The 52,525-nt window shown below is 46.4% G+C and overlaps 1 protein-coding gene and 1 pseudogene across 1 annotated transcript; both read left to right on the top strand.

The window, feature by feature from the left end:
* Positions 1-4,683: 4,683 nt before the first annotated feature.
* On the top strand, positions 4,684-5,274 carry LOC110593937 (annotated as a pseudogene).
* Positions 5,275-15,322: 10,048 nt separating this feature from the next.
* On the top strand, positions 15,323-41,946 carry LOC110593908 (long-chain-fatty-acid--CoA ligase ACSBG2-like). The gene is made up of 13 exons (XM_021705351.1): positions 15,323-15,338; positions 19,194-19,423; positions 23,145-23,233; positions 24,073-24,193; positions 26,674-26,757; positions 29,176-29,325; positions 33,375-33,551; positions 35,443-35,624; positions 35,759-35,992; positions 38,091-38,308; positions 40,083-40,222; positions 40,373-40,619; positions 41,873-41,946. The coding sequence occupies exons 1-13, from the start codon at positions 15,323-15,325 to the stop codon at positions 41,944-41,946; spliced, it is 1,962 nt and encodes a 653-aa protein (XP_021561026.1).
* Positions 41,947-52,525: the final 10,579 nt, after the last annotated feature.

The following is a 52,525-nucleotide window of genomic DNA, read 5'->3' as shown; positions in this document are numbered from 1 at the left end:
ATTACAAAAAGTGAAATTATATTTGAAGAAGAACGTGATACACATGAATATGGGAACTGGGGCCTTTGCCGGGAGCTATCTCCACCCGGAGCCCCCTTCTGGCTCCGTGTGTGTGTGTGTGTGTGTGTGTGTGTGTGTGTGTGTGTGTCCTATAAAGATGCTAGGCATTGAATTTAGGACTCACCCAAATCCTGCATGACTTCATCCCACATATGAACAACCAGACTGGAAGACGGGAACTGAGGGGAGAGTGGGCTCAGAGTCCAAGATTCCCAAGAAGGGAAAGAAAGATGGATTAACCTATATCAGGGGGCGGCAACCTTTATCTGTCCGGGCCAGGTAACAACATTTTTGGCTTGGTGGGTCATATGGTCTCTGTCACAACTTCGCCACTGTGCTGTTAAAGCACAAAAGTAGCCAGAGACAAGAAATACATGAATGGGCATGGCTGTGTGCCAATAAAACTTGATTTATATGAACAGGCGGAAGGCCAGATTGGAATAAGCCTTGCAGTTTGCCAATCTTTGTCCTGGATGTTTAAGCCCGTGGCAAAACAAAAAGACAAAACAAAACAAAAAGCCACTGGTAGGCCTAAGGCTAACATAATGGGAAAAAAATATTAAAGCATGTAGGACATCATCAGAGAGCAAGGCCATAACAGGAAGTTAAAGAAGATAATGTCTGAAAGCGAGGTTAATACAAGAGGAAAGAGTCGGTGTTGAAAATGTTTGGTTACTAGAGGAAGGGATTTAAGCAGGCCGAGGTGGAACAGGGGTCTGTTACTTTGTTATAAATCTTTCTGATCTTTCAGATACTCACAACAACGGTGAAACAATGTATATGTATTACCTTAATAAAAAATTAAAACTTAAAAAACACAGCAGCTGGGGGGCGCGTGGGTGGCTCAGTCAGTTAAGCGTCTGCCTTCTGCTCAGGTCACGATCCCAGGATTCTAGGATCGAACCCCATGTCGGGCTCTCTGCTCAGTGGGGAGCCTGCTCGTCCCTCTCCCTCTGCTCCTCCCCCCCCCCCCCCCCCCCCCCGCTTGTGCTTTCTTACTCTCTCACTCTCATTCTAGCTCAAATAAATAAATAAATAAATAAATAAATAAATAACTCAAGAAAAAAGAAAAAAACCACAGCAGCCTACTGTCAGGGCAGTCCATCTCTGTTACCTGTAGGTAGAGACCCCAGATGCAGGGCTTCATGCTCCCCAGGGAGCGGTGGGGTGGGGAAGGGAGCGGCCGGGAGGGGGTGCAGAGAGAGATGGAAGCTCCCACCAGGGGGAGCTCTGGGAAAACTTACAGATTTTCTCTAGAAAAATAAAACGGAACATCACCAGGGCTGTCTACAGGGGGAATGCCAAACCACCATCCCGTGGGCCAAATGTGGCCCTCTACCTGAGGGGGTGTTTGGGGGGCTTCGTTATCTTATTTTACTACTATTTTTTATTGAGATATAACTGACATATAACATGAGTTTCAGGTGTACCACATAATTCTATTTGGATATGTTGCAAAATGATCGCAATAAATCTTGTTACCGCCAGCAAATGTACTTACAATTTTTTTCTTGTGATGAGAACTTTTAAGATCTACTCTCTTAGCAACTTTCAAATACGCAGTACAGTATCATTAACTACAGTCACCGCGCTACACATTGCATCCCCGGGACTTACTTATTTTATAACTGAAAGTTTGTACCCCTTGACCCCCTTCACTTATTTTGCCCATGCTCACTGCCCCACCCCTGCAACTGCCAGTCTATTCTCTGTATCCTTAAGTTCGGTTTTTTTCTTTTGTCTTGTTTTTAGATTCCACGTACAAGTGAGACCATATGGTATTTGTCTCTGATTTATTTCACTTAGCATAATGTCCTCAAAGTCCATCTATGTTGTTGCAAATGGCAGGATTTCCTTCCTTTGTAAGGCTGAATAGTAGTCGTGTGTGTGTGTGTGTGTGTGTGCGTGCGTACATCTCACATTTTCTTTATCCATCCATCTATTGACCAACACTTAGGTTGTTTCCATATCTTGGCTATTGTAAAAAATGCTGTGATGAACATGAGGGTGCAGATCTCAATTTGAGATCCTATTTTCACTTCCTTTGGGTATATACCCAGAAGTAAAATCACTGGATCATATAGTATAATGGTTTAATTTGAGGAACGTCCATACTGTTTCCCACAGTGGCTGCACCAACTTACATTCCTACCAACAGTGCACAAGGGTTCTCTTTTCTCCACATCCTCACCAATGCTTGTTATCTCTTGTATTTTTGACAACGACCATTCTAACAGGTGTGAGGTGATAGGTCATTGTGGCTTTAATTTTCATTTCCCTCAGGATGAGTGATGTTAAGCATCTTTCATGTACCTGCTGGCCATTTGCCTGTCTTCTTTGGGAAAATGTCTATTCATTTCCTCTGCCCACTTTTTAATCAGATTTTGAAATTAAAAAAATATATATGTGTATTACTTTCATAATATTTTTAGAAATTAATTTAAGGGGCACCTGGGTGGCTCAGTCGTTAAGGGTCTGCCTTTGGCTCAGGTCATGATCCCAGGATCCTGGGATCGAGCCCCGCACTGGGCTCTCTGCTCCGCAGGAAGCCTGCTTCTCCCTCTCCCACTCCCCCTGCTTGTGTTCCCTCTCTCGCTGGGTCTCTCTCTGTCAAATAAATAAATAAAATCTTTAAAAAAATTAATTTAAATATAAAAAAGTAATGAGTCAGACCCATAGAATACCAAATTGACACAATACAGAGACAGGGAAAAAAGGATACATGTTTTAAATTTTTGACAAATACAGCCAAATTGTTCTTCAACAGAGCTGCACTGATGCATTGCTACCAAGTATATGGGAGCATCATGAATGAGTTTAAGACTTTTGTCTTGAGAAATTTGGGGCTAATTACTTAGCTAGATAACCTACGTCCATCATAAACTGTTAACTCCAAGTCAGCCCAGAAATATCACTTGAAGGTTATAGCAGTTAGCATTTGACTTCATCCAAAAGAAAATCTAACCAAAGCAGGTTTTGAAATAGGGGCTTGGGGCATCTAGCTGGCTCAGTCGGTAGAGCATGCCACTCTTGATCTCAGGGTTAGGAGTTCAAGCCCCACGTCGGGCACAGGGATTACCTAAATATAAAATATTTTTGGGGGTGCCTGGGTGGCTCAGTCGGTTAAGTGTCTGCCTTCGGCTCTGGTCATGATCTCAGGGTCCTGGGATTGAGCCCCACATTGGTCTCCCTGCTCAGTGGGGAGCCTGCTTCTTCCTCTCCCTCTGCTACTCCCCCTGCTCATGCTCTCTCTATCTCAAATAAATAAAATCTTTTAAAAAAATAAAATATTTTTTAAAAATTGGGCTTGGGGCACCTGGGTGGCTCAGTCAGTTAAGTGTCCAGATTCTTGATTTTGGCTCAGGTCATGATCTCAGGGTCTTGGGATCGAACCATGTGTCAGGCTCTGCACTCAGCAGGAAGTTGGCTTGAGGATTCTCTCTCTCTTTCCCTCTGCCCCCCACCCCTGACTCACACACATGCTCACGCTCTACAAAATAAATAAATAAATAAGTAAAAATTTTTTTTTAAACAGGGGCTTATTTATTCTCAGCAGATGGGAAATCTACATGTAAATGGATGCTGGCTTTGATTCAGCTACTCACTGTTGCCATCAAGGGCCCAGGATCTTAATATCCTAAGCTGCTGGCTTCTTGTGCCCCTTACTGTGGCTTCATGATTACAAAATAGCTGCAGTGGCTCCACACAGGACATCCCCATTCCAGGCAGGAAGAGAGGGGAAGGGGAAACCACAGTGATCTTTCCTTTCCTGCTTGTCCTTTAAAGCAGATTTCTTTCCAGAAGCTGACTTGCCCTTATGTTGTATTGGTCGGAATGGTCACACAGCCATGTTCTGTGAAGAGCTAGGACAGAGTAGAGTTACAGAGCCAGGCATGACTTCTGCCCCTCTGCCACTTGCTTCCTGTGTGACCTCAGCCAAGTGGCTTGGCCTCTCTGATCTTTAGTTGCTCTAATGGAGTGCACTCTGAATATTAAATCATGTCACCGGGTCAGAATAATGTATTTATTTAAACAATTTTGAGGAAAAATTCACATTAACCATTAATCAGTTTAAAGCGGACAACTCAGTGGCATTTAGTACATTCATGATATTGTGCACCCACCACCTCTGTCTAGTTCCAAGATATTTCCATCACCCCAAAGATAGACTCTATACCTATCAGCAATCATTCCCCATCCCCCTCCCCCAGCCCCTTGCAACCTCTATTCTACTTTCTGTCTCTGTGAATTTACCTACCCATGAACACCATCTCCCGTCCATTAAAGGCATGACCCCAAAGTTGCCTCCATCACTTCTTTCCCATGGGTCAGGATTTAGCCAGATGACCACATGTAGCAACAAGGGGCCTGGGAAACACAGTCATTAGGCAAGGGGTCTAGAGAAGGAGCCAAATGGATATTGGTGGATACTGGCTCTCCCAGCCATAGCCACCTCTGTACTCTGTGACGTGAACACTGGTCAGCCATGGACCTGACCACCCAGAAGTCTCCAGAGACAATGGAACACTCCTTGTTCTTTTCTCTCAGCAGGGCAGAATATTTGGTTGATAAATCTTTATGTATTGAGCTCTTCCCCTAAGCGGCCTGAGGTGACCTCTGAAAATGGTTCGCTATTCGCTTGATCCAGAAAACCCTATGAAATCATGTAAATCAAGAGGTTCAAATCTTTGTGTTCACTTTAAGAATACATGTGAAACTGCCCAGGCCATCAAGGGTATGCATATCCGAAAAGCCACCAAGTATCTGAAAGACGTCACTTTACAGAAGCAGTGTGTGCCATTCCGTCGCTACAATGGTGGAGTTGGTAGGTGTGCCCAGGCCAAACAATGGGGCTGGACACAGGGTCAGAGGCCCAAGAAGAGTGCTGAATTTTTTACTGCACATGCTTAAAAATGCAGAGAATAATGCTGAACTTAAGGGTTTAGCTGTTGATTCTCTGGTCATTGAGCACATCCAGATGAACAAAGCCCCCAAGATGCAGCATAGAACGTTCAGGGCTCATAGTCGGATTAACCCATACATGAGCTCTCCCTGCCACATTGAGATGATCCTTACCGAAAAAGAGCAGATTGTTCCTAAACCAGAAGAGGAGGTTGCACAGAAGAAAAAGATATCCCAGAAGAAACTGAAGAAACAAAAACTTATGGCCCAGGAGTAAATTCTGCGGAATAAATGCAAATAAAAAGAAAAAGAAAAAAGATCTTTATGTATTGAGCACCTACTCTGTGCCCTGCCAGGGATACAGCAATGAGCAAAACAGACATAGAGAAGAAGAGGCAGACTGAAGATACATAACATAGGGCAGTGAATCGGAAGTGATGGGATCCTTGCTGTCTCTGCTCAGGGAAGCTCTCTTGACCTCCCTGTGTCAGGTCCTTCATCAAACCCACTTGACTTGGGTCTCTCCGCACAATTGTAAGTTTGCATTCGTTTGTATGATTCTAGGTTTTCCTGCTGGGTTTCTGAACAGACCTCATCTGGTTTTGCTCCTCTTTGTGTCCCCAGCATCTAGCACAATGCCCGACATAAGTGTGGTGGCTCCATGTAAATTTCACAAATTCCATTGCAGGAGTGCAATGCGTGCACATATGTATGCATGAACAAATGAATGAGTGAAAAGAGAACAGCAATCCTCCTGCCCCAGAAGCAGTTTCCTCCGGGGGTGGGGGGGGGGTGGGGAGGCAGGGACAGCCAGTGATGTCACAAGAGGTGTCTGGGATGGAAGGTTCTGGAAGGTTGAATGGGGTAGAAGGGCTGTTGGGGAGGAATACTGTGCCTACCTTTCTGCCTCTTGTCACCACTACTATCCTGGTTGGATCCTGACAGTGACAAGGTCTGGGAAGCTGCAGCACATGTCCAGACTTCCAGAAGAGGCAACTTGCTTATCATCTTTGTGGAAGAAGAAAACACCCTGAGTGCCCAGATGTCTCAGCAACCAATGCCGTGCCATGATGGCCAGGACTCATGACAAGTGACAGTGGTATGGGAGAGGGGCATGTGGGGGTCCTCTGGGATTCAGTGTCTGGCTGTCATTCAGCAGTATATTTCACTAGGACTTAGTCTTACCGCAGGCACACATTTTGGCCTGGAGCTAAACCCTTGGTATCTTTTTCTGTTGCATTTTCTTTCTTTTTTTTTTTTTTTTTTTTTTAAAGATTTTATTTATTTATTTATTTGAGAGAGAGAAAGTGAGAGAGAGCAAGCACATGAGAGGGGGGAGGGTCAGAGGGAGAAGCAGACTCCCTGCCGAGCAGGGAGCCCGATGCGGGACTCGATCCCGGGACTCCAGGATCATGACCTGAGCCGAAGGCAGTCGCTCAACCAACTGAGCCACCCAGGCGCCCTCTGTTGCATTTTCTCACTGATTGCTGCTGGTGTACAAAAGAGCTATTGCCTAATCACCTTACAGAAATTTTTATTTATAATAGCTTCTCAGTTTATTGGATAGTCTAGGTAGTCAATCATATTATCTGCAAAATGACAACGTTGTCTGTTTCCAATCCGTATTCCCTTCATTTATTTTTCTTATGTTATTGCATTGGCTAAGAACCTTCATCTTTGCTGAATAGTAGCAGTGACAGCTGACATCTTTGTCTTATTCCTGATTTCTTAGAAATTCTTCCAGTGATTTTGTTGCTATTATTAAGTATAATATTTATTGAATATTTCTGCTAGATGTACTTTATCAAGTTAAAGAAATGTCTTCCATTTCTTATTTGCTAAGGATTTTCATAAACAGTGGATATTTCATCAAATTCTATCTTGAATGGATCATATGTTCTTTCACCCTTTGTCCCTTAAATGCAGTAACTCATATTGATGAGATGTTTAGTGTTGAATAATTTTTGCAGTTACAATAAACCCTATATGGCCTTTTAAAATGGTGAAATGGGGTGCCTGGGTGACTCGGTTAGGTGTCTGACTTTTGATTTTGGCTCAGGTCATGATCTTGGGATCGAGGGATCGAGCTCTGTGTCAGGCTCCATGCTCAGTGGGGAGTCTGCTTGAGGTTCTATCTGTCCCTCTCCCTCTGCCACCCTCTCCATGCTCTCTCTCTCTCTAAAATAAATAAATCTTTAAAATAAAGTTATTAAACATCTTGCATATAAAATAATACAAAAACATCTGAAAATTTAATGAATAAATGTTTATATACCTACTTAACTTTATGGAATACAATGTTATATTCATTTATAATGAATAAATGTTTATATACCTACTTAACTTTATGGAATACAATGTTACTAGTAACTTGGAAGTCCTCTGTGTGTCCTACTTTTTCTTATATTCCTCCCTCTCATGAAAGCAGTAACCACTATCCTGAATTGCCTGCAGAAACTTTCCCTTAGTTTTAGCCCCCAAACAAATACTAATTAATGTTGCCTGTTTGTGAACTTTATATAAATAGAATCATACTGCAACCTGCTTCTTTATCAGCATCATGGCTGGGAAATGCATCCAAATTTTTGCATATATTCCTGCATTTTTCTTCACAGTGTAGTATAACATAATGGATATGTCCACTCTTCTGTTGATGGATATTTGGGGTTTTCCAGTATGGGATTCTTAGGGATACTGCTGCTGCGAACATTCTTATCCATGTCTCCTGGGGCAGATGTGCAAGTTTCTCTTGTGTATATATACCTGGGAGTGAAAATGCCAGCTCAGGGATATGTACATGTTCACTGTTAATGGTTAACACCAGGGCTTTGCCAATTGGGCGTGCCATCTTTAGCTCCCACCCTTAGTGGAGGAGAGCCCCCATTCTCTTTCCTCTCCAGCACTTGTATGCATTTTTGTATCTACTAGGAATGAAACAATATCTCATTTAATGTTCATTTCCCTGATTACAAAGAACCTGAGCTTCTTGTCCTGGTTTATAGCCCTTTCATGTTTCCTGTGAACTGCTTGTTCATGTTTTTGCCCATCTCCGGTTGGATTATTTACTTATGCCTTTTTAATCCAGAGCAGCTCTTTTCATATTCTGGATATAAATTCTTTCTTGGGATATGAACAGAGCAAATATCTTCTCCCAGTCAGTGACTTGTCTTGATTTACTCTTTTCTGATGTCTCAATACACAGACATTCTTCATCTGGTAAAGATTCTTTAAACACATGGTTGGATTTGACCTTCACTTTGTTGAAGAGTCATACCATCTCTACTTACAGCTGTTTATGAATGAATGAATGATCCCAAGACTGAGAAGAAAAAATTATGCAGTAACCATAGGCAAACTAACCTTGTTGTGTTCTAGTTTCATTTGTAAAATGGGGATTAATAGTATCTACCTCCTAGGATTATTGTGAAGATTAAATGACTTAATGCACATAAAACTTTCAGCACAGTGCTTGGTGCATAGGAAAGACCCATCTGTTACTTGCTTTGCTTGCTGTTGCTGTTCTGTATTAAACAGTCTTGGTCTTTTTTTTAAAAAAGATTTTATTTATTTATTTGACAGAGAAAGAGAGAGTACACAGCAGGGGGAGTGGCAGGCAGAGGGAGAGGGAGAAGCAGACTTCCTGCTGAGCAGGGAGCCCAAGGCAGGACTTGATCCCGGGACCCTGGGATCATGACCTGAGCCAAAAGCAGACACTTAACCGACTGAGCCACCCGGGTGCCCCTAAACAGTCTTGGTCTTGACAGGACTGCTGGTTTTACCAGGATCCTTTCAGTCCAAGATCACAAGGAAATGTCTCTGGGTAGAGCTCCCATATTACTTTTCTGTGTAGAAAAGTAATATGGGAGCTTTTCTCTAAGTGCTAGCCATCTGCATCTTGTAACTGCCTTGTCTAGTCCAGAGTTTCTCAGTGTTGGCACTATTGACATTTGGGATCGGATAATTCTTAGTTGTGAGGAGCTACCTTAGGCATTGCAGGGCATTGAAATGTCTCTGGCCTCTACCCGCTAGATGCCAGTAGCATGCCCCAACTTGTGGCAACCAAAATGTCTTCAGACACTGCCAAATGTCCCCTGGGGGCCAGAATGGCCCCTGGTTGATACCCACAGGTCTACTGAGTCAATATATTTAGATATATACTCATTCACCTAATATTGATTGAACCCCTTTCATGTGCCAGGCACCGTGCTATGTGTTAGGGATATAATGATCAACAAGATAGTCTCTCTCTCTCTCTCTCTCTCACACACACACACACCCCTAGTTACAAAGCTAGATCATGCAATAAAGGGAAAGAAAGGGTGGAATAAGAGGAGGTAGGTCTAGCTCAGCCTGGGATAACAGGGGATATTCCCGTGAAGAACAGACTTGCAAGCAGAGACTGAGTTTGGGGAGGGATCGATAGACGAAGATTAGGGAGAACAGTGTTTTGAGCATAAAGGACAGCATGTGCAAAGGCCCTGAGGTGAGTGGGAGCTTGGAGTGTGTGGGGATGGAGACAAGGTCCAAGTAGCTGGAGCTAAGGAGGTGAGGGGTATGGCAGGAGGTAGGGCTATTTTTGTATTTATTTCCATGCACCCCTTGCTCCCAGAGTCCAGTTGCATACTTCTGCACCTGGAACAGCCAAGCTAGTTCCCACCTCTCGGCCTCTGCTCCCACAGTCTGCTCTGTCTGGAACATGCACCCCAGTTAAACTCCACTTCCTTCAGGTCTCCTCAACTCCAATGACACCTCCTCAGAGAGGCCTCCTTGACCACCCTAGCATTCTCTGTTACAACACCCTGTTCTGTTGTTCCCATTATGATCACTACCAACCTGAATTTTTTTTTAATTGAAGGGATACCCACACATCACAAGATTCACCACTTTAAGGTGCACAATTCAGTGGCATTCAGTACATTCACACTGATGTGCAACCACCATCTTTACCTGGTTCCAAAACATTTTCATCACCCCCAAAGGAAACCGTATGCCCATTAGCAGTCACTCCTCATACCCCTGTCCCCGGCTCCAGGCACCCACTCATCTGCTTTCTGTCCCTATGGATTTGCCTGTTTTGGACATTTCCTATAAATAGAAATCATATGCTCTGTCCTTTGACATCTGGCTTCTCTCACCCAGCATGATGTTTTTGAGGCTCATCCTGTTACTATCCGAATGGATCTCTGTTCATTTCCTGGCTGTTTTTTCCAACTAGAATGTCAGCTCAAGGAGGGATTTTTGTCCATTAGGTTGCCCACTGCCTAGAGCTCTGCCTGGCACACAGTAGATGCTCAGGAGATACAGGGAGAAGAGAACAGTAGGGTCCCACGATCGACCTCTGCCCTTCTCCCTCACTGAGTGTGTAGGAAAGATTCTTGATAATGGTTAAGCTTGAAAGAAACCAGGGCATGCCCCCCGGCCGTGGGCACTGGGGACTTTATGACTTGAGACCTATCATCTTCCCCTTCTCAAGGCTTCAGTGGTGGGGTCAGACTGCTTGCATTTTGCTTTATGACTGCCAAGGAGCCCACAACTCCTTAGACCAGACACACAACAGTGTTTTCCTAAGTCACAAACACGTATACAAACCCATTCACCTACACAAACAGCCACCTCTTTGTATGTTGTCCTGAATCTTGCTTTTCCGATTTAATATCTTGTTTTGAAGAACATTCAAATTCAGTAACCATGAACCAACCTCTCTGGGGTGTGTCTTTCATCGAGGTGAGATTCACATAACACAAAATTAACCTTTTTCCAGTGGTTGGCTCAGCAGCATTTAGTGCATTCACAGTCTTGTGCAACTATCACTTCTGTTTAGTTCCAAAAATTGTTCATTGCCCCAAAAGGAAACTCTGCACACATCAAGCTATCACCCTCCAGCCCCATCCCTTGGTGGGTAATTCTTTGGTGTCTCCAGTCTCCTTTGGTTTGTCTTCATATGGGTCCTACTCCCGGTTGGAACTCTGGGCAGATCTGTCCTCAAGGTCCTTTATGGTAACCCCAAAATGTTTGTCACGGTGCCCTGCACGAGGTAGATATTTTATTATAATCTTACTCATTTTTATATTTTATCCCAAGTCTTACTTTTAAGGGGGATACATAATTTTGTTGTATAGTACACCTTTTCTTTTTTACTTTGCCAAAGGAAACCCTTTTTTATATAACATATATTTTTTTTTAATAAAACACTAACTGGTTGGAGGAAATTTTTCTCTTTAGACTGATAGAATAAAAACATAGCTAACTTGAAAGAATGCTATCATCATGTAACACATACTTGGAAAAGTGATTAGGCTTTTATTTTATTTTTTTAAGATTTTATTTATTTATTTGAGAGAGAGAGAGAGCATGAGTGGGGGGAGGGGCCAGGGCAGAGGGAGAGGCAGGCTCCCCACTGAGTAGGGAGCCCTACACAGGGATCAATCCCTGGGATCATGACCTGAACTGAAGGCAGACGCTTAACCGACTGAGCCACCCAGGCGCCCCATGATTAGGCTTTTAAACAATTAATACAGAATTGGCATACTATGGGCAAGAACTAAGTCTTGATGGGAAATGGGAAGTGGTTACTAATAGGCTATTTGCTCCTTACATTTTATCTTTAGTGATACTGGAAAACCCAATGAATTAGCTACAGAACATTTTTCAGTTGTCCATTTTAAGGTGCACAGCATACTTTCTTTGCACATTGTAGACTTCATGTTTTTGGTGCAGAGTTCTAGAGTTCTGGCAAATACTTAGAGTCGTATAACCAACAGCACAGTCACTGTTTCCACCACACCCCCAAATTCCCTTCTGTTTCCCCTTCACCATCAACCCCACTTTGCACCCCAACTCCTGGCAACCTCCGATCTATTCTCTGTCACTACTGTTTTGCCTTTTCCAGAAAGTCACATAAATGGAATCACAGAGCACATGGCCTTTTGAATCTGGCTTCTTTCCCTCAGGCCTCTGAGACTTGCTCAAACTGTTGCATCCACAGTTCCATCCTCTGAGGTGTGGTATTCCATGGTATGGATGTACCACAGAGATGGGAGGGGAAGGGAGGGGAGAGAGAGGCAGGCAGCTGCGCAGGACCTTGTGGGCAGAGGGAGGATGTGGGCTTATATCCTGAGGGAGGTGGGAGCCCTGGAGGGCTGCAGGCAGAGGAGGGACAGGGTCAGACCAACATTTTATTTTATTCTTTTTTTTTTTTTTTTTTTACAGTTTTTATGATGGAACATTTCAAACACACACACAAATAGAGCTGGTAGTGTCATGATCCACCCCCCCAACGACAGCAACAACTGTGCCCATTACTTTGCTCTGATAATTATCGATGTGGAGCTGGCCTTGTTTCTCTCCATGTAGCCATGCTCCTGCTGGACTGTTTTAAGGCAAACTCCAGACAGCGTGTTATTTCACGTGTGAATCTTTTAGCAACAGAGATTCTTTAACTTAGTCCCAAAGCTTTACTTTAAAAAGTGACCATCCTTTCTTCGTGTCATTTGACATCCAGTCAGTGTTCAAGTCCTCATTGATCACAGATGCCTTGTTGGGGTTGGGATCTGGCTGGAACGTGGTTGATGGGATCCACCCTTCTGCGGGGTCCCTCTGGCTCATGGGAGGGAGCCCAGGTTCCAGGTAGCTGCGCCTGTCCAGGGGAGCAGTTGTTTGGGGACCTATTTTGAAGACTTAGCTGATGGAATTTGTGGATGGGCCAGATGTGGGGGAAAGAGGGAGAGGAAGGAGAGAGGGAGAAGGGGAGGGAGGGGGGGGAGGGAGGGAGGAGAGCAGAAGGAGACAGAAGGAAGCAAGGAAGGAAGAATGGAAACAGATAAGGGAGAGAAGAGAGGAGAGAGATAAAGGGAGGGAGGGAAGGAAGTTGGTTAGGTGATGGGTAGATAGATGGATGAGTGGATGAGTGGATGGAAGGATGGATGATGGGGGAAGGATGGAAAGTTGGATGGATGGGTGTGTGGAAGGGTGATGGAATGAAGGAAGGGAGGGAGAGGGAGCAGTGGAGGTGAAAGGGTAGATCAGGTGGGACACCAAGGTTCTGAGCCAGATCCAGCTGCTCTAGGAGGACCTTGGACTTCCTGGTTTCTTCTTTTGTGGCACACTTTATGAATGTCTTTGCATGCGTGTTCCTAGCTTCATTCAGATCGGCTATGTTTGGCTATTTGCTTTGCTCCACTGATTGGTCTACCCTGTGTGTATAAATGCCACAGAGACTCACTTAAGTTCCTATTATAATGTGCCTTTCTAGCTACTCATTTTCGCTGAAATACACAGCCAGTATCTGCTAGCGTAGAACTGTGCACAGGTTATGGGGTTACATTCGCCAGACCGTGTATCATCAGGTTCTTGCAGAACGTGAACTGCAAATCTAGAATTTAGGACTGCCTGAATCTTGTATCAAGTATAATGTTTGTCATGAGCAAGAAAAGATGATTTTCCTTCACAGAAACCACTGACACACTGTTTTCAAATGTCAGCCAGCAATTCTGGCCTCTAAGGCTGATGTTGTCTGCAGACATCTTGCATTGGAACAAAATAACATACTGGATTTGTGGTTTTAATTACATGCTTAGGGAAATCTGATTAATGAAACATGTGGCCAATGTTCAAACGCTTTAGAAATTTTGATTTGCTAAATTCCTAAGTTCATTAAATGGCATTTAAGATTTAGTATCTTCTAAATATTTATGCAACTGGATTAGCTCCCTAGGGCTGCCATAACAAAGTACTGCAGAATGGGTTACTTTGCAGAAATGTATTTTCTCTCTGTTCTCGAGGCTGGAAGTCCAAGATCAAGGTGTCAGCGGGGCTGGTTTCTGGGGACAGCCCTCTTCATAGCTTGCAGACAGCCATGTCTTCACAAGGCGGAGTGAGAGCAAGAGCTAGTTTCCTTTCCTCTTATAAAGATACTAATCCTATTGGATCAGGGCCCCACTATTATGACTTCCTTTAACCGGAATTACTTCCCTAAAGGTTCCATCTCCAAATACAATCATACTGGGAGGTTAGGGCCTCAACATATGAATTTGGGGGAACACAATTTTGTCTAGGAAAACAACTATTAATTTTTGTTAAGTAAATGTTTAAAAGAGTGTTGCTTAGGGGCGCCTGGGTGGCTCAGTCGGTTAAGTGGCTGCCTTCGGCTCAGGTCATGATCTCAGGGTCCTGGGATCGAGTCCTGAGTCAGGCTCCCCGCTCAGTGGGGAGCCTGCTTCTCCCTCTGCCTCTCCCCCCACTCGTTCTCTCAATCTCGCTCTCATGCTCTCTCAAATATATAAATAAAATCTTAAAAAAAATAAATAAAAATAAAAGAATGTTGCTTAATAGATTTAAGGATTAACACACTGAAAGTCAGACAAGGGTAAGGAGTGGTGGTTGACCCCATCCTACACGAAAGGCTTCAAACAACGGAGCCCAATTAATGAGCATGTAAGGACTGCAGCAGCCAGAATCATCACTGTCCTCCAAGGATGGGTTAGTGACCACATGATCTGAAGTCTGACCACTGGCCACTGTCTTCCAAGGGGGCTGCATCAGTCTCACAATGTATGGAAGTGTCTGTCTCCCCACATCTTCACTAATATATTTTCCAGCCTTTTTGAGCTTAATCTGGCAGGTGAAATACATCATAATATTTTCTATTGCATTCTCTCATGACTGCAATAGAAAGTCATTTTAAATTTGTTTTCTGGGAACTTTCTATTTATCCCCTGTGGGGTACGGGGACTTTTTCTTATTGATCCACTGGAGTTCTTCACATATAAAGGAAATCAGGCCTTTATCTATCAGACATGTTACCCATATTTTTTCTCAGTTTGTTGTGAATCTTTTGATTGTTTATGGTATCCTTTTGCCATGTGGGAAATTAAAACTTCTTAATGTAGCAAGATTTTCTGTTTTTCCTTTACGTCCTTTGGGTTTTCATGTCATACAATCTTTAAGGCAACCAACCAGAACAGAATTCTCTTGTGGGTTTCTTTCCCTTGGGAGAGTTCAAAATGTTTTCTCACCCACAGGACCACATATAGACTTGGTTGCTACACTCCAACCGTTTAAGAGACTCTTCTGGAAACTCACAGATTGAATGCCCTCTGGACTTACAACTGCTCTATGATCTGGCACACACACCACTCTCCTCCCCTCCTAGGCCTGGGACAAGCATGACTAATCAATCCCAGGATTTTAGGCAGATGTGACCAGTGGACGGAAGTTGGCCTCAGACCTGCAGCCCCTTTGCCGGTCCTGCTAAGTTCCCTGCTTTGTGCCTTGCAGTGCTGTGAAGCATGGTGTCTCTGGACCTGAAAGGGCTGAAAACCCCATGACTCGTGAAGTGGAGATTAAGGACCCTGAAGGAGACATGAGTAAAAACAAAGGTATGTTGTGCTAGAGTGCACATGGGAAAGAGAAAGGGGCACGGACTCAGCCAAGCCTTTTCATAAAGGAGCACCCCCCACCCCGAGAGTCAGGGCACACTTGTTCCTTGCCTGGGCCTCTGGCTTTGGCTGAGGTGCCTGAAATGGGGGTGGAGGGACGGGTGACTCCTACCTACACCCCATAGGGAACGCAGGCAGCACAGACAAGCTGCTGTCTGAGCAGAGCTCGACCAGTCCTGTAACAGTGGGTGAGGGCCTTGCTCTTTGGAAACCTCATTTGGATCATTTGTACCACAGGACATTGATCATAACACCTCCCTATTAGGACAGCCATGTGGGTAAAGCACCAAGGAACCATTAAATATAGTGTAGATAAAATTATAAATATATATGTGTGTGTGTATATACAATGTAATAATATGTATAGTGCAAATGTAATAAAATATAGTATAGATATAAATATAATAATACATATAGTGGGTGTGTATATATATCAAGTACAGATGCAATTGTATATATATAGTACAGATGTAGTAATATATATAGTCCAGATGTAATACAGGCCAGATGTAATAATGTATATAGTGCCGATGTAATAATATATAATACATGTAGTCGGTATAATTGTGTATATATACATAAAGTACAGATGCAATTGTATATATATATATGTATTTTATATGCAATTGCATATATGCAATATATATGTGTATTATATATGCAATACAAGAGGCAATTGTGTGTATATATATATGTATATATAGTCCAGATGTAATATAGGCCAGATGTAATAATATAGTGCAGATATAATAATATAGCAGATGTACTCATACATATATAATGCAGATGTAATTATACGTAATGCAGATGCAACTGAAAATGTATATAATGCAGATATAATATTTCTATAGTACAGACACGAATATATATAATATAGTACAGATATATTGTAATTAAATGCTACTATATATTAACATTTATATTATCTATATATAATAAATACATATAGTGCAGGTGTGTGATAATGATTTTCATCTGTATGTTGTAACCACTTTGCCGCTGGAACAAAGCTCCGGGAGCACCACGAGATAGAGCGTCTTCATTATCTTTCACAGCTGCCCTCTTCCAAGTGCATAAAATGTTGGCAAGAAAGACAGCTTCTACAATCATTCTCAAGTGACAATAATCTTCAGAATCTCATTTTGGTCACTGGGTCAGATTCCTAGGGCTGCCGTAACAAAGTATCCCAGGACGGGTGGTGGAAACAACAACAACTCCTTCTGGAGGCTGGAAGTCTGATATCCAGGTGTTGGCTGGATTGGCTCTTCCTGGAGGCTGTGATGGACAATGTGTTCCATGCTCGCTGGGCTCCTGGTGGCTCTGGGCAATCCTTGGTGGTCCCTGGTTTACAAACTCATCACGTCAATCTCTGCCTCTATCATTACATGGCCTTTTTCTCTGGGTGTCTTGGTGTTCTCTCCTTTTCCTATAAGGACACCAGTCATTAGATTTAGGGCCAACCCTACATCCAGAATTTCATCTTGGGATCCTCAACTGATTCCACTGCCAAGGCCCTATTTCCAAATAAGGTCATATTCTGAGATTCTGACATGAATTTTGGGGGAGCATCATTCAACCCAATATAGCCAATAAAATATCCCTAACCAGGATGCAGGGGACACCCCTTCACATTTTTGTCCCATTTAAAGCTTCTCCCTTCCCCTGGGCTTCGGGCTGGATGCCTGGAGCAGTGGGGGCGGGGAGGCCCGATGTGCTGCTCTGTCATCTCCTCCATGATGTTTTCCCCTGTTGCCCATTGTAAGCTGGCATGCCGCCTACTGCTAATTCTCCTTGGGGGTGTGTGAGGGGGAACCTCTGAACTATCCTTGCCTTGATGTAGGCTGTCATGGGTTGAACTGTTTCCCCCTGTTATGGTCTGAAAACTTACATCCCTCCAAAACTCATGTTAAAACTTACCCCAACGTGATTATATTAGAAGGTGGGGCCTTTGGGAGGGGATCAGGTCATGAGGGTGAAGCCCACGTGAACTGGATCAATGTCCTTATAGAAGAGGCCCCAGACAGCTCCCTCACCCCTTCTGCCAAGTGAGGACGCAGTGAGAAGCCACTATGAACCAGAAAGCAGGTTCTCACCAGACACTGAATCTGCTAGTGCCTTGATCTTGGGACTTCCAGCCCCCACAACTATGAGAAAAAGGTGTCTGTTATTTATACATGTCTTGTCTTGTGCTAGAGCAGAGTCACATGAATGAAGACACGCCCCAAGATGAGCACCTCAGTATGTGACTTATTTGGAAAGAGGGCTCATTGCAGATGTGGTCATTCGCATGGGTCCTAACTCACTATGACTGGTATCCATATGAAAAGGGTCGAGTTGGACAGAGAGAGACACACAGGGGGAACGCCACGTGAAGCTGAGGGCAGAGACTGGGGTGATGCTTCTGTAAGCCAAGGAACTCCAAAGATGGCCAGCAAATCACCAGGAACTAGGAGAGACACATGGAACCCATTCTCCATCATGGCCTCCAAAGGAGCCAACTCTGCCCACATCTTGATCTCAAACTTATATCTCCAGAACTGAGAGAATAGATTTCTGTTGTTCTGGCCACTCAGTCTGGGGAACTTTGTCACGGCAGCCCTAGCTAATACATAGTTCATGCTCTTTTCTCAGCGCCCACTGGTGACTTTCCTCAGTGTCTGCCTCTGAACACAGATCTCCAGGTTCTTTCTACTGGCTTCCAGGCAAAAGCCTTTAGGAGCCCCTCCCTGAGGTCCATGTCAGTCACAGGGAAAAATCCATGTCCCACAGTAGGTAGACGTGCAGTGTTCTCCCAACCCTGCTGTCTACTCGGCCATTTCCAGCCACCACCTCTCCAGTGGATAAGTTTCAGTCCAACAAAGTCAAGATTCACATCCTCGGTTCCCCAAGAGGGTTTCCAGAATCTTCTCTCACTTGGCCCATGGTTGGGGGGTGATGAGCAACACACTGCACACCAGCTCTCTCCAGAGGAAACCCTCTTCTCTTCTTTCTAGGGGTAAACCATTTCACACCCTTAAAGAAGGTGAGGGATGAAGGGAAACAAACTGGTTTTGAGTCAGCCCCTTTGCCAGTTCCACGTAAGTGGTGGTATCCAGGGTGGTCTGGGTGATGCTGCTGTAACATCCAACCCCAAACCTCAACAGCTTAACACAACACATGCTTGTTTCTTGATTGCATTATGTGTATCTGGCACTAGGGTTCCTCCCTGACATGTGCTTGTACCATTTTTGTGAGGAGAATGGGGTACGGCGAGCCACACACTGGCTCTTAAACCTTCCGCCTGGGAGAGACACAAAATAGCCACTTCTCACATTCCACTGACCAAAGCATATGTAGTGTGCTGCATGTAAATTTTACCTTTAAAAAAATCTGTAAGTAATATGGAACTCTAGTTAATGATTCACATGCTAAAGTGTTTAAGGGTGAAATGGATAGATAGCCACAGCTTACTTTGAAATAGATGGAGTGATGGATGGATGTAGAGAGCTGGCTGGACAGAGATGTGATAAAGCAAATGGAGCAAATGCTAGCACTGTGGAAACCACATGGTGAGTCAGAGGATGTTGGCTATACAGGCCATTCAAGTTTCTTGTATGTGTGAAATTTTTCATAGTAAATTGTTGGGGGTGGGTAAGGAAAAGTAAGAAAGAGAAAGCATGAATGGGCTGGTGTTGGCCATGTGACTTTACCCGACGAGTGGGATTAATTCAAACTCAGCCATTCAAGCCCAAAGAGGACACTCCTCCCCCAAAGTTAATAAAGACATTTGCCACAAACTCTGGTGGCTGTTTGCAGTTACTCCTGGACTGTGGACCATTCATCGAGATGGAGAAGTCCTTCTGAGACTATCAAAACATGGGCCAGGCCACGAGACCCCAGTAACCATCCCTGAATTTTTTCGGGAGTCAGTCAGCCGATTTGGGACATATCCAGCCCTTGCAACAAAGAACAGTGAGCAGTGGGAAGTTCTGAATTTCAACCAGTACTATGAGGCTTGTCGGAAGGCTGCAAGAGCCATGATCAAGGTAAATGAGTTGTTCATTCATTCATTCATCACTTAGTCAATCATTCATTCTATATACACATACCTATGGTATAAAATGCACGAGACACCATAAGATATGAAGGTTAACCAGTGAGAATTTTCCCTTTAATCCTTGACCCCTTCCCTTATGGAGGCAGCCACGTTGCCAGTTTTTTGTAAATCCTTTTGGGGAATAAATTGTGTGTATATATTATAAAATTTCTCTACATGCAAATTTTTACACACATGGTAGCCTACTCTACCCATGATTCTGCATCTTGCTATTTTTTTGCCTTTTTTTTTTTTAAGATTTTACCTATTTATTTGAGAAAGAGAGAGAGAGAACACAAGCAGGGGGAGGGGCAGAGGGACAAGCAGACTCCCTGCTGAGCACGGAGCTCAACTCAGGGCTTGATCCCAGGACCCAGAGATCATGACCTGAGCCGAAGTTAGATGCTTAACTAACTGAGCCACCCAGGCGCCCCACATCTTGCTTTTTAAAATCTCTATGTGTTAGTTAGCTACTGCTGCATAACAAATTACTCCAAAATTTAGTTGCAGGGTCTCTCACGAGGCTGTAGTCAAGCTGTCCATCTGAAGGCTTGACTAGGGCCAGAGGGTCCACTTGTAAGCTTCCTTACATGGCTCACTATTGGCAGGAGGCCTTGGTTCCTTGTTCCCTGGCCTTCTCCATTGGGCTGAGTGTCCTCAGACTATGGCAGCCCAGAATGAGTGATCCAAAAGAGAGCATGAACAAAATGCGAACCATATCTTCTGATAGCTTCCATAACTCAATCTCAGTGGTGACATACTATCCCTTCTTCCATAGTCTACTGGTTACACAGACCAGCCTTGACACAATGTGGGAGGGGATTATACAGGAACACAAACCCCAAGTGGTGAGAATCATTGGGGACCATCTTGGAGGCTGGCTGCCACACTCTGAGATCCTTCCACATTGATTCACTAAAAACAAATCCAAACTCTTTTCAGTGACTGCAAATATGTATGTAACAATATTGGCATAACCAGCCCCCTACTGGTGGGTACTGATGGTGTTTCCAGGCTTTGCTACCATATACGGAGCCACAGAGAACCTTCTTTGAACAATGAATTCTTATAGAAATAGTGACTCTATATGCCCACAGTGTGTGAGAGAATCTACTTACCTATTATTCTTGCCAACATCATATTATAAAAAATGTTCATATTGTCTACTTTGATAGGTATGTTAGGCAGAATTCTACAATGACCCCCCCCACCAGATTCCCAACCCCTGGCATATTCACACTGTATAGACAGAGTCCCCCCTTTGAGTATGGGCAGGACTTGTGACTATGATGGGATTTTCCTCCTGTGGTGGCAAAGGTGAAGAGATTTTGCAGATGAAATTAAGTTCCCTGATAAGCTGACTTTGAGTTCATCAAAACAGCAAATACTCTGGTGGGCCTGACCCAATCAGGAAAACCATTAAAAGAAAGATTTTTCTGCTGGCATTGAGGAAGCACATTGCCATGTGGTGGACAGGGCTATGTGGCAGGGCACAACGGACCACCTCTAGGAAAGCAGTCCTCAGCTGACAGCTAGGAAGAAAACAGGACCATTTAAACCACAAGGAAATGAATAATCCAAACAATCCCACACAAAAGTGTGGGAGAAGATCCTCAAGCTTCAGAGGAGACCACAGTCCCTGCAGATATCTTAGTATATGTGCTGCCGAAGCGAGCACTCCCTGCAGATATCTTAACTGCAGATTCAGGAGATCCTAAGCAGAGGACCCAGTTAAGCTGTCCCCAGACTCCTGACCTATGGAAACTGCAATAATAAATGTGTGTTGTTTTAAGCTGTTAAGTTTGTGGTGCTATGTTATGCAGCAATAGATAATGAATATGATAGGTATCTCCTATTATAAAAGGGAATACCTGGTGGTTTTGATTTATAGGAAATGCTGTCACATTTTGACCCAGACCTGAGTTCCTCTCTCCTCTCCCCCTGACACCCATGTGTCTTCACCGAGAGATGATGAGAACTGTCATCAGAACTGTTAGGACTGAGTTTCTGCTTGTCTGCCCCACTACAGTGCTGTGATTAGTTCACCTCTCCTGAGAGATGATCCTCTTTGGCTGTCCTTAGATCTGGGGATTCAAAGATCCCTGCTCTTCTAATCCTCAAGGATCTAAACAGTAATAAATCCATTTATCTACATATTAATAGAGACTGTCTACCTGCAAAGAAGATAGCCTGTTTGTTACTAAGCTGTAATACTTGTTATCATGTTCTGAATATCTTCCAAATGCTTATATTTTCCCCAAGAACAGTGGGTCATTGCCAGCCTTGCCCCATATGACTAAAAGAGCCAACAAAGTTAGTTTCCCAAAACTCCATGTAGTCACATTGGGAAAAGCCAGCATTGAGCCTAAAATCTGGGGTGTGTCAAAACCTGGGCTTCCCCCAAGGAGGATCACCTTCATGTCTGGGTTTCCTGGTTCATCCTCAAGTACATTCAGATCAAGGCTACACCTTTATTTATTTCTTTTTAAAGATTTATTTATTTGACACAGAGAGAGCACAAGCAGGGAGAGTAGCAGGCAGAGGGAGAGGGAGAAGTAGGCTCCCTGTGGAGCAGGGAGTCTGACGTGGGGCTTGATCTCAGAACCCAGGGATCATGACCTGAGCCAAAGGCAGATGCTTAACCCACTGAGCCACCCAGTTGCCCCAAGGCTACACCTTTAAAAGTGCAATTTATCACCACTTTAGGCTTTCACTCTTGGAGTACTTTTGTTATTACAAATAAAAATAAATTCACACCTATTAAGATGGCCATTATCTTAAAAAAAAAAGAACAAAATAGTAAGTATCAGTGAGGATATGAAGAAACCAGGGCCCTTGTGCATTGCTGGTGGGAATGTAGAATGGTGCAGCCATTATGGAAGACAGTGTGGTGGTTTCTCAAAAGATTAAACACAGAATTACCATATGACCCAAAAATTCCCCAAAAAAATTCAAAGCAAGGACTCAAATAGATACTTGTACACAATGTTCACAGCAGCATTATTAACAACAGTCAAAATGTGGAGGCAACCAAGTGTCCACTGGTGGATGAATGGATAAGACAGTGTGGTCCATCCATACAACAAATTATTATTCGGTCTAACAACGGAAGGACATTCTGACACCTGCCACAATGTGGATGGACCTTGAGGACACTCTGCTCAGTGAGAGGAGCTAGACCCAGAAGGACATATGCTGCAGGACCCCAGTCCCAGGATGTCCCCAGAGGAGTCCCGTCCACAGAGACAGAGAGGAGATGGTGGGAGCCAGGGCTGGGTCAGGGGGTGGGGAGTCCATGCTTCATGGGGGCAGAGTCTCAGTTTGGGGAGATGGAAAGTTCTGGAGATAGATGGTGTGACGATTGCACAACAGTGTGAGTGTGCTTCATGCCACTGAGCTGTGCACTAAAAATTGCTATGTATAGTTTACCACAATAAAAAAAAAATACATACAAACAAGAAAAAATAAATGGTACGTTGTGTAGAGGGAGGCAAACCAGCCTCCCAACAGTCACAAAAATATCACACCCCCAATTTTAGGTTCAACACTGGCTTTTCCCAATGTGACCTCATGGGCTTTGGAGTCTGCTTTCACACATCCCAGTGAGCAGATTCCACCCAGAAATAAAACATCTTTGTATTTCTGCTTTCTGTTTGTTTTTGCCTTCCCAGCTGGGCCTGCAGCGTTTCCACGGAGTTGGCATCCTGGGGTTTAACTCCATTGAGTGGTTTATTGCTTCTCTTGGTTCCATCTTAGCAGGGTAAGACTGTGGGCTTGGTTGACTCTAAATGTGGGCAAGCCGCTACTCTGGGCTAGCAGCCCTGGGCTGGCTCTGACTGAGATGTGATCGGGGATTTTGGGTGCAACCCCAGGTCAGAAGGCAAGACAGACACACCAACCAATCAATCTGATAAAGGACTAGCATCTCAGGTATATAAGGTGCTTCTATAACTGAGTAATAAAAAGACAAAAGGAGGGGCAGCTGGCTGGCTGTCAGTAGAGCATGTGACTCTTGATCTCAGGGTCATGAGTTTGAGCCCCATGTTGGGCGTAGAGATTACTTTAAAAAATCTTTAAAGAAAAAAAAGAAAGATTTTAAATAAGCAAATGACTTGAACAGAAAGCTCACAAAGGGAAGTAGCCAACAAGTGCTAGAAGAGATGCTGGACATCATTAACCATCAGGGAAATGCAAATTTGAAAAACAGAATGGTTAAAGGCAAGAACAAAAGGCAGCAAAATGAAGGGAACAGGTCTGAGTGGGGGTCCAAATCCCACCTCTAGCATCTATTGCCGTGGGACCCTGAACAAGTGACTTCACTGCCCTGAGGCTCACTTTCCTCATCTTTAAAATGGGATGCTGTGAGGGCTCTGTGATCGGCCATCACAATGACATTATAGGACTTGCTGCTTTCATCACCCTTATTTTGTTGCTTCATTTCATCATGGTTAAGTTGTGGAGGGAGGGAAGCTGGTACCAAGGCTGCAAACTCAGAACTTGTCTATAGAGCTTTCCCCTCCCCCCACCTTCCAGGACATTCCCACCTTAAGATGTGGGTGTGTGTGCACATGCACACGCACATGTGTTTTCTTTTCCCAGGGGTCTTTGTGTTGGTATTTATGCCACCAACTCTGCGGAGGCTTGTCAGTACGTCATTACTCATGCCAAAGTGAACGTCCTGCTGGTTGAGAATGACCTACAGTTAAAGAAAATCCTTTCGGTAAAGCCCAAACCTAAACACTGCCCACCAGTCACCCAGGGGGATTGCAGGGCTCTGACTACCTGTCCTGTTGCTCCCAGGTGGATGCTAATGATAGGTGGGGTGGTGGGGCTGGCTCCATTCTTGGGTTCAGTAAGTGTCTGTCCTCCACGGCTACTTTGGTATAACTAGGGGGAGCAGGGTGGAGTGGCAGGGATCTAATTTCCAATTTGTATTAAGTTCATTTCCTCCTAAGCTTCTATTTTTTTAAAATGCTCTTTATTTATTTTATTTTATTATTTTTTTTTTATTTTATTTTTTTTTTTTTAAAGATTTTATTTATTTATTTGAGACAGAGAGAATGAGATACAGAGAGCATGAGAGGGAGGAGGGTCAGAGGGAGAAGCAGACTCCCTGCCGAGCAGGGAGCCCGATGCGGGACTCGATCCCGGGACTCCAGGATCATGACCTGAGCCGAAGGCAGTCGCTCAACCAACTGAGCCACCCAGGCGCCCTATTTTATTTTTTATTTTTAAAAATTTTTTTAAGTAGGCTCCCTGCCCAGCATGTAAGCTTCTATTTTTAAAATGTGTTTATGTATTATTTTATATACAGCCCACTGTTTATTTTCTTTTAGAAATGTAATTATTTTGAGGCTTACACCCCCTTGTAATTGTCATTTTTAAAATAACTGTCATCATTTCTGAAATGCTTCTGGCTTTCTCTTCTATTTCTTTCCTAAGTTCTACTACTTCCTGTTTCACCTCTTTCTGGTATGGCTCTCTCTTCCCTCAGTGCTTGTATGTTTGCTTTGTGTTCTTCCTTTTCAGCTGTGTTTACTTTGTTATGTTTTAAATCTTATGTTGGAATGTTGGGTGGCAATTTTCCTTTGCTTTGTGGTGACTTTTCTTTACGTACAAAATTTGGCTCCCTTCTTACTCCCTTTTTTTTCTTGCAGTATCTTCGTATGGATGTTGTAGAAAGTTTTTCAGTTACTAGTGTTTGAATGAGCTGCAATTTCCTGACCCAGCTTTTGGCAGGAGGATCCCATGGGGAGAGGAGTCCTCAGGAGGGTGAGCCTAGGTGGCCAGATTCACCATTCAGCCCAAGGGCCCTGTGGCTGTTGCATCAATATCGTATTTCTGAGTTACACACTTTTCTACTTTTTAATGTCTCTGGAGTTGAGATGTGTCTTGCTGTCAATGGCATCCTCCAAGCATCGTTGGTCATGTTTTCCGACATTTTAATATCTCTGAAGTTAGGGTAGACTTTCCAGACCCGTGAAATCCAGCTAGACTCAATGAAATAGAACACTCTGCCACCAAGCCTACTTGGACACCTAATTCCTGTCCTGGTTCAGGAAGAAGAGACTTCTCCCTCCAGCCTTGAGCTTTCTGAAAGTGCTTTCTTAAGTGAAGCCTCTACGGTTCCCCATACTCATGTCATTCCCTATTTTTTCTGCTCATGGGAGGACAAACTGTGGGATGGGTGGTGGGTGAAGAGTGGGTCCTTTTTGCCAAATATTGGCTTACAATTTGGGTTTTTCCACCATTGGAAAATACCGCATACACTTTGTATGCAAGATTCAAAGCCAGGCTTCTGACACGCTCCTCCCAAACTGGATATTTAGTTCTGCTTGGAAATCTTTTATTCTAGGCAATACCCATGGCTTACAGCCCTCCACTCTTCAGTGATTCCCTGCCTCCTTAGAATAAACTCCAGACTCCTTGCCACTGCCTTCAAGGTGTGGCCAACCTGGCCCTCACCATCCTTTCCTGCCTCCATCCCTAATCCTCTCCTTCCATCCTCATCCTAGCCATCCGAGACTTTATATATTCCTCAAACATCCCTGGCCATTGCCTGCTCCAACTTTCTGGATGTCGGTTCCCTCTCTCTCTAGAAACCTCCTGTCCAAATATTACTAGAGCTTCTGTCCTCTTCTCTCAATCCACGCTGGAGACTTGGTTATAATTATAATTACCATACCGGATGTTGGAAGTGACTTTGTCATTGGATTGGCTAGACATGTTGTAGAGGCACCCCTCTTTCTTTGCATCAACAGGGTACAAGAATCCTGCAGGTGTGGTCAACTGAACCTTAGAGCCCTCAGTATAGGTAGAAAGTCCTGACCTTGTCCAGGTTCCAGTCACCTTCACAGAGGATTTTTGTTGCCTAACTCTAGCTAGGAGGTTAGCTGGATCCTGGGTGCACAGTGCAAGGGGCGGGCTCACGGACCAACAACCACAACTCTGTGAGGGTAGCAAGACTCAGGAGGCTGTTGTCTTCATAGGCCTTGAAGTGTTGTAGGCTACTGATACGGAGCACAAAGAACCCCATCCTAAAATCAGGTTGTGTCCTGTCAGTCAGGACAAAGAACAGTGTTGTATGGGCTGGGCAGGGGTAAGAAAAGAGGCTGGGGTCACTGTAGGAGATTGCTTAGGAAGGGCATCCACCCTCAGTCTCTCCCAGGGCCATGAGGCCCACATGGAACTTTCTTTCAGATTCCACAGAGCAGAATGGAGACCCTAAAGGTGATCATCCAGTACAAGCTGCCAATGAAGGAGAGCAATAATAACCTGTACTCTGTAAGTGTGGGAGGGGGCCACTGAGTCAAGGGGAAGGTGGTCCCCACAAGGCAGGCAGATGGGGCCTTTAGGGCCTTCCTTTTTCTTCCTGACGTGAAGGGTCTGATTTATGGGAAGATGTCTGTTCTGGTTATTTATTGCTGTGAAACAAATCTCCCCCAAAATTGGTGGCCTAAGACAACAAAAATCATTTTTTTTATTTAGAACATTAAGGCAACTGAAAAAATACTACATCACTGAAAATTAGGTGTGTGAAAACCCACAGCATTAGGTTTAAATATTTACTTGATACCCAAACCAGAATTTGTTATAATTTTCCTTTGGCTTTAATATGTGCCATGTCATCAATAACAGTGTCACTAAAACCACGAACCATTGTTTAATATGAACAAATATGAATACGGGGCTGAGCATTTCTGCCATGGCTCGGACCAGCTGCCCTGGTAGAGCCTGTCTTTATTTAAATTTTTGATATTTCAAAAAAAAATTTTTTTTATATTTCATTCATCATAAATTTTTTTTTTTTTGGCGTGGTTAGTGACTTAAAATATATTGCATTAAAATATTTTTTCTCTTGATTGCCAAAGGTTTGTTGTCCTTTTGTTTTATCTTGTTGTTTGCATTTCCTTGAATTTTGCACCGGAAGCTAAGTCCCTAGTCCTCACTTTGGTCCGGACCCTGCGGCTGGTGCTCCTCCTGTCCCTCCCTCTTTGTGGCCTCTCCAGCATGGTGACCTCGAGCTCTCTGGACTTACTCCTGGCTCAGATCTCTACAGAGAACATCGAGAGAGAGAGAGAGAGAGGCCAGGTGGAAGGTGTCTTGCCTTTAACAAGCTACTCTTGGAAATCACACACCATCGCTTCCGACATACTGTGCCCGTCAAGGCTGACCGAAAGCTCTGCTGGGAAATGGAGGGTCTGGGGTGGGGACCTAGACCGCCTCTTACTGAGGGATGGGCAAGGCCACTGAAGAGTGTGTGACACCATAAATGCTGTCACAATCATGTTTTGAAAAGGCACTCTGCCTCAGGGTGTTCTCTTTTTTATTTTTTTAAAGATTTTTTATTTATTTACTTGAGAGAGAGAGCGCACACAAGAGGGAGAAGCAGGCTCCCCAGTGAGCAGGGAGCCCGATGTGGGGCTTGATCCCAGGACCCTGGGATTATGACCTGAGCCGAAGGCAGACGTTTAACCAACTGAGCCGCCCAGGCGCCCCTGCCTCAGGGTGTTTTAGTCAGGAAATGTTTCGGTACAAGCAACAGAGACCCACTTTAGCCAGAGTAGGGGTTCTGTGTGTAAGGATACACTGCATTAACTCACAGAAGCCAGGGAAGGCTTGTGAGGGACAAGGACAAGCTCCTGTTAATGTCCATGAGATGAGACCCTCAAACTCATGACTCAAATCAAAAGTCCCGCAATGTCACAGAGTTTATTTGGTTTGCCCTCCATGCAGGCGGGACAAAAGGTGCCCATGACCCTTTCTGGCCGACCAAAACCCTTGACAGCTTTCGTACCTGCCAGAAAATACTCAAATATTAAAACCAGGATGATGAATAATTAAGGAAGAAAACTGATCAGAATCAAAGACTTTTTTGAAGTCTTTTGGATACCTCAAAAGAACTCCTTTGTTAGCAACACTACTTAGAGTAGGATTTCTCAACCTCATTGCGATGGACATTTGGGGTGGATAATTCTTTGTTGTGGGGCCGTAACGTGCATTGCAGGATGCCGAGCGGCGCCCCTGGCCTCCACCCACTAGATGCCAGCAACACCCTCCCTGCTGAACCAACCAGAAATGCTCTCGGACATGACCTGATGTCACAGGGCCAGCATCACCCCAGTTCCACTTCTGGAGGATGCTGTGTGCCCTCCATCTTGAATTCAGGGCATTGCCCTCATCCAGAGACTTGCTGGGGGCTCAGTGGTAGAATTTTCGCAGGTCCTGTGTGATTCTCAGTTCATACAACCCAACAGTTCCTTTTGAGGCATCGTATTGGAAGGTCAATAAGAGCACAGGCTTCAGAGTGTGACCATATTGGTTTAGACTGCTAGTTCCTGTTTACTTGCTGTGTGACCTCAGGCAATTCCTGGGGCTACATCTTGACTCATTCATGTCCAGATGACTCACTCCAGTCCCAGCACTTCTAGCAAAAGCCCTGACCTTCACTATGACTGGACCAGCTGCGGTCACATGTCCAGACCCAGTAGCCTGCCAGGAAGTGAAGGAGGAGAAGCAAACATCTTAGGGCTTTTGTAAGAGGTATCAGGACTGGTGACCCTAAGCCTTCCCTCTTGCTGGCAATCATGCTTTAGAGAAGCTGATGGTGCAAGACCTGACTAGGGAAGGGGACTCCTGGCGTGTTGAGGCTTACCCTCACTTCCCGAGTCCCCATCCTCTGCCTGTCTTTTCTTTCCACAGTGGAATGATTTCATGGAACTTGGCAACAGCATCCCCGATTCCCAGCTGGACGAGATCATGGAAAGCCAGAGGGCTAATCAGTGCGCTATGATCATCTACACTTCTGGGACCTTAGGCAATCCCAAGGGAGTAATGCTTAGCCATGACAACGTAAGTGCTGTCTCTGCCCATGGTGATGAACCTCGCAGCACCCAGAGTCCCTGCACATGGGCCAGCGGCCCTCCGGCTCTTTCTATTCGTGACCCACAGTGGGCAGGGTGGCGTTCAGGGGTCTGGCACACCATGGCTCCCTAGCCAGCAAAGCACGGAGAGTCATGCAAAAACTTCCAAGAGGGCAGCACAGTGCAGGGGCGGAGATTAGGGACTTGAGAGCAGACCTGTGTTCAAATCCTGCCTTGTGTTCTTGGGCCAGACACCTAACCTCTCCAAACCTCCATTTGCACATCTGTAAAATGGGACAGTCCCTGCCCCTGGGCTGCTTTGAAAATAAAGAGTTAATATATTTGTAGAGAGCACAGAACAGTGTTCAATAATAAAACAAGCAGGTGAAAAAGCAGAATATACATTCTGTGTTTTGGAAGTAAAGCAGAAGTTGATGTTTTGGTTACTCAAGAAGGGCTGCATGTCTGGGAAAGACATATATATGTTTGGATGGAGTCCATAGGTGATAGTACTTTAGACCACTGTTATAGAAAAATAAGGGAACAGATCCTAAAAGATCCCATTTCTATAAAACTCTAAAAAATGCAAACTTATCCGTAGGGACAGAAAGCAGACCCGGAGCTGCCTGGGTGGGGGGAGGGTGGCAAAGGGAGGCATGACAGAGGGGTGACATCATGTTCACTATCTGGAGGCTGGTGATGGTTTCACTGGTGGAGACAAATGTCAGGGGGTGTCAAACTCTCTGTATGTCAGTTACACCTCAATAAAGCTGTTAAAAACAAAAAAAAGAGCAGGAGAGACAGTCACAGCTCAGTACATGCCAGGCACTGTTCCGAGAGCTTTACACTTAGTAAATCCTCACGGCAAGCCTCCCGATTCTACCAGGCTCCTTTTACAGGTGGAAAAACTGGAGTCCAGAGAGGTTCTATAACTTGGCCCAGCTCACAGAGAGAGCAACGTGCTGGAGACTGAACCTACGCAGGCAGGCTGGCTTCACGGCACACATTCTTTCTTAAAAGATGTATTGATTCATTTGAGAGAGTGGGGGGAGGGGCAGAGCGTGAGCGAATCTCAAGCAGACTCCCCGCTGAGCGTGGAGCCCGACGCAGGGCTCGATCCCACGACCCATGAGATCATGACCTGAGCCGAAACTGAGAGTCGGACGCATAACCGGCTGAGCCCCCTGGGTGCCCCTCACAGTGCACATTTTTAGACACCGTAGCTCTGCGCAGCTGATGTGTCAAACTGTCTGGCAATGCGATGCAAACATTTTAAAGCCAGTTGCAGAGGAGTATACGCACAGCAAAATATGCTTTTCATTAAAAACTAAGAAGCGGCAGCAAGCAATGCACACATGCGTACATTTTAAGAGCAGGAAAGTGTCCGGCAGGACATGCACCCGACTGGCAACAGTGGTTTTCCTTCAGAAAGATCGCTGGCTTTTCAACGAGGAGTCTCCTCCCAGCCTGGATTAATAGTTATCGGACACACTAGCCTTTGCACTGGCTGTTCCCTCTGCATGCTCCCTTTGCCAGAGAGCCGCCCGGCTTGTTGCTTCTCCTTCAGATCCCCGCTCACATGTTACCTCCTCCATGAAGCCCTCCTGGACTCCCATGTTTAACAGGGCAAACAAGAACAAACCACTCTGTTCGCTTCTAAACCCCCTCTGGCTGCTGCTTTTCTCACCGTGACAGTATTATAGAGTCACCTGTTTCTCGAGCACATCAGCTCCTCAAGGACAGGGCTTGTCGCTCCCGTCACGGTCGTGTCTCCAGCACCTGATGCGCAGGAGGACGCTATCCGCTTCTATCGGCTGAGCAAGTAAACGAATGACAGGAATCTCATCAGACCCTCAGCCTGCCCTGGCTGGCGTCTCTCCTCCTAGTGACTTCATGTGCAGTAAAAGAGTCTCCTGCCGTCAGGGTGACGGGCACATGCCCTGGAGCAAGGCTGCCTGGCTCCGAATCCCGCTCTCCCACCTGCCAGCCGCATGACCTGGGACAAGTTCCTCATCTTCCCTGGGCCTCCGTCTCCCCATCTGTAAGATGGAGACGAGAATGGCTTCTGCCCTCTCAGAGCCGCCTCACAGAGTGAATGATCCCACATCCTGTGTCGGTTAATGGATGCCACGTAAGAAGCTGTCCTACGCCTCAAAGACTTAAAGCCCGGGGGCGGGTGACTTCTGGGTCTGGGGCTGAGGCAGAGGCCTGGGCTCAGCAGGGAGTTTCTCCCATTCCAGCTGGTGCCAGGGCTGGGCCAGCGGAAGGGCGGCACTCACCTGTCTCACGTGGCCCAGGGTCCCTCACGGGGCGGGGGCTCCAGGGCTGTGGAACTTCATATGGTGGCTGCCCCCCCGCCCAGAGCGAGCACCCCCGAGACAAAGGTGGAGGCTCGATGTCTGAAGCTACCCAGGGTCACTCCTGCTCCTTCTTTTGAAGGCTCACACCTTCAAAACAGCCCCATGAAGGGAGAGGACAGCAGACTCCAGCTCCAGGGGGTGGCGTTGCGGGGACCCCGCAGCATAAGCAGGAACGCCCGGCGCGCAGCGAGCCACGCAGGGCTGGCTGTTCGTGTTTTTAAGGCACCACCATCTTTAGACAGGAAGTCAAAGCCAGCCCAATACTCTCCACGTGCATCAACAGTTCAAAGTTGCTCCCGTTCCCAGGGCGCTTTGCGCCACGCTGAGCTAGGCACCTGTTTACCCTCGCTAAACCCCTCACCAGGAGGTCAGGTGTCACTAACCCCGGTCACAGACAGAGAAACTGAGGCTCAGAGAGGGAAAATGACGTGCTCCACGTCCCCGAGCCAGGACCCGAACCCGGGAGCGGCAACAGTCCTGGATGCATCACAGTCTACACACGCCAAGCCCCTTCCCTCAACAAACGGGTGCTGGGTGCCTCGGAGCACTGGCTGTCAGTGACGGGGCTACGGGGAGAGAAGTAAAATCCCTCCCTCCTGAGGCCCAGGGGGAGAAGTGACTCTGGTCCTGAGGGCTCGCTCTGGGCCGGCGCTTTGCAGACTCCACCCTACTTACATAGCCCTTCTGTCTCCTCGCTCAGTCAACAAAAACGTGTCCGAGTCCCTACTTCGTGCTGGGGACACAGCACTGAACCAAACAGGCCCAATCAGGGCGCTCGGAAAGACAGGGAGCGAGCAAATAAAACCACGCGGGTTGCGGCGACAGCACCTAGAGACTTAGACGACGGCAACTTCAGTTTGCGAGATGTGACACGGCCTCTCGGAGGTGGCGTGGCATTCAAGCAGAAATGTTACGTTCGAGAAAGACTCAGTCGCGGGGCAAGCTGGAGGAAGAGCATTGTCCAAGCAGAGGCAACAGCCTGTGCAAAGGCCCTGAGGCAGGACCATGCCTTGTGTGTGAGAGGAATGCTGTGGAGGCCTGTGTGGCTGGGTTAATGAGGTAACCGTTTGCCCGAGATGGATGACATCAGTGAGAAATACAGACTGCAAAATTATACCGCTGCTAAAACGACACATCGAGGCATGCGCTGGAGAAGGAAAAACATGCATATGCTAATTGTTGGGTGTTTGTGTGATGGGATTATGGGTGGCCTTTTGGTTTGTCGGACACGAGAAGCCCCTGTGCCCATTTTACAGGTGAGCAAAGAGCCCACAGTCACTGAGCTAGCAAACGGTGGAGCCAGGATTGGATCCTGGGCCACTTACTGAATCCGTTAGATTTCTGACTGTGCATATAGACGTTGCGATTCTAGGCTCTGTTGTTGGATCCAAGGGGGTCAGTTCAACCCCCAAAGCTGCCCACTACCTTTTACAGTTCCTCCTAGCCTTAGGCAAGTTCGTTAACCACTCTGGGCTTTTGTTTCTCCATCCGTGAAGTATAAAGCATCGTAGTTACCGACCCAGCATGTGATGACTTCATGTTTGGAAATCATGAGAGCAGGGCCCAGCACACAGTAGGTGTGTTGTAAGTGTTTGTTAAGTAATTGCATTTAAATGGCCCTCCAGCGAGGACGGGATGGGGGGGCCCCCCTGGATCGTAAGCCTGACTTGTGTTCTAGATCACGTGGACGGCGAGCACAGTGGCAAGGAACAGTGGCCTGTCTTGCGCCTCAGAAAAGCAGGAGGTGGTGGTCAGCTACCTTCCCCTCAGCCACATTGCAGCTCAAATGATGGATATCTGGATACCCATGAAGATCGGAGCTTTCACCTACTTTGCTCAATCAGATGCTCTCAAAGTAAGGCTGAGGGCAGCCTGGGGTCAGTGGATAGTTCCGTTAAGCCCCTTGATCCAGGGGTTCCTTCTCTCTCCTCATCTTATGCTCCATTTAGGAGCAATGAAAACAGCTGACCACATTCTCTTAGTTTTTATCTTTACCCAAGTCAGGGCATCCACATATGGTTGTATGGATTGTGCACTGAACAATCCAAAACTAAGATGTGACTGGTATTGAAAGCAGAATGTGTGTGTGGGGTTTTGTTTTTTTTTTTTTAAAGTCAGTATTCCCAGCACCCAAAAAGCTCCAAAAACCAAACCCATCTCAAGGCCCTTAACCACATCTCCTCCTTGTCATTTTGTTTTCTGCTTCAGTATCTCCTTGGCCCCTCTCCCCACCTCCCCCACTCCACCCCAGTGCTCAGTGTCTGGGATGTTGTAGCCACTCGATAAATACGTTCTTCTCTGGCTGATTGCGTAACATGCACCCACGCACCTTCGGGACTGAGAAGTTCCCACCCCCCCCCATACCCTTATCATCTCCAAAAACCATCAACAGTTTCCCAACGACCAACCGAACACGCGGCGGGTGATAAAGGTATCTTTTAACGTTTTAAGAAACTGCCAGACTGTTTCCAAAGTGGCTGCCCCATTTCATGCCCCCCTCCCCCTCCAGAGCCTGTAAGAGGCCCGGCTCCTCCCCATCCTCATTGACATGGGGCTGCTGCCCACGCCACTGCTTCTCAAAGTGGGTGGGAGGCACCACCCCTCATGACGAACGGTGGCGAGCGCCTCCTCATGGGCTTGGTGGCCGGCTGTTGACCTTCTTTGGGAGAAAAGTGTTTGTGCCAATCTTTTGTTCATTTCACAACGTGGCCGCATCTCTTCTTATGGTTGCTCTTGACCAAATATCGGTTTGCCAACACCTTCTCCCAGTGGCGTGTCTTTTCATTTTTAACTCCGATGAAGTCTTTCTCTTTTCTTTCATGAGTGTGGTGCCATATGCAAGAGGCCCTTGTCCGCCCCGGGGCCACAGAGGTCTCTGTCATGTGCCCCACAGAGCCTCTGGTTTTAGCTCTCACGCCTGGGTCTGGGCTCCATCCTGAGTTCACTTTTGCGTGTAGTGAGAAGACACTAAACAGAGTTCTTGCTTTATTTTTCAGGACAGGACTAGCCTTCCCTCTGCTGAGTTTCATGGGCACTCTCACTGACTGTGAATTGCTCATAAATGTAGAGATTCATGTTTGGATTTTCTATTCTGTCCCGTTGAACCGTATGTCAAGCCTTACACCCAAACCGCACTGGTGGGACTTCTCTGGCTTGCTGGCACGATGCCCACCTTGCCCTGGTTTGCCTGAGACATTCCCAGTTTTATGACTGAAAATCCCACCTTCTAGGAACTCCCCGAGTTCTGAGCAAACCAGGATGGTCAATCACCCTATTTTAGAATATATTTCAAAATCGGATAGTAATTCTTCCCACTTTGTTCTTCTCTTCCAAAACTGCTTGGGTCATTCTAGGTCTTCCGCATTTCCATATAAATGTTGAGATGGCCTTGTCAATCCATGGAAAAGTCTGCCTGGATTTTGAAAGGGATTGCACTGAACCTACAGATCTGTCTGGGAACAAATCTTACATCCTTTTTAACAGTTGTGCAATAGTCCACTGCATCCTTGGGTCAGCCTTTGTTACCAGTCGGGTGTTCTCCACCAAATCCCTAGATTTCACCCAGAGAGTGAAATCTGATTGGCCACCAGTCCACCAGCGGGTTGGCTCCCTTGGGTTGGGCGCTCACCCTGGTCCCATCAGCCGAGAGAAGCTTCTCCGGGGCTGAGCTGGCGGGCTGGGGAGAGACGGACATCTGGGTTCCAGGCAGGGTACAGGTGTGACTAACCCAGCTCGGTCCCTTGCAGGGTACCCTGATCAACACTCTGCAGGAAGTAAAGCCTACCGCCTTCTTGGGGGTACCCCGAATTTGGGAGAAGATGCAGGAGATGATCAAAGAAAATGGTATCAAATTCTCAAGCTTGAGGAAGAAGGTGTTTTCATGGGGAAGAGTTATTGGCTTAAAGGTCAATACAAAAAGGATGTCGGGGTAGGTGGAGGGTCCAGCAGGGCCAGGCAGGGAGAGGGCCATGGGGAAGGGGGCTCAGCCTTCTCCAGCTGGTGCCCACTAACCCCCGTTCGGCTCCATGGTTGCTGAGCTGCCCTTGGCATTCTTTTTCACAGGATACATGACACTCCCATGAGCTACCGCATGGCGAAGGCCCTCGTGTTCAGCAAAGTCAGGAATGACCTTGGCCTTGATTACTGCCACTTTTCTATCAGCGGGGCTGCGCCTCTTGACCAAGAGACGTCTGAGTTCTTCCTAAGCCTGGACTTGCCGATAAGCGAGATATATGGGATGACTGAAAGCACAGGACCCCACACCATACCCAGCCAGAATAACTATAAGATTCACAGGTACCAGCCTCCTGGAAAGACCCCCAGCCCTCCAGCAACATGGGGTACTGGGGTTTAAGGTGGGAGGGTGGGCAAGTCACGGGGCTAAGGTGGAACCCTGACCTGAGTCTCCAGAATGACCCCTGTTCTCCAGGCTCTAAGCCCTAAATCTTCACAACGAGGGAGGCCCCCATTTGTCCAAGAGCCCATGGACAAGGGCTCTTAGAATGTTCCAGGGTCTCCCCAATTGTCACCTGTGAGTTTTGCCTCCAGATGGCCCCCCCAGGCTCACCTACCCCAGGTTCACCTCCTGAGACCCTTCATCTCCACCATGCTCCATCTGAAACACGTTCACGGGCCCTTTCTAGCTTTCTCCCAAACTCACCTGGCTCCAGGCTGCAAGCAGTGAGCCCAGTGACACAGAAGCAGGAAGAATACCAAAGACGAGCTCCACTCTTTGGGTCTGACAGCCACAGGGCCTCCCACTGTCTCTCCCTGACCCCCTCCCTGCTGGCACATTCCAAGTCCAGCTCTCCTCTCATGCTTGGTCAGGTTCCAACAGCCTTTGAACTTGGCAAAAACTAAGTTCTGTCTTCCTAATATGGCAAAACCATCTCCTGCCTTTTACTTTGCCTTGTGGGGGAGATTTACACCTCAGCGTCCCCCCGTCCCCACTCCATCATCCCATCTGAGGTCTATTTTTTGCATAACCCAAATGCCCACTGCAGTTTTTCCAAAACCAAAGAATTCCTAAAGAGAAGTGACCTTGCTCCAACCCTGGAGGAAAGGTATAAGCTCCAGCCTCCATCTTTAAATAGTGTTTTTCAATGAGGAATACATGTCCATGTCCGAAAACTCAGAAGGCATAAAATGACAGAGTGAAAAGCATCCTCCCTCCCACCCCAAACCTCCAGGGAGCCTGCTAAGGCCACCCTAACAAAGTTCCCCAAAACTTAAACAAAAAAATTTTTCTTACAATTCTGGAGAACACAGGTCCGAGATCAAGGTGTGGGCAGGCTGGTTCAACGAGAGGGTGAGGGAGAATCTGTCCCGGGTTCTCCCCTGGAGTGTGGCCGTTGCTGGCCATCTCTGGTGTTCCTGGCCTTGTAGATGCATCCCCCGTATCTCCGCCTTCATCTTCACGTGGTTCTCCCCGTGTGTGTGTCTGAAATAAAAACTTCCCCTTTTTGTAAGGACACCAGGCAGCCTGGATTTGGGGCCACCCTACTCCAGTATGACCTCATCTTAATTTAACTCATTATATCTGCAATGATCCTGTTTCCAGATCTGGTCACATTCTGAGGTGCTGGGGATTCGCAGTACCATATATGATGGGAGGGAGGGGCACAACTCAACCCCTAACACCCTCCCAGAGGCCAAACCACCACACCATTGCTCTTGAGCTAAGGGGGCATAAGCGGTGCATGGACATACATGCTTTTCTCCCCAACAAAAGCGTTTTCCATGTTAAAATGAACACAGAACTCATCCTCTCTGAACTATTACTTGCTCTCTGGAGCTCGGGAACCAAATGAGGTCAGATAACCCCGTGTCCTTCATTATCCGGGTTCGTAATACGAACTTCCAATCGGTCTTGATTCACATCATCCAAGCTCAGGAATCAAATGGATTTGGCTGGCGAGAGATTCCTATCTTGTAGAGAATGTTCCCTATAGGAAGCGCCTGCCCCACCTTTAAAAGCAGCAGTGTGTCCCCCTGGGTGCACGCACCATCATTTACTTAACTGGTCCTCTTACTGGTGATACTTATGGCTCATTCTCCATCATGGGTCACCACAAACAATGCCAAAACAAACACTTTGCATGCACACCATCCATGGTGCTAAACCAGTTGGTAAAACAAAATGGTACCTCAACACAACTTTCACATACGTTCCTTTTGTCACGAGTGAAGTTGAAAAAAACTCTTTGCATTCATTTCAAACCCATTTGTATTTCCTTTTCTTGGAACTACGTGTACACCTCCTCATGCCCACCGGGTCCTGGAGAGGGTGAGAGCAGCAGATCCCGCGGGGGAGCCCAGGCTGCAGACCCAGGCTGACCTGGGTGGGTGACCTTGTCTTCCTGAGCCCTGGTTTCCCCCTCCCACTCCCTGGCAGCTGTGGCAAAATCATGGCTGGGTGTAAGAACATGCTGTACCAGCAGAGCAAGGAAGGCATCGGGGAGATCTGCATCTGGGGTCGGCACGTCTTCATGGGCTATCTGGAAATGGAAGACGAGACCACGGAGGTCATCGATGAGGAAGGCTGGCTACACACCGGGGACTTGGGCCGCATGGACAACCAGGGTTTCCTCTATATCACAGGCCGCATCAAAGGTACTGGGGCTGGCTCTTCAGGCGCTTCCTGCGGGCAGGCCCACCCCAAACGCTGAAGGGCCTGGTGCACCAGCACTGAGGCTCCTGGCCCCCCACCTTCCACGGGGGTCCCCCACACAGACACACGGAGACACTGCCCTCCGCGGAATCCAGCTCTTCCCCTGTGCCCGGCATTTGGCCCCCGGGCAGAAGGGCCCTAGGGAAGATACCCACGCGAGTCCTGAAACCTGTCTCCTCCCCTGTAGCTCAGGGAGCATAATAATCCACAGCACTATAACAAGTAAGGATTCAATGAGATGCTACAGAACAGGGATAGCCGACTCTCCCTGCGGAGGGCCTGAGAGTAAATATTTTTGGGATCTGCAGGACATACGGTCCGTGTCACAGCTGCTCAGCCCAGCCAGGGTGGCACAGAAGCAGCCACGGACACCTAATAGACAAATGGACCTGGCCATGTGCCCACACTGATGTCATATAATTCTCACGTGTCCCAAATACTATTATGTTTGGGATTTCCTTCCAACCATGTAAAAATATAAAAACCATTTCTAGCTCATGGCCACACAAACCCATGGAAGGTTGGATTTGATTTACAGGCTGCAGTTTGCCAACCTCTAGTGTAGACAGAGCATTCAGCAGTGAGCCCGACATAGGCAGTAACTTATTCAGTAAGTGGGCTAGGTTAGTATCCTTTCCGTGATAAGCGACAGAAAAGCCTTCTGAAATAGGTGTGAGCGAAAAAAAGAAACTATTGGCTCAAAAATGGAGAAGTCCAAGACGTCTCACTTCAGGCTCGGCTGGACCCAGGTGCCCAATTAACATCAAAGGAATTGCTTTATCCTTCCCTTACTGAGCTGTCCTTGGTGTTGGGGCCGTTCTTGGAGAGGCTTTTCCCATTTGGTGACAAGATGGCTGCCAACAGCCCAGGCTCACCCTAACCACCAAGGGACAGCCAAAGTTTTAGGTCTGGATCTCACCGGATCCCATCTCAAGATGAATCTCTGCAGAGACGGAGTGTGCTGGCCGGTCGGACCTGGTCACATGCTCATCCTTGCAGTCCTTGCCCAAACCACAAGCGTTTGAGATGGAGGGAAGAGTTCCCCAACAAACAGCAGGGCTGGATACCTGAGTCACTGGCGGACACCACCACAGGTGTCCATCGCAATCATATAATTACCACTGCCTTCCCACCACAGTAGGGATGGTTGAAAGATCATGGGATAAGACACAGAGAGTTTGGGTGGATGGGATAGGAGGCAGCCAGCATCCTTAGATGAAAGAGCAAGTGAACAGATCTGGGGTAGGAGGAGGAGCTCTGGGAGCATTTGAGAGGCTGCGGGGAAAAGTGACACAATTCTCTTAAAGGTTCTTCTGGGGTTGCCAAGTGGTAGAAAAATCAGGAGACAGAGACGGGGCATGGCCAGAAGCACTGCACTATCTTCCAAGCAAGATTTTTGAGGGCTTGGAACAGGGTGCAGAGGACCAAGAAACAGGCAGAGGATTAATACAGTGCTGTCCAAGTGAAATGCATAGGACTTTGGATATCTGATGGGAATTTTAAGGAGACAGGGGAGGAGGAGCAGAGTGATGCTTGGTCTGTGGCTTGGAGAAGGGCATGGTGGGAGTTCTGACCATGGGCAGGCGGCCTCCTCTGCTTCTGGGTTTTTCTAAGTGAGCAGTCATCTGTGTCAGCATCTGTCCCCTCTGATCCTTGAGGGGGTAAGGCTTTTGTACTGTCACGGTTGAACCTTCACTGAGCCATGCTTTGTTCCAGAAATCCTTATCACAGCCGGCGGTGAGAACGTGGCCCCTATACCCATTGAGAACTTGGTTAAAGAGAAGATTCCCATAATCAGTAATGCCCTGTTAGTGGGAGATAGGGCAAAGTTTCTGAGCATCCTGCTGACGCTGAAGGTAAGGAGGGTTTGCTGTCCTGCTGGAGGGTCTCTGCCCCAGGGTCCAGAGGGTGCACCCCTGTGGGTTCGAGACCCACTTCCTGGTCCTCAGGTGTGGCCAGGGAGCGTGTGTGGTCATTGGGTGTGATGACGAGGGTGTCTTGGGCAGTGTGAGGTCGACGAGATGAACGGAGAGCCACTGGACAAGTTAAGCTTGGAGGCCATCCACTTCTGCCGGAACCTGGGAAGCCATGTGTCCACCGTCTCTGAGATTTTGGAGCTGCAGGACCCCCTGGTCTATAGGGCCATCCAGCAAGGCATAGATGCTGTGAATCAGGAAGCCATTTCCAATGCGCAGAGGATCCATAAGTGGGTCATCCTGGAGAAGGACTTTTCTGTCCAAAATGGAGAGATGGGTGAGCAGCCTGGAGAGCAGGTGGCCTTGGCGCTTGGAGGCTGGTCCCTTGCTAGTGTCCAGGGCCACATGGGAACTGAGGAGATGTGCCCTTTTCTGGGGGTCTGAGGGTCCACTTCCAGCTCATGGGTGCACAGCTCCCCCACCCACACACACACGTCCCTTCTCCCCAGGGCAGCACATCCCCTGCTCTAGGAATAAAAGCCAAAATCCTCATTATGGCTCTGCATGATCTTTCTCCTGTTGACCTCTCCTTTTCACTTACTCTGCCCCAACTCCACAGGCTTCTGCGCTGTTCTCACAACTCTCCAGGCACAGCTCCGCCTCAGGCCTTTGCACCTGCTGCTCCCTTTGCCTGGAATGCCCTCCCCCCTCAATTCTTGGGCTCCTTCTCACCCTAAAGGCCACTTCCTCAAGCGGCCTTCTCTGCCCATCCTGGCTAACGCGACTCACCATTGCCCTTAAGAGAGCAGCCCTGCAGCTCACCATCCCACCTCCTATACTGCCGCCATCTTGCCCCGTAACACATCATAGTCTGAAATTACCCTACGTATTAACTGATCTTTGTCTGTCTGCCCCATGAGGGGAGGGCTCACTCCAGGGTGGGTGGGGGTCTTGCTTTCCCTCAATGTCCTTTCTGGGGCTTGCTCTCTGCACTCAGCTGTAATCTGATGGCATGGATTGCAGAGTTAAGAGTGACGGCAAGCACACAGCCTCCAACAACTTGGGCTCAAATCCTGTCCCCTCCAAGTCGACTTGTCCCTCCGATCCTTGGTTCTTTCAACCACAAGTTGAAAATGCACTCCTCGTGGGGCTGCTCAGGACACAGCTGGGGAAGCCTGAACCCCACGGTGACCCAGATCCTGTGAGCGGCCTGGGGCATGGATCAGGGCCTGAGTTCAAGTCTTGCCCCTGCCTGCACGTTCTGGGTCAGCTCAGAGCAACTGGCCCTCTCTGAGCCCATTTCCTCACCTGTAAAATCAGGGGGTGGTGTGCCCCCGTCCACATGAGGCACAGAGTTTGGCATGCTGCCTGCCTGCTGGCTCACACAGTCCTCACCCCACAGCCCGGGGTGAGGGGAGGGTTCCATCATCCCCACACTGATGGTGAAGGCAGTGCACCCACGAAGTCGATGGCAGAGCCAGCCCCAGCCAGCCCCGGGCTGCCCCAGTCACGGGACCCTGTTGCCCACACACGGGACAGTGGACTTTTATTTCATCCCCACATCTGAACTGGTCTCTCCTTTCTCGATAGGTCCGGCGACAAAGATTCGGAGACATTTTGTCACCCAGAAATACAAAAAGCAAATTGAAAAATTCTACCACTGACTTCTCTGGTGGAGCTGCTCTTGGCTGTCCCAACGGTGAGATCGGCTTTGCTGGGCCGGGCCTTGAACAAGTCCAACGGAGGTGGTCTCCCCTGTGTGGCAGGCGGGTCTGTGAGCAGAGCTGCAGAGACCGCACACAAATGCACATTTGGTTGCCAGGGATTCTAGGCCTGGTCTCAACTCATGCTTTCTCTACCAGAAAAATGCCCACATGGTATACTGTAGCTTCTCTGGAGCAGGCCTTTGTCAGAAACTTCGGTGGGGAAAAGTGCTACTTGCCAGGGACCCAAGGAATGAGGCGTGTTGGCCCATCACAGAGGGCAAGGGATAGGGATTTGAACAACTCCCACCCACCCACCCCTGTTCCTCTCCTCTCCCCAAGTCTCATCCAGAGGAGTCCCCCTAACTCAGGGTCACTGATAGGTTTGGGGGAATCCAGCTAGATGCAAGAGCAGGTGGATAGTAGAATAAATTTTCAGTTGTCCCAAAGGCCCCTGGTAATCCTTTTGTGGTCAAATCATTGTCTTCTGAGGCCCCCAGCCAACTCACCCACATTAGCTTGCTAGGGCTGCAGCTACAAAGTACCACAGATTCACCCGCTTCCACCACAGGACTTTATTTTCTGCAAGTCCAAGAGCAAGGTACTGGCTGGTTGGCTTCTTCTGAGGCCTCTCTCCTTGGCTTGTAGATGCCCTGCCTGTGTCCATATTGCCCCCTTTTTTTTAACAAGGACCCCAGTCGTACTGGATCATCACAGATCTGTGAATTCCTATGAACCTTCAAGACATGATCCCAGGGAAGCTTTTGGGGAGGTCTATAAAGAACTGCTTGTTTTGGAAGAAAGATCTCATCTTGTGGGTTCCAATTAGATTTTTTTTCTCCCCAGAGGACTGACTGAGATATCAGAAAGAAAAGCCTTCACAAGTTTGAAGAAGTGGGTCCCCAAACCAACTGGTCTTCCTGGAAGCAACTTGGAAACTCTCCCAACAAGTTCTGATAATAAAGCACTTCAGCATCCCATGTCCTGATTTTTGGCCGCAGATTCAAACATTTTGTCCTTTGTGGAGAAGTTCAGGCTCTGAAATCAGTTCTGGGTTCAAATTCTGACTAGTTATGTGAGTTTGACCTTCTGTGTCTGGAGGGGGGTGGGAATGTATAAAAACAGACCCCCTGTTCAACAGCTGTTGAAGACTCACACCTTCCCAGAGAAAGGGGCACTGAGAAGGCAAATGGCGTGCTGCGTCTGAGGCCCCAAAGCCCTCATTACAGGTAAACTGTTTCCATCAAAGCCCCCATCAGTCTTGGTTAACAGCTATGGTTCTAGATAAACCCCATCTGTGCAGATGAGTTTCGCTGTTGTCGTAAGGCCCATAATAACAGCAACTTAAAGAAGACAGAAGTTCGTTCCTCTTTCATCCAAAAGTCCATGCACAGGCAGACCAACACTGATACGGCAAATCCATAGTGCTGGTTCCTGAAAGATCAGTGGAAAGGACACTTCCCAGGCCAGAGAAGGACAGCCTATGAGGACAGGAGAAAGAACATTTCCAGTCTTTTAAGGTTATCTCTAGATACCCAGAGGCAGTCCAGGCCCCCTTCTCTTTTTAAAATATAAAATTATAAATAGATTGGAAATGTATGAAGACATTCTCCTTGCAAAAAAACCCCCAAAAAACACTAAAGCAATGCACAAGGCTAATGTCATTTTTGATGCCCTTCCTTATCTACCCGGTAGGCTTTTAGGGTTTTTTTTTTAATGTAAGTACAGTCTATCCTCCTTTTAATTTTTTTTTCCAGAGTCTGTACTTGCAAGTTTGCCTGCTCACTAAAACTTATTTGTAACCCCAAATCAATGCCCCTGGAACATCTGTGGTCGTCTGTGGACATGCACAGAGCGGTGAAAAATCTGAACCCCAGCTGAGGTCAAACAGTGCTGGCCTGCCTTCTTGCTTCAGCTCATGCTGTAAATGCACGTCCTTCTGAGGATCTATTTAGCGTCATGTTTTTGCATTTTTTGTTGAGTGATGGCACTGTCGAAAGTGCCCCCAAGTTTAACGCTGAAATGCTGTCTAGTGTTCCTGAGTACAAGAAGGCCATGATGAGCCCAGGGGGAAAAAAATATATAGGTGTTAGATTAACTTCATTCAGGTGTGAATGATAGTGCTGTTGGCTTAGTTCAATGCTAATGAAGCAACCGTGTGTATTAAATAAGGCGTCCCTGAACAGAAAACACACATAAACAAGGTTAGATAGCGATCAGTTGATAAAAATATTGTGACCAGAGGCTGCCAAGAACCTGACTCTATTAAGAGCAATGGTTCACTTATTTTCAATAACTCAGTGTTCACAGCATTTTTATAAACATAAATATCACAAATAACAAGGATTGACTATAAATATATATGTATGTCACTATTGAAAAAATTGTGTGTGTGTGTGTGTAGTAGGGAGGGGAGAATTCATTTTTGCATATAAAAATATATAAAGGACATTTTTTCTTCCAGGCAGGGGCAAGTTAGCACAGTGGTTGAGAACATGGGGAGGGGGCAGGGTGGGCAGCTGCATGAAGAAGCTGGGGGCAGGCTTAGAGGCCAAGGCTATGGAACAGAGGGGAACCCAGGGCTCACAGGATGAGGAGAGGAACAGTGTGGTCAGGAGGCTGGACACTGAGCAAATAAGTAAATAGATTTTTAAAAAGTGGGAGCTAAGTTTCTCACTGGCAGAGAAGAAATTTAGGAAAAGGTTAGAAAGAACCATGAAGGGGGCACCTGGGTGGCTCAGTCGTTGAGCATCTGCCTTCGGCTCGGGTCGTGGTCCCGGGGTCCTGGGATCGAGTCCCGTGTCGGGCTCCCTGCTCGGCGGGAAGCCTGCTTCTCCCTCTGCCCTGCCTCTTCCCTCAGCTTGTGCTCTCTTTCCTTCTCTCTCAAATAAATAAATAAAATAATAAAAAAAAAAAAGAAAGAAAGAACCATGAGGTATTCCGTTTGGATTGGAGGTATTGTACAGACTCATAGTTTTATAATATATTTACAGATACAGAACTATAGATGTGTGTTATATATAAATACATCACCTACGTCTGTGTACGTACACACTCAGTCGTGGGCATATACATACAGAGACATACATACACACGTATGTTTTCTATCTCTGTCTGCTCTGAGGGCCCGGCCGCAGTGGGCACGCTGAGTGCCCAGATCTTGGTTTCTAAATCCCACCTACTGCTAAAAGGAACCAGGCATGTTTGGGGAAGTGTCTGATTCCAGGGCTAAGACAGGGACTGTAAAAGAGGAGCCTGGAATAGCTTGTGTCAGAAAGTAAAACAGTGCTCAAAAAAAAAAAAAAAAAAGTGATACCTGTCAAAGAGCCAGAGGAACCAGCCCTGAAGGGCTTTCCACTGGCCACATGGGGGCAATGTGCATACCAAAGCAAATAATGAGAGTAACAGATTCCAGCCCACTGAGCAACTGGTTGTCATTACTGTAAGACAAAGTCCCGAATACCGCAGAAGGAATGATGGGATGAGAAAGTCTGTGTTTGGCAATCACGATGCAGGAGGACAAACAGAAGCGGGTAGTGGATACCAAGGTCACTGGCTGGGGCTTTGATGCTAGGGAAGATAACTGGTATAATCTCATAATACCTCCCCAGAAAATTCTGATCGACTGTAACAGCAGGAAAAGATAAATTTAAGGTGGGGAAACCTGAGAGACACCAACTTGACCAGGTGGTCACAGTTTTCATCAACTCCTGATAACTGCACTAAAAGGAACATAGCATGGTTTCTGTCATATTCTTTCCAAGAAAGCTGTAGTGAGTTGCAGGGATTAGGGGGCCTGAGCGTGACGACAAGGTGACGGCAGTTTTACTTGGGCAGCACTGCGGTTCACATGCAGGGGAAGTCCCTTACAGAATGAGCCTTCCCAGAAGCAACAGCACAGAGCCTACCACCCAGGAGGGGAGGAGGGCAAGGCCCCACCCTCACGCCCCAGGGGGAAGGGGGCTTATTTGTCTAGGTGACATTGTCAGCAGCTGGGCAGGGAGTCTTTGGGCCAGAGAGCTCCAAAGGGCACAGTGTCCTGCGCTCTGTTATAGCTCTGGGGTTTGTCTTCTATATGGCGCATGCTGGGTGCAGTTTCAAGAGATAAACAAAGCAGGCAGGCTCTAAATGGCTAAAAATATGCTCACTTTAGATATATTTTAAACTGGATGCGTAAGAAACCAAGTTTGCTACCATCTTTCCCTTCCAATAGTGTATAATGATCAATATAACTTAATATACCCTTGAGATCTGGAAAATCATCTTTTTTTCCCAAGTTAAAGAAAAAAATGGGGTTTGGCACCAGAGGGCTTTTGAGCTAGCAGGTCCCAAACTGTTGTGAAGAAGTAAACAACACAGGGCCAGCTACACCAGGCCCTCGTTGGCTCATTTATAGGACAAAAGCATGGTTCCAGTCTGGTCAAGAGGAAACAGCAGGTGAACCCAAGCTGGGGCTCAATCTACAGAATGTAAGGCCCGTGCTCTTCAAGACTGGCCAGGAAGGGAAGACAGAGCAAGTGAAGGCCCATTCCAGATTGAAGGGAGTCTGAGGAGACCTGACAACTAAGTGCACACGATCCAGGGTTGTATCCTGGACCAGAAAGGAAGACCTTACTGGATTAGTTAAGAAACTATGAATGGGGTGTGAAGACTGGACGGTCATGCAGTAATCGTGACGTCCTGATCTGGGGGCTTACACGCTTAGACAGTGTCCTTGTTTGGGGGGTGCACACTGGAACGTTTGTGGGAAATGCCGGCAGGTTACTCTCGAAAAATACTAATGAGGGGCACCTGGGTGGCACAGTTAGTTAAGTGTCTGACTCTTGGTTTCGGCTCAGATCATGATCTCAGGGTTGTGAGATCGAGCCCTGTGTCGGGGCTCAGCGCTCAGCCTGGAGTCGGCTTGAGATTCTCTCTCTCCCTCTGCACCCTCCCCCCCTGCTCCCTCTCTCTTTCACTCTCTCAAATAAACAAATCTTGTGGCGCCTGGGTGGCTCAGTTGGTTAAGAGACTGCCTTCGGCTCGGGTCATGATCCCGGAGTCCCGGGATCGAGTCCCACATCGGGCTCCCTGCTCAGCAGGGAGTCTGCTTCTCTCTCTCTGACCCTCCCCCCTCTCATGCTCTCTATCTCATTCTCTCTCTCAAATAAATAAATAAAATCTTTAAAAAAAATAAATCTTAATTTAAAAAAAGAAAGAAAAAGACTAATGATAATCTGGCGGGGGCAGTGGATGATGGAGGAAATGATCTTCATAAACAGGATAGAGCACTCTTTGTACTGTTTTGGAAACTCTCCTATGACCTTCAAATTTATTATTTCAAAATAAGTTATTTAAAGGGCATATTAAAAGACATATACCTGATTTTTCTCCCACTTAAAAAATATGCTATAGACACCTTTACCTGTAAAGATGAATACAGCCACCCCACTTGCTTTAACTACTGCACAGTGTTCCAGAGTAGGGGTTTTGCATGGCACTCGCCCATTCCCCTATCACTGGACATTTAGTTTGCTTCCACCTGTTCACTAACCCCATGCGGTGAGGACCCTTGTATGCGCTGCCTCATGCACAGGGTCTGTCTCTTCAGACTCCTTCTTTGTTGCACCCAGGATTCTTCTGGCCTCTCAGCTATAGTCACCAAGGCCAGCACTGAGTCCGGCTCTCAGTTAATCAACCATGCCAACAGCCAGAGCGACTCCCGACTGCTTGGGCTAGTCTGATAAATCTACCATCTCCACTCGGCACATCCTGATAAACTCACTTCTCCTTCGCTAGGGCAACACCCTCAGAATCCAATCCCACAGTACCCGGATTTTCTGCCCAATCTAAAGGAGCTAAATCTTGTAAGTCGTTTGCAATTCTTCATCTCCGAGGTATGACTTTGTACGTGGCCTCCTGAAGTACTCTGAGACTTGACTCCATCGTAGGTGTGGAGGCAAGGAGGGAGCTCCTGGCTTCTATGGCAACGTTACTGCCTCTAGAGGGCAGGAAGGGCTGCCTTCTATTCCGTCCCCCTGGCCTGGGAGCCTGCATGGGATTTAAAAGTTCAGGGCACTAGTACTCTGAAAACTACAGAACACTTGTGAAAGAAATTGAAGAGGACACAAAGAAATGAGAAAACATCCCATGCTCATGGATTGGAAGAACAAACACTGTTAAAATGTCTACACTACCCAAAGCAATCTACACATTTAATGCAATCCCTTATCAAAATACCACCAGCATTTTTCACAGAGGTGGAACAAACAATCCCAAAATGTGTATGGAACCACAAAAGACCCCAAAGAGCCAAAGCAACCTTGAAAAAGAAAAGCAAAACTGGAGGCATCACGATTCCGGATTTCAAACTACATTACAAAGCTGTGATCATCAAGACAGCATGGTATTGGCACAAAAACAGACACATAGGTCAATGGAACAGAATAGAGAGCCCAGAAATGAACCCACAACTAGATGGTGAATTAATCTTCAACAAAGCAGGAAAGAATATCCAGTGGAAAAAAGACAGTCTCTTCAACAAATGGTGCTGGGAAAACTGGACAGCCACATGCAGAAGAATGAAACTAGACCATTTTCTTATACCACACACAAAAATAGACTCAAAATGGATGAAAGACCTAAATGTGAGACAGGAATCCACCAAAATCCTAGAGGAGAACATAGGCAGTAACCTCTTCGACATCGGCCACAGCAACTTCTTTCAAGACACGTCTCTAAAGGCAAGGGAAACAAAAGCGAAAATGAACTTTTGGGACTTCATCAAGATAAAAAGCTTCTGCACAGAGAAGGAAACAATCAACAAAACTAAAAGGCAACCCACGGAATGGGAGAAGGTATTTGCAAATGACATATCAGATAAAGGGCTAGTATCCAAGATCTGTAAAGAACTTATCAAACTCGGGGCGCCTGGGTGGCTCAGTCATTAAGCATCTGCCTTAGGCTCAGGTCATGATCTCAGGGTCCTGGGATCGAGCCCTGCATCAGGCTCCCTGCTCAGCGAGAAGCCTGCTTCTCCCTCTCCCACTCCCCCTACTTGTGTTCCTGCTCTCGCTATCTCTCTCTGTCAAATAATAAAATATTTTTTTAAATTTTTTTTTAAGATTTTATTTATTTGCGAGAGAGAGAATGAGAGATAGAGAGCATGAGAGGGAGGAGGGTCAGAGGGAGAAGCAGACTCCCTGCCAAGCAGGGAGCCCGATGTGGGACTCGATCCCGGGACTCCAGGATCATGACCTGAGCCGAAGGCAGTCGCTTAACCAACTGAGCCACCCAGGAGCCCGTAAATAAAATATTTTTTAAAAAAGAACTTATCAAACTCAACACCCCAAAAAACAAATAATCCAGTTAAGAAATGGGCAGAAGACATGAACAGACATTTCTGCAAAGAAGACATGCAAATGGCCAACAGACACATGAAAAGATGCTCAACATCACTTGGCATCGGGGAAATACAAATCAAAACCACACTGAGATACCACCTCACAATGGTCAAAATGGCTAAAATTAACAAGACTGGAAACAACAAGTGTTGGTGAGGATGCAGAAAAGGGAAACCCTCTTACACTGTTGGTGGGAACGCAAACTGGTGTAGCCACTCTGGAAAACAGTATGGAGGTTCCTCAAGAAGTTAAAAACAGAGCTACCCTATGACCCAGCAATTGCACTACTAGGTATTTATCCAAAGGATAAAAAACAGTCATTCAAAGGGGCACATGCATCCCAATGTTTATAGCAGCACTATCAACAATAGTCAAATTATGGAAAGAGCCCAAATATCCACCGATAGATTAATGGATAAAGAAGATGTGGGGTGTGTGTGTGTGTGTGTGTGTGTGTGTGTAATGGAATATTACTCATCCATCAGAAAGAATGAAATCTTGTCATTTTTTTTTAAAGATTTTATTTATTTATTCATGAGAGACAGAGAGAGAGAGAGAGGCAGAGGGAGAAGCAGGCTCCCAAGGAGCAGGGAGCCCGATGCGGGACTCGATCCCAGGACCCTGGGATCATGACCTGAGCCGAAGGCAGACGCTTAACCATCTGAGCCACCCAGGCGCCCTGAAATCTTGTCATTTGCAAGGACATGGATGGTGCTAGAATGTATTATGCTAGGAGAAATAAGCCCGTCAGAGAAAGACAAATACCATATGATTTCACTCATTTGTTTAAGAAACAGAACAGATGAACATGTGGGGAAGGGGAAAAAAAAAGAGGAGAGAGGGAGGCAAACCATAAGAGACTCTTACCCATGGAGAACAAACAGAGGGTTGCTAGAGGGGAGGTAGGTGGGGGGCTGAGCTAAATGGGTGATGGGCATTAAGGAGGGCACGTGATGTGATGAGCACTGGGTATTCTATGTAAGTGATAAATCACTGAATTCTACTCCTGAAACCAAAACTACACCACATGTGAACTTACTAGAATTTAAATAAAAACTTGAAAAATAAATAAGTTAATTAAATTAAATTAAATAAATAAAAGTTCAGGGCACTTAAAATCGTATAGTCTTCCTCCCAAATTACACCATTCCAATATTTCCATTCTCAGGGTACCGTTAACTCAAATAATGCCCTACCTTTCATGCAAAGATCTGGAGAGGCTGTGAATTCACACCATGCAACCTACAGCTGGCAGAAGAAATCACTGAAAGCAGCCATAGTACGGATTCTCTGCACATGCTTTGAGATAAGAATTTGAACTCGGAGCCTGTTTTTCATAAGCCCTCCCATGCTGCCATAAGTAGCCTGCCTGTTCAGAGTCCTTGTAATCCCCGTGCCTCCCATAGCGACTTACTCTTACTGTCCCTCCATCCACCAGATCCTTGCCTTTAATAAAAGAACAAAGATGCAGGACTTTTCGTCTTCACAACTTTCCATAAAGCTATTGACCAAGACAGTGTGGTATAAGATCAATCAGACAGAGAGTGCAGAAATGAAGGCTCACATTTATGGCCAACTAGTTTTTGATAAATGTGCCACAGCAGTTCAATGGGGGAAAGGACAGTCTTTGCAATAAATAATGCTGGAACAATATGCCAAAAACAAACAAAACAAGAGAACACAGACCTTCACCTCATGCCACACACAAAAACTAACTCAAAATGTATCATACACCTAAATACAAAAGCCAAATTACAAAACTTTAGGGTAAAGAAAGAGAAAATCTTTGTTCCCTTGGATTAGGTAAAGATTTCTTAGACGTGATAGCAAAGCACACACCATAAAAGAGAAATGACACAACCGGACTTCACCGAAATTAAAAACTCTTGCCCTTCAAAACATACTGTCAAGTAAATGTCAACCTTGAAACTGAAAAGACAGAAGTATTTAAGAATCATGTATCTATGGGGCGCCTGGTTTGCTCAGTCGGTTAAGCATCTGCCTTCGGCTCAGGTCATGATCCCAGGGTCCTGGGATTGAGTCCCGCATTGGGCTCCTTGCTCAGTAGGGAGTCTGCTTCTTCTCCCTCTGTGTGCTTTCCTCTCTCTTGCTCTCAAATAAATAAACTCTGAAAAAATCATGTATCTGCTAAGGGACTTGTAACCAGAATATGTAAAGAATGCTTACAACTCAACAATAAAGAGACAAATGGCTAAATTTAGAAATGGGCAAAGGATTTGATTGGATATTTCTCTAAAGACAAATGGTCACCAAGCATGTGAAAAGATGCTTAATATCACTAATCATCAGGGAAATACAAGTCAAAACTACAAGGAGATAGCACTTTCACACTACCCAGGATGGCTAAAAATTTTAAATCTGATAATACCGAGTGTCAGCGAGGATCTGGAGAAAGGAGACCCCGTATCCATCACCGGTGGGAATGCAAAATAGCATGGCCACTTTGAAAAGCAGCTTAGAAAGTTTCTTGAAATGTTAAACATGGAGTTACTATATGACCCAACAATTCAGCATTTCTCCAAAGAGAAATGACACAAAAGCTTGTCCACAAATGTTCATAGCAGCATTATTCATAATCACCAAACGCTAGGAGAAAATCCAAATGTCCACCAACTGAAGAATCAATAAACAAAAGCACAGTACCATCCAAATAATGGGACACTACTCAACCACAAAAATGCATGAACAACTGAGACATGCAGATGAACTTATGCTGCATGGAAGGAGTCAGACACAAAAGACTGCACATTGTATTACTCCGTTTATATGACATTTCTAATAAAGGCAAAACGATGGGGACAGCAGATCCGTAGTTGCCCGAGGCTGGTGTGAGGAGCATGGTCAGTCTCACACAGGCACATGGGAACTTTTCAGGGTGATTATGGTGATGGCTTCACAGTTGTATGACTTTTATTAAAAATCATTGTACTGGGGGCGCCTGGGTGGCTCAGTTGGTTAAGCGACTGCCTTCGGCTCAGGTCATGATCCTGGAGTCCCAGAATCGAGTCCCGCATCGGGCTCCCTGCTCGGAAGGGAGTCTGCTTCTCCCTCTGACCCTCCCCTCTCTCATGTGCTCTCTCTCATTCTCTCTGTCTCAAATAAATAAATAAAATCTTTAAAAAAAAAAAAAAAAAGAT

The sequence above is a fragment of the Neomonachus schauinslandi genome, chromosome 1, assembly GCF_002201575.2.
Source record: "Neomonachus schauinslandi chromosome 1, ASM220157v2, whole genome shotgun sequence".
Taxonomy (NCBI): Eukaryota; Metazoa; Chordata; class Mammalia; order Carnivora; family Phocidae; genus Neomonachus; species Neomonachus schauinslandi.
The sequence above is the reverse complement of the archived record's forward strand: the minus strand, read 5'-3'. Positions and strand labels throughout refer to the sequence as shown.

What these genes read in the sequence shown, in the direction of transcription:
- LOC110593908 (XM_021705351.1), top strand. An exon ending in TATCACAGGCCGCATCAAAG is followed by an intron (nt 38,309 to 40,082) that starts GTACTGGGGCTG and finishes GCTTTGTTCCAG; the next exon opens with AAATCCTTATCACAGCCGGC. An exon ending in TGTCCAAAATGGAGAGATGG is followed by an intron (nt 40,620 to 41,872) that starts GTGAGCAGCCTG and finishes CTTTCTCGATAG; the next exon opens with GTCCGGCGACAAAGATTCGG.